Source organism: Lygodium microphyllum, chromosome 12 (genome assembly GCF_053477565.2).
Source record: "Lygodium microphyllum isolate KBCC chromosome 12, Lygodium_microphyllum_v1.1.10, whole genome shotgun sequence".
NCBI classification, from domain to species: Eukaryota; Viridiplantae; Streptophyta; class Polypodiopsida; order Schizaeales; family Lygodiaceae; genus Lygodium; species Lygodium microphyllum.
The window spans coordinates 102,939,418-103,011,506 of NC_141146.1; the positions used below are offsets into that span (position 1 = coordinate 102,939,418).

General features: G+C 39.1%; 1 protein-coding gene and 1 pseudogene across 1 annotated transcript; one reads left to right on the forward strand and one right to left on the reverse strand.

Moving 5' to 3' along the window:
* Positions 1-1,214: 1,214 nt before the first annotated feature.
* Positions 1,215-49,101, reverse strand: LOC148028115 (putative 1-acyl-sn-glycerol-3-phosphate acyltransferase 5; annotated as a pseudogene).
* A 3,257-nt stretch (positions 49,102-52,358) lies between these two features.
* Positions 52,359-53,789, forward strand: LOC148028116 (uncharacterized). The gene is made up of 2 exons (XM_087688997.1): positions 52,359-52,742; positions 53,163-53,789. Exons 1-2 carry the CDS (start codon positions 52,611-52,613, stop codon positions 53,352-53,354), a joined length of 324 nt encoding a protein of 107 aa, XP_087545123.1. The 5' UTR covers positions 52,359-52,610; the 3' UTR covers positions 53,355-53,789.
* The last annotated feature ends 18,300 nt before the right edge of the window (positions 53,790-72,089 follow it).

A 72,089-nucleotide genomic window follows, 5' to 3' on the forward strand; every position in this document is an offset into this window, starting at 1 on the left:
AGCCCAATGACAGCTCAAAATAGTCCATAACCAGTGGTCTAACTCATAAGTATAACAGTCAATACATATGCTATGGAGTTGCTTCAGCTTAAACTCCTGCAACCTCACTGCCAAGGTAAATACATACAGTCTAAAAACTATAAACTGTGAGTAACTAGTAGCGATTTCAAGGCCAAAATCAATGTGTATACATGTCATACATGTTCCAAACCTTCTAGAATATCTGTTGGTACATGTGGCAGTCCAGTCATAAGCATACGGGTACAAAACATTGCTTATCCAGTAAGTACAACTGACATAAATCTACTCACAGATTGTATATAGCCAATAAACTGTCAAATCAAGATGTATTTCAGCCCAAGAGATCCTCAAACCACTTCATATATATGCCACTGTGTGTACAGGTCAATACATGACCAAACAAGCATCCGCAGACACTCTATCTGTAATAGACAATGTCATATAATGCATTCACTGTTTATGGCCAGCCAATACCCAGTGAATACATTTGTTTCTAGATTCAAATTTTAGTTTTTAAGAGCCTTCAATGCTCATATCAATGCTTATAGCATTCAACAGTCATATCCCGTACCATACAACTCCCTATAGGTAACAAAAAGCATGTACTTCTTCAAGGCAATGACTATATGATGATGACAGTTTTATGATAGTTTTCAGCCTATCATAAAATTTTAGATTTGAATATTTTATCAGTAAAATGCAACCCAAATGCATCAACCTCAGTACATATGCTTCCTGAATGAACCCTCACTTCAGTAGAGCTCAAAATGCTCATCAAATGGCTTCAAATCTTGAGGAGGACTCTAGTGTATGCTGCCCTATTCAATGACAGTTTCCATCCAAGTAAATACTCCCAAATCTGAGTATTTTTGTAAACAACCTTCAGTTTTCAAGCATAATATCCAATACATATGTTTGCATAGCATGTATGTGCTCCAATAGCTCCTTTTGAGCATGCCAAGGAGCTCAAAGCTCTTGCCAATGTGTTGCATATGCTATGTATACAGCAGTTCAGGCTTTTGTTCTAGGTTTGTAATTAGTTTTCAAAACTCCTAGATGAGTTCATGATCATGTACCAGCATGCCATGGTGATGAAGTGCCTTCCAAAGAGTACAACCAAGTTGTAGATGCCTTTAGTACTAATCATTGCCTTCACAAGAAGCCATGGAGATCCATTATGTCAGTTGGCGCAATCACGCAGACTGCCCAGGAGTATACAACAGCAGCATTTGATCTTCATATTGATTAATGCCCTCTCTAATGTGATCAATAGCACCTCTAGATGCTCCAGACAAGAGCCAGACAGTCCTCAACCAATACTTGAGCCAAATGGAGACCTGATAAACCAATGCATACCTTCAGAAAGACAATGGTAGACAACCCTTCTTCTCTTTTCAACCTTGGCAGGTCAATCTTCAGATCTTCTTCCCGCATGCACTCCATAGAGCCCAGTCATGGGAGCTCTGATACCATGTTGAGATTCAGAGACAGAGACAAGAGTGAAGAGACAACCGTCAGAGCAGAGTGCTCTCTCTCATTTCTTTTTATTATCACTTAGACTACTACCATAATATAAGTGTATACAATAGTACTAAGGTCCATAGGACCATTCACAGTGGGTCTAAGACCACCGACTTATTTAATGTCCCACACTTGTGCTGATACAGCTAGACACAGCTAATGTCGATCATACATACTGACAGGATAATAGTGCAAGCTTGATATTCTAACACTCCCTAGGTGCCTGTTTCAAGCCATAAAGACTTTTCTTCAATTTTCACACTAGGTGCTCTCTGCCAAGTTCTGTAAAGCCCTTAGGCTGCTCCATATAAATCTCATCATGCAAGTCCCCATGTAAGAAAGCCATCTTGATATCCATATGGCATAAATCCAAGTCCAGCTGAGCAACCAAAGCCAAGACTAAGCGCAAGGTGGTCATCTTAACCACAGGAGAAAAGACCTCATCAAAGTCCACACCATGCTTCTACATAAAACCCTTTGCTACCAATCTAGCCTTGTATGCCAGCTTGGGGTGTCCAGGGGTACTTTTCAGCTTGTACACCCACTTGCATCGCAAACCTTCTTGCTCGTAGGCAAGGAAACCAAATCCCAAGTCTCATTCTTATGCAAGGAGTCTATCTCAGACTACATATCCCTCTCCCAGGAGTGACTGTCACCCCTATGCATAGCCTCATCATAAGTGAAAGGCTCTCCTGCATTTGTAACCAAGACATAATGCATCGAGGGCTAAAATCTATCAAGTGGACATCTGTATCTAGTAGACCATCTCACGGTAGGCTATGTTGCCTACTCAGCTGCCTGTCCAACACCCTGACCATGAGCATGTGCTGCAACTGTAGGCTGTCCAACTGGCTATGTGGGAGCTCTCGGCTCCTCCTAAAATATGACCCTGCGGATCTCAAAAACTCTCTCAGGCTACCGATACATCTTATCTTCATGGAAGACTACATCATGACTATGGATGACTTTCTGTGCCTGCGGATCCCAGAGACGGTAATCCATCTCGTTGCATCCCCATAACCAAGGAAAATGCATTAGAGGGAGGTTTTCCAGTCCATACCTCCTCTACAACCTAGAAATCCAAACCACTAGAAGGTGATCTATTTATGATATGCACAGCTGTACTAACTGCCTCAGCCCAAAAGCTCTGTGGTAGGCCTACATGGCTAAGCATACTGCGTACATGCTCCTGGATGGTTCTATTCATCCGCTCAGCCAAACCATTCTGGGGGGGTGTAGGGGGCAGTCAAGTGACACTTAATATCCCTCTCATCACATAACTGCTCAAAAGCACATGAGACATACTCACCCCCATTATCTGTCCTTAGTTATTTTAGCCTACACACAGACTGGTTCTCAACTAATGCAAGACATCTCTGAAACACAGCCAAGACATCGGATTTCAGCTTAATGGGATAAGCCCAAAATTTTCGTGAAAAATCATCTATGAAAGTAACAAAATACTTGGCACCACCCATAGACTGACAAGGCATGGGCCCATAGACATCCGAATGTACCAATGCCAAGGGCTCACTCATGCATGGCCTACCAGACTTCTTATGTGTAGACCTAGTCTGCCTGCCATAAAGACAATGCTCACATGAATCAAAACATGCATAATCAAGGGGCGGTAAGTACTACAAACCAGAAAGAATTTTCATTCCCTTCAAAGACATATGGCCCAAATGGGCATGCCAAAGAGATACATGTGGGATAGAACCCACAAACAAAACATGATCAAGGGAAGAAGCAGATACAATCAAGGGATAGAGGCTGCTAGCCTTGGCACCTCTCGCAATCTTAAGTCTGCCATGAGTGATCTTCCATGCAGAGTCTCCAAAAGATACATGATAACATGCATCATCAAGCTGTCCATCTGACAGGAGACTGCGTGTCAAAGCAGGTACATGATGTACATCCTACATAACAAAACTATTGCTAGAAGGAAACTACAGCCTAACATCACCAATGCCCACAATATCAAGAGAGCTGTCATCACCCAAGTGCATAGAACCCGAAACAATACGGTATGAATGAAACCACTCTCGGCAAGGTGTCACATGAAAGGATGCACCTGAGTCCAAGAGCCAACACTGTGCATACATAGAGTGTACCTCCGTCACCTGCCAAGAACTAGAAGAAGCTGCAAGGATATAATCATCATCAACATCCTCAGGCTGCATAACATTGATCTCTTCAATTTTAACACTAGACTTTGCAGGCACTATACTGCGATCAGAAGACTTATCATGCACTTTGTCTTTCCCCTTATCTTTGCGCCTTTCATTGCGCAGTTCATGGCATTGTGGCCTAATATGGCCATTTTTCCCACAATGGTGACAAGTAACATCTGCATTCCTGCCATGGGATTTGCTACGTGACTTCCCACAAGACTTGGACCGAGATTTTTGAGAATCCTGTCCACGGCCACACTACCACTGCCATGCTTTCTATACCCATCATTCCTGCCTCTAACTGTCATAGCATGCGACACACGAGAGGTATCCAAATTCTTACGATTAACCTCTTCCTGCAGAAGAGCACTCTCAACATCAGATAATTTCAAGGTAGCAGTAGAGGCACATAACGCAGTGCGGAATACATCCCATGACTCATTAAGAGTACCAAGCAAGAAAAGAGGAGTGACATCCTCTGCAAAAGTGATGTCCTGCGAAGTCAAGTTCTTGAGTATAGCATGGAACTGGCTCAAGTGAGCAGACATACTCACATTCTCCTTCATGCGTAGATCCATAAGCTGCTTCAGCCAATACATCTGACTCACTAGACTTTTCTTATCATAGAGATTCTTGATTTTATTAAAGTCTCATAAGTCATGTTAAGTCATTTGCACAATGTCATGTGTGCACTAGGTTGACCAAATACACTTTGGAGAATTATAAGAAGCTTAAGAGAGTGGTTTTTCCATTCAAGCTTAGTGACAAAGAAGCTTACAATGCAGAATCAAAGGGCTAGAGTTCCAACAACCCAATCTTACATCATATTTTATTCTTGGTGATTTACATGACTTATTATAACTTGTGGTCAAAGAAGCAAAGTAGAGTGGGTTTTAACTTCAAGGTAGTCATGACATTGTATTTATTCAAGGTGGGAACATATGACTTAAGGCAGAAAGACCAAAGGATGGAACTTTATGTTGGAATGAAGGACAAGAGTGATGGAAGTAGGAAGGACAACTTATTTTGTGAACTCTTTAGAAAGTACTAGAGTGGTTGAGAAACAACAGAAAGTGTTATTTTTCATTCATGGGTAAACACTCCCATGAGAGTGCAAAGGCAAAGCTCATAGAATGAATAGGCTCTACAAGGTGTCTTGCGAGAGGAACTGACAACACAGGCATGTTCCTGGCGTAGTGAAGAACCCCTTGTTGTACCCTCTGATCTCTCAAAGGACCTCTCCTAGAGAGGGCGGAGGACCACTCATGAAATTCCTTTACAAGTCATTTTTGTTGACAGCAAAGCAAACAAGAAGTTTATGAAGTTTGAGTTTATAAGCTCAATAAGCTTAAAAGAGGCATAAGCCTCAACAATTCAACAATTTGTGGTGGAAGTATAAACTCGTCGACATCGAATCTAGCAAGAACATGCCATCGTCCTATGCCAAAATTTTTAAAATCATTAAGCTTTTTAAAAATCTTAAAGTTACTAATCTTATCTAAAGCTTAACGTTTCAATTATCAATCCCTTCCATAGCAAGTGTTCACACTGTGGTATTTCCAAACCGGTTTTGAAGTTCAGCAAGCCCCTATTTCCACCTACAACTTGATTGAGTGGATTCACATCAAGAAGGTTGTCATGTGCAAAGTCTATACGGAAGACTATTTTTCTTGGAAGAAGATTGTTTTCAATTGCCGTACCTGAGAAAAGCATGATCATAAAAGCAAAAGCCTTTTTTTTTAAAAAGCAAGCCTTGTAAACCCAAATTTGAGCTACGCTCATCCTTCTAACAAGATTTTCAGTGTGTGAGGTTGTTTGAGATTTTTGTAGAATGTCGGATCATCACATGGACGATTTTATGGGCGAAGCCGATTTGCCACAACTAACTATGGAGCAAAAATTGGATCTAATCATGATGCAGCTTCAAGAAGAGTGAAGGGCATGTCAAAACTTACAGGCACAATTGGCTACACTTCAACAATCCACTGTCGATCAAGACAGATTGCAACTTGAAGATGTTATTAGATGTACTATTGATGCAACACTCAATGCGCAGGCTCGTAGGAAAGAGGCCAAGATAAGCAAAAGAAATTTTAAATTTCATACTTTTAATGGGCAACATGATGGCAAAATTGTTCTTGCTTTCGTTAGTCAGTTTGACGACTATTTTCATAAAGAGCACTATGCTGAAAAAGATAAACTTAAATGTATCACTAACCATCTAGCAGGCATAGCATCATTATGGTGGACTATTGTCCGTAAGAGTGTTGATTGTCCCTCTACTTGGGAAGCCTTTCAAAAGAAATTTTTGCAAAATTTCCTTCCACCTCAATTCCATGAGAAAACTATCAAACAGTGGGATCTCCTACAACAAAGAGATCATGAATCCGTCCCGCAATACATTGAACATTTCTAGAGTGCCTTACTTCAACTTGGAATGTTTGAAGATGTTCCTGAGGCGACCCATAAGCACAAGTATATGTCCGCTTTGTTTGGTCACTTCTATGTGGAAGTGAATATGTTCAATTCAAAGACTTTGGAGGATGTGATTTCTTTAGCACATGATACAAACAATAAAATTCGTGTACAAGAAAAGTGACCGCAAGAATTTTCAATTAATGGTAACTTTGGTACAAAGCAATTCAATTCTAACTTCTGAAGACTTGATCAAAATCACTTTGCTCCTTCTTCTTTCCATAAACCCTGGACTCGACCTCTTGTTTTACCATCAAATACAAATTCAAACCTTAAGCCTTCTCTCCAGCAAATCCCAATATACCCAAATTTCCAGCCCTTACCAATAATGTCTCCAAAGCAAAGCCTATGGTTTGCTACAAGTGTCATCGACCTAGACATTTAGCAGCGGACTGTCAGTCCAAGAAGCAAGCTATTCAAATCAATCACTTGGGAGCAACTGAAGATGAGGACCATGAAGATATGCTAGACTTCACTAAAGATGATGATGATATCGGTGATGCTTTAGATACTTTACTAGGTATGCCAAATCCTCATTCGTTATTAACAATGAAATGTTTTGTTGTGCATGGTCAAGGAAAGATTGTTTTGCATAATGATGGAAGCACGCATGATTTTATTTTCGCAAAGTTGGTAAAAGAATTGAATTTACCTATTGTTCCAACTCATTATCGCATAAAGGCTACATTCTTAGGCACTAGATACAATGGTACACAAGAAGTGCATGATTTAGAGATTAAAATCGGTGATTATGTTGATCGCATAAATTTCTTGGTTGTGCCTTTACAAGCTAGTGATATTATTTTAGGAATGCCTTGGTGTCACAAATATAACCTTGACATAGATTATTCCACACATTTCATGAAAATTCATCTTAACGGAAACAAATCACATTACATGAATTACACACCTTTGATAATTTTCCACTTCTTAGTCACACACAAACTAAACGTGCATTGAGAAAATGTAGTAAATCATATTTAATATGGGTGAATGAAATTGAAGCTAAGGAAAATCAGACGCATCCTAAGCATTCGCAATTTCTTTCACAATTTAAAGATTGTTTTGCCTTTGATTTACCACCTGGTTTACCACCTACACGTCCTGAAGACCATAAGATAGATTTAATCCCACGTTCTCAGCCACCATGTAAAGCATCTTATAGACACAATCAGATTGAAAAAAAAGAAATCCAAGCACAAGTTGAGGAATTGTTGAGTCGAGGACTCATTAGGCCCAGTAGTTCTCCTTTTGGTGCACCTATCCTACTAGTTAAAAAGAAAAATAATACCTATAGGATATGCATTGACTATCATGTCCTAAACAAAACCACTGTTAAGAATAGATGTCCAATCCCTAGGGTAGACGACCTTATGGATAAACTACAAGGGGCCACTATTATTAGCAAGATAGATCTCAAATCTAGATATCGTCAAGTGCGCATGGATACACCTGACATTTTTAAGACTACATTTAGAACTCAGTTTGGTCATTATGAATTTCTTGTTATGTCTTTCGGTTTGACCAATGCACCAACTACATTTAGTCGTATGATGAATCGTATATTTTTTAAGTATGAGAATTGTGTGATTGTTTTCTTTGATGATATATTGGCTTTCAGTAAGGATGAGAATGAGCATTGTGAACATCTATCTTTAGTTTTTAAATTTTTAAAAGAGAATCAATTATATGCTAACCCTGACAAGAGTCAATTTTTCCAAACCCAGATTGAATACTTAGGTCACATCGTTTCTTCTAATGGTATTCGCGTTGATCCTAAAAAGATAGATGCAATTTTGAATTGGTCAATCCCTAAAAATGTGCATGAGTTATGTTCTTTCTTAGGCCTTGTCAGCTTTTATAGAAAATTTGTGAGAAATTTTTCATTGCTTGCATTGCCTTTGATGAAATTGTTAATGTCAGAGAGAGAACTAGAGAGAGAGAAAGAGGAGATAGAAGACTGCAGAAGAGAGAGAAAGAATACAGAAAGAGAGAAAAAGAGAGTGACGAGGAGAGAGAAATACTAGAATTGGAGAGAGAAAGATAGGAAAGAGAGAGAAGTCATAGAAGTTGTGAGCAAGATGGGAGAGAAGGACAGTTATTGTATTAATGTGTCAAAAAGATATGAAATTTTACATGTCCTCTCCTTTTATACCAATGTCAGTGTGACATGGCATAACATCAATATTATTTTTATACTAAATCCTTATTCTCAGCTTCTTACAATCCATCCCTTCCCAAAAAATTTTGTCCTAAAAAACAAACTTGAAAGACTAGGAAAGGATGGATATAACAGAGTACTACTCTATTTTTACAGCTTTACAAATGAAAAAATGAATGAAAAATGACCAACATATGGACTAAAATTGAAGAACAAGAGTAGGCCTCAGCTATATATATGATCTAGAATACTTCAAAAGTATATGGAGCCATAAAATCTTCAATAGATAATATATCAAAATGAAGTAGACATCTTGTTGTGTAAACACACCCTAATGGACCAAATCTGCCATAACTTCTAGTAGAAGTGTCCAAATGAGGCGTGCCATATATCAAAACGAAGCTCTTGAAGATTACTTTAAGACCATGTAGACAGCTTAATTCTGAAAATTAGGCACGATAAAAGCTATTCTAAAACAGTGTGCTGTCCTGAATCTGTTTGCCCAAAACTAGCTCCATAATCAATAGGCTTCCTACTAATGTATCCCTTAAGAAAGGAAACTCATCCAATACACAATCAGTCCTCCAAGAAGCTTCCCCAGGTGGTAAACCTCTCCATTTGATCAAATATTCCATGATAGAATGAGATCGAAGCTTCTTCTCATGCTGACCTACAACAGCCTCTGTGATGTACTGAATAAGACCTTCTTCATCAATAGGTGGCAGCTCGTCAATTATATCCACTGGATCACCATAAAAAGGCTTGAGCTGACTAACATGAAAGACATTGTGAATCTTTGTGGAAGAAGGAAGCTTTAATTTGTATGCCAAGGCTCCAATGCACTTAAGGATCCAGTAGGGGCCATAAAACCTGTGAGCAAGCTTATTACTAGATCCATCTTTTAATGTAGAGTACCTAGACTTGGGCACCTTTAGTAAGACCAACTCTCCTTCTTGGAACTCTAAAGGCCGCCTCTTCTCATCAGCATACATCTTCATTTGGTCTTGAGCTTTCCTAAGATTCATCTTACATTGCTGAAGAAGGGTTTGCATTCTTTCCAACTCTTGCTTCCCATGAGGATTGATCCTTTCATTAAAGATGACTATGGGTAAGGGCACCTTGTAGCCATACAGAGCCTCAAAGGAGGGTGAAACTCTAATACTAGCATGGGTAGAGTTGTTGTAAGAAAACTCAACCAAGTGTAACCAAGAATCCCATGAAGTTTGGACATCATAACAGAAATGGTGAAGATAAGTCTCCAATCATCTATTAACTCTTTCTGTCTGTCCAAGATGATAGGCCATAGATGGAGCCAATTTAGTGCCCATAGATGTAAATACCGCCTGCCAAAAGTTACTCATAAAATTTGAATCCCTATCATGAACAATCACCTGCAGTAATCCATGTAGTCTAAAAATTTGCTCCATAAACTGACTGGCCACTTGAGAGGCAGTAAATTGGATCTTGGTTGGAATAAAATGGGCTGCCTTGGTAAGTCTATCTACCACCACATATATACTATTCCATCCCTTCTTGTGGTAGTAATATGAGTCCACTTACCTGTAGGAAAAGGTAATGGCCGTAACAAACCTCCTAGCTTATAGGTGTTGTCCTTATTCTACTAACAAGGCATACATTTCATGACAAAGTCCTTGACATCTTTCCACAGTCCAAAGCTTTTATTGATCCTGTCATATGTCTTGAAAACTCCTAAATGTCTAGCTAAAGGCGAAGAATGTAGTTCCTCCATAATTTTTCGTGTAAAAGAAGAGGTACAAAGAATGACAACCTTGCCTTTCAACCAAATAAGGCCATTTTTGAACTAATAATGTGAGTTTTCTTCCATAAGACCTTACTGCAATTTCTAAAAAATATGGTTGAATTCTTCATCTAAAAGATAAGCTTCCTGTAGTTCTTCAATCCAATCATTTTGCAATTCAGTCATAGCTGAAACTTTGCAAGCCTACATATGAGAAAGAGAATCAGTCATCACTATATTGTCTTTGCCCCTCGTATGAGTGATGTCAAAGTCATAATTCTGTAGTGTAGCTACCCACCGACGTTGCTTAGGAGTAAGATTGGACTGAGTAAGAAAATACTTAAGAATCCTATGATCACTTTGGACCTTGAATTGATTGCCATACAAGTAATGGTTCCCTCGCTCTTGTGGCGGTTTCAAGGAGCATGGCTCAGGCTTAGGTGGATGCTGTGGAGGCACGAACGCAGTGTCTCCGTCTCGTCATTTTGTTGGAGTTGCATCACCTCTAGGATTTGCCACACCTGTGGGGATGTCTACTCTAGTTACTCCGGCTTTTGCTCCAACCGTCTACGGGTGGCACCCTATGGGTGCCACTCCGACAGATATTACCCCAGTCCGTACACCGGATGCACAGAGGTCTCCTGGATATGTCTAGGAGCATGGACTCACGTGGGAGAGAGCCCATCTTAGGCATACCCCAGGGGGATATGCCTATCTAGTCGATGATAGGTTAGGAGCCATCATCATGAATGATGAGGAGAGGAGGGTGATGGCTCGCATGAGAGAGTTGTACCAACAAATTTTTCAGCACAACGTCTTAGATCATTTGAAGAACATACTAGAGGGGAGCAAGGACTACATAGTAGCATCCTTGCATGAGGAGTTTCTGGTTCCAGCCTTAGTAGATAGATTTTCTACGGGTTGGATGATGGACTGCATGCGTGCATATATGTCACACAGACGATTGGACGCACTCAAGGCACTCAAGAGTGGGGCTGCAAAGCCCAAGTGGCTAGATGCGGATGACTGGCGCGCCGATTGAGGGAGGAGGCTACATATTCTCCAGGACATTAGAGTCAGCAGCGTGAGGCGGCGAGGGTACCACTAGAGGCCAGAGTGGTCCATCATCTTGGGAGTGGCAGCCACATGACATATTTGGAGGACTTTGTAAGTTTTTCTTTTGTTTTGCTTGTTTATTTTTTTACAATATCCTTTGTACTAACAATCATGTTTCTAACATTTAGTATTTTATTTTCTTTACAGCACTCTATTACAAATCGCGATCCGACCGGCCTTGAGACTCGATATGCAGAGAGGCACGGTCTCATTGCATTGATCAACCGATTGTATAGACGCTACAGCCCTATAAGTCACTCATCTTTCTTGTCCGTAGTTACCATGTTTAATTAGAATACATTATTGTATGGTGAACTGATATGTTGTTGTTTCTTTTTTTGCAGAGTTTGTTCGATGCTTCTTTGCGAGCGAGACAAGCTTTCGGATGGCGAGGATATGTAGCTCGCCCTTGGATCCTTGGAGCTCACACACCTTTCTTTTTTGGTCGCCTGATCTATGTAGACATTTTCTATGTAGTAGTGATATCTTGTCATGATTGTACCAGTCACTTTCATTATGCGATTATGTATTTATTTCATGTATCCGTATTATGATTTCAGTATACTTTGTTTTTGTTTACACAAGCATTGTACATAGTGCAGAAACTATTTTGTATGGCCCAAATAAAGCACACAGTGCTATAACACAAAATTTTTTTCCATGTTATTGTCACTATTAGCGTCGCAAATTTACTGCTCGCGTCGTTATTGGCATCGTTACTAGCATCACAGAGCGTTGGTATCAACGTCGTTATTGGCGTTGGTATCAACGTCACATTTGTTGGTATCAGCATCGTTATTGGCGTCGGTACCAGCGTCGCAAATGCGACGCTGATACCGATGCCAATAATGACGCTGATACCGACTGTTCTATGGCATTTCCAATAATGACGCTTTTTGCGACGATGGGAGAAAATTTTGTTATTTACATCTTCGTCGCTTTTAACGTCGATATAAGGCCTATATCTTCTAGTGAAAATCAGTCCATAGAAGTATGTACATTGGATTTTATCAAACAATTCAAGAATTTGTTGAACAGGAAGATATCGATTCTCTCAACAAGGCTAAAGCACAAGTGGAGACAAAATATGAGACAATGGATAAGAAAGTCAAGTCAGTGTGGGCAGTCCCACTACCTCCTAAAAGTGAAGGGCTGGCTGATAAGGTAGCAAATCAGCCAAGTCTTCATGATCCTACCAACATTGGTCACAAGTTTACATTGAAAAGTATGAAAGAGCTCAAAATAAGTGATAATTCTTTTCTTTTATCAGCTGAAAAACACTCTTTTATGCAAATGCTATTGAAACATGGTAAAGCTTTTGCATTTCAACCAAGTGAAATAGGTTGTGTGGATCCAAATATTGTGGTCCCTATGGTCATTTTTACGGTTCCACATGTGCCTTGGAACCTCAAGCGTATTCCTGTTCCAAGGGTGCATTTGCCCAAATTATTGGAACTTCTAAATGAAAAGATCAGAATGAAGATTTTAGAACCTTCTTCAGCACCTTACTCAAATTGATTCATTCAAGATCTACAGTCTGTTAATGGAGTCATAATCCGAAATGTTGGTTCGGGTCCAATTGTTGACGAGTTTGATGAAGCTTTTGCAGGTAGAGCAATTTATTCCATGGGTGACCTATATTTAGGATATGACCAATTTCAGCTTTCATTAGAGAGTTGAGCCATTACCACAATGAAGATACCTCTTGGATTGGTCCGCATGTGTACTTTACCACAAGGTGCAACAAATTATGTGGGGCCGATATGATGAACGCCATGCACAAAGTCATAAGGGACTTTATTCCATAGCTTACCTTTCCTTTTCTTGATGATGTACCTATCAAGGGATGCCAAGTCTATGAAAGGAATGAGGAGCTTTACGAACATGGCTGCAAGATATTTGTAGTTAACCATATTCGTGATTTTGACAGGATTTTGACAAGGGTAGAAGAGGTTCATCTCACCCTTTGTAGAGCTAAATCAATTTTTGGAGTTGAAGAAGTCCTAGTGGTCGAACATCTGTGTGGTCCCTACGGACGTAAACCTTCACCAATCAAGATAGTTGCCATCAATAGAATGCAAGAAAAATGCACAAATATTTTAGAGGTGACAAGATTTCTTGATGCATGTGTATTCTATGTCATATGGATACCACTTTTTGCTCATATAGCCGAAAATCTTTATCAATTATTAAGAAAAGGAAAAAGATTCTTGTGGGGTAAAGAGTATACTCTCACTATATGCAAATTAAAGAAGCTGTTAATTTCAACCCCCACTCTCAAAAGGGCTAATTATTCAACTGGACAACCCATCATCCTTACTGTGGATACAAGTCCCATTGGGATAGGATGGGCTATTGGCCAAGTAGATCTTGAACGTAAGAGATATGCAATTCATTTTGGAGCAAAGGTTCTCAATGAACGTCAAAGAAAGGTGCACACAAGTAAAAAGGGAATTGTGGGGAGTTGTAATAGCATTAAAGTGTGATCGTGAATACTTTATAGGTGCTCTCGTAGTGGTAGAAAGTGATTGGCTTCCACTCTTGGGTATGATTGCCAATTGCTCTACACCTGACATTGCTATGCTAAGATGGATTGCATATATTAAATATCTCAACCCCAAATTAAAGCATATTGCAGGAAAGGAGAATCTAGTTGTTGCTGACATGTTGTCACACACAAGCTATGACAATGACGAGGAGGTGATGGAAGAAGGTGAAGTTGAATAGAGTATACTTGATGAATTTCATTCCATGACTACTGATAATACCTTTTCAACTGCTACATATACAGGGCCAAAGGTGAAAACAACAAGTGTAGCTAATATTTTTAATGGTACATCATTAAGTACATCAAGAACAAAAAAAGGTACTGATGTAAATTAGAAACAACAGCAAAGATTACAGATTTTCCTATGGAAGAAGGGTAGTCAGCTAGAAGCTAGCATGCTCATTGCATTACTCAAGTTCTAGCTCATTTCCTTGAAGAAGATTATGAAGAAGATTTCAGCCAATATTTAAGCACAATGAAGAAGAAGGAGACTTGGAGTGATGAGGAGTTCAAGCACATTAAGAGGAAAGCTTATGGATTTTTCCTTAAAGATGGGCATTTATGGAAGCACATAAAGAAGAAGAAAGGAGCACCTATCAGAGTTTTAGGTAAGAAAAGATTGCAACAACAGGTAATGAAGGAATTTCATGAAAGTTTGTGGGTTGGCCATAGAGGCATATAGGGAACCTTTATTAAAGTCAAAGAAAAATACTGGTGGCAGAGCATGTATCGAGACATAGAGCATCTTGTTGAAACCTGTTATGTGTGTGAGATGTACTCTATGGTTAAGTATCGAGATGGGTTACAATCAACTTATCCCTTGTCTATATATTATAGATGGGTTATTAATCTTGTAACCATGCCTACAGGGATATGGAATATGCGGTATTTAGTGCTTGCAAGAGAGGATCTAATCAATCAAGTTGAAGATAAATCTTTAATAACCAAGACCACTCAAGATGTTTGTCACTTTCTGCTTGAAGAAGTATTTTGCAAATATGGATGTGTCGGCAAAGTAACCACAGATAGAGGAGAGTTGGATGCCGATGAGGCATGCAACTTCTTTGCTCAATTGGGTATTAAGTTGGCTTTGACATCAGTCTACAATCATGAAGGAAATGGGAAAAATGAGAGAGGGCATCAACCTATTCTCAAAGCTCTAGCAAATTCTTGTAGAGGAAAGATAAGAGAATGGCCTAAAATGCTGCCTTTTGCATTATGGGCTGACCGGACTACTTACAGTACTGTAATTGGCTATATGCCATCTAAACTTATGCATGGGCAGCAACCAATTATGCCGATTGAAGAATCTATTCTCACATGGAATTTTCTACCTTGGGAGGAAGGCATCAATAGAGAAGAGTTTCTGACTTTGCACATATGGCAGGTAGAAAGAAGGCTTGAAGATGTTCAAGTGGCTACTAAGAAGATAAAAACAGTGAGACTAAAGAACAAAAGAAAAATTGATAGGCAACATCCACTTCGGTGAAGAGCTATCCAAGAAAATGAATGGGTGCTTGTCTATGACAACAACCTAGACAATCAAACCAATGCTTTTAGGAAGATGGTAAAGCATTGGTTTGGCCAGTACGTGGTAAAGATTGTGCATGACAATGCCAGATATTTATTGGGTGAATTGGATGGGAGAAGCATGGAGATACCCATAGCTGGAAAAAGACTCAAGCTCTTCAAATGAAGACAAAGTTCAACATATGAGTTAGAAGACTTGGATATAATCCAAGAGCATGAAGACATAGAAGAAGAAGAAGGATTAGAAGATTAAGAAGAAGACATGACAAATGAAGATCTCTCTAATTACTGAAAATCCAAAGAAGTGGCACATGCCGAAGGATGTGCATGCTAAGAGGGGGTGAATGTCATGGGAATGTTTGCCGGTGAATGAAAAATAACACATTCTGTTGTTTCTCAACCACTCTAGTACTTTCTAGAGAGTTCACAAAATAAGTTGTTCTTCCAACTTCAATCAATCATGTCCTTCCTTCCAACATAAAGTTCCATCCTTTGGTCTTTTTTGTTGAGATGGCAAGCTCAACACGTGCGGACATTGATGATGGACCACCTGGCTAGACGGGTCCCCACGTCTACACTTACCACGTTGGTGGTCATTATGATACTCACATGGCCATTGACTTATCACTTATTATATTTAGTTTGTTACACCTACCTACAGGTGGCAAAGACATAGTGCCAGTCGATTAGTGTAGTCGGTTATACACTGTGTGACTTAGTAGGCAACTTTCCTTTATATTGTATCTTATCTATACTTTGTGTACATCGTATAGTGTGTGGAAGAAGAAGAAAAAACCATCAAGAAAACGTTTTGGCCTCCATCTCTCTTCTTGTGTTCTTGAGTGAGCTTCCTCTTGTGTATATAGTGTGTGTTTGGCGCAACAGCTCAAGCAAATACCCCATCATGTGATTCTTGACATGGTATTAGAGCTGTGCCACTAAGTGAGGTTGATTTCAAAGGTTGAAGTGAAGGAGAAGAAGGAAGGTCCAGCAAGCAAGTAACGGGTAAGAAGCTCTTGTTAGATATGATCAATGCCCCACCCTCATTAGGTGCTACCAATGATCCATGGTGCTCAAAGTTGTAAGGCCCCCATTATGAGGAGAAGCCAAATGTGAGCCTGGACATTGGTTGAGTCCTGACTTGTATATCAGATGAGGTCTATGTGACCGGATGGCAAAAAGGTGACTGTTGTGGGTCTAATCTTTGGGTTAGACGGAGTGGTTAAGCTGGTAGCAACTCGAGGCACATTGCATCGAGTTGCGGCGTAAGGGAGTTAAAAGGGGCCCCTATTGTGGGGTCCGGGGGCCGCGGAAGCAGCCCCTGGCTGGGGGGTCCCAGGGGGGCCAGCGGCCCCCCTAGCGGGGGTCCGGGGGCAGCGCCCCCGGCCCGATGGTAAAGGGAATATTCCCTGTCCGACTAGTGGAGGCTCATATGGTAGGTCGTCAACAGGCCGACCTAACAACCTTCACGAGCTATAAAGGCTAAACCCCTTCACAGCCATCTGACACTCATCTTTCACCCAGTCAGAGTTGTTATTCCAGCTAGCCTTAAGCTCTTCACCTATATTCTGTCTAGATTGCCATCTAAGCTTCACACAGTGGAAGCGCACGGGTGGACAGAGCCATCTTTGTATCAGTTGTTTGGAGTTAAAGAATTTACTGATTCTCCTCTTATCTATTGTGTACTCTCTATCTCTTTCTCAGATTCTGTTCACTGCACCGTGTAATATTTTACATGGTATCAGAGCCTAAGGGGCTCTAGAGATCGGAGAGCGTGCAATAGGAAAAGGCTTCAACAGCAAAGAGAAACTATGTCGACTCTTGGAAGCGGTTCTGGCGCATCAGGAAGCGATGCAGGAGGTGGTGCTGCTGTACCGGCTATTCAAACACTGAGGATTCGTCCACCAACCTTCAGCGAAGGCAAGTTAGATGGTACAAACTACACCTTGTGGAAGTTCAAAATTACAACTATACTTGATTCTTATGAGCTTCTGGAGACTGTGGCGGGGACTGACGCAGAACCACAGCCTACCCCCGACCCATCAAATCCTAGTGTGATGATTCCTCCGAATGCAGATCTTCTACGAGCTTGGAAACGAAGGAATGCAGATGCATTGTGTGCCTTAGTTACAAGCTGTTCTAATAGTGTTTTGACTCTGATACAGCATACAACCAAAGCGTCAAATGCTTGGAATGTACTAAGGAGTCAGTATGAAACACGAAACCAAACAAGGATTCAAAACTTGGAGAATCAACTAGCAGCGGAGAAGTTTGCTGAAGGAGAGACGGTTGAAGCATTCATCACTCGGATTAAGAATCTGCGCGACCAGATGGCTGGCGCTGGGATACAAAAGACTAGTGAAGAGCTAGCTTGGAGGTGTCTTCGGATTTGTCCACAAAAGTTTGATGGACTAGTAACTGCCCTTAATACTCAGGTGAGACCTCAAGCTTTGACTTTTGAGGAGTTTTGTGCATTATTAATGGAGGAGGAGTTGAGGCTGAAAGCCCGAGAAGGAAGCAACAATGGAGATGCTGCATTCTCTGCCAATGCAAAAGGCAAAGGTGTTTCCTCCACCAAAAATGATGGTGACAAAAAGAAGAAGGGCGGCAAGAAGAAGTTTCAAGGAGAGTGCTTCTACTGTAAGAAGAAAGGACATGCAATTGCAGATTGTCGTGTCAAGAAGGCGGATGAAAAGAATGGTACCCTTAAAAGTAAAGGGAAAGAGACAGCCAATACGGCTGAAGCAGAGTTGGAATTACTCATGGCAACCATTGAGGAAGTGTGCTCCTCAGCGCAAGAAGAATCTACCACTGACTCATGGGTGTTGGATAGCGGGGCCTCCCGTCACATGACCAACAAGAAAGGTCTATACAGTTCTATGTAGCCTCTACAAGAATCCATCACTGTGACGGTTGGAAATGATGCTAAATGCCCTGCTGCGGGCACAGGTACTATTTCTTTTGTTGCTGCAAATGGTGAAGTCAAAAAGCTTTCAAATGTGTTGTATGTTCCCGAAATCAGGAGAAATCTCTTATCAGTTGCTGCCATAATGGATCTTGGTCATGAAGTGAGATTCAAGAAGACAGGTGCAGAAATTATTGATAGTGCTGGCACAATTGTTGGCAAAGGAGAAAGAAGGAACAACCTGTATGAGCTAAGTGCTCTTACAGCCACCGCTGGAGTGGGCACAAGTAAGGTTTGGCATGAAAGGTTTGGACACATCGGATTTGCAGTATTGAAGGAGATGCAAAAGCAAGGTATGGTTGCTCACCTACCTACAATAACTGAATTGAAGGAACCATGTGAAGCTTATATGATGGGCAAGCAACAAAGAAAGGCATTTCCACAAGAAAGCAAGAATAGAGCACAGGCTCTTCTAGAGTTGGTGCATGTTGACTTGTGTGGTAAGATGCCTACACAGGCCTTGGGGGGATCTTCTTATTTTATGTTGATTGTCGACGACTACAGTAGGAAGATGTGGGTGTACTTCCTTCGTGATAAGGCTCAAGCTTTTGGTAAGTTTAAAGAATGGCTAATACTTTTTGAGAATGAAACAGGGAAAAGTGTGAAGAAATTTAGAACAGATGGTGGTGGTGAGTTCAACTCAAAGGAGTTTGAAGGCTTTTGCAAGAGCAAAGGGATCAAGCATCAATTGACGACGCCTCACACACCTCAGCAGAACGATGTTTGGAACGTAGGAATCGCACCATTGTGGAGATGGCAAGATGCATGCTAAAGGGCAAGGGATTGCCTAACAATTTTTGGGCTGAAGCTGTTAATACTGCAGTCTACATTCTAAATTGAAGCTATACAAAGGCTCTCAAGGGAAAAACACCTCATGAGGCTTACACTGGTAAGAAACCATCTGTCTCACATTTCAGAATTTTTGGATGTGAATGTTATGCACATGTTCCAGATGAGAAGAGAAACAAGTTACAACCAAAAAGCAGAAAATGCATCTTCTGTTGAGATATCGAGCTCCACTCGTGATACGCCAGGGTGACCGTTGTGTACTTATGTCACCGACTTGTCAGTTGCAGACGCAGTTGGTATACCGCCCATGAATAATAGCTACATGATAGCTATCCTTATCTACTCTAGTTCGTGGCTCAGTTAGTATGCCACCTTAGTTAGTTGAGTTTGGTTTGAGACCCATATAGAGGGTTCTTCTATTTCTTTATACTTGAGTTCTTTTGGCTTACACAACTAAGAAGAGGAAAATTGTTTTCAGCCTCCACCCTTGTGTGTCTTCCCCCATTGTGCAAGCAAGAAAGCTTCAAGCGAGACTCCTTCCTTCTCTCCCACAATCTTGACATGGTATCAGAGCCTTGTTCGTGGTAAGGAGCTCAAGAAAGCAAGCCAAGCTCGCGGTGTTCTGGTAAGAGGAGCAGTGTTGCTTTCATTTTCTGTTTTGGGAGCAGATCTCTGCAGGTAGCACAGCCGGAAAGTGCAGGAGTGCATTGTCTCAGGTTGAGACGCCCTTCGCGGTGAAGCAAGAGGGCAGTATATGCTGCGGGAGAGGGCTTTAGCCCATGGCGACCTTATTTTTTTGATTTGAGGCCATTTTGGGGCCTGTTTTGGAGGCGGAAGTTTTCTGCACGCACTCAGGAAAAGGCCCAGTTTTATGTTGTGCAGCCACTGTTCTACAGGTCGGTGAAAAGTTACTGTAGAAATTGCATCGTATGCTTGTGCGCAGAGACATTGGGAGTTTCAGAATCATCCTTGGCTCGTGTTTATGCAAAATCGTCACTAGGAAGTGACTGTGTGGTCAAATACCACTTTCGCCAGTTTTGCAGATTTTCGCTTGTGAGGGTGAAGCTGTGGTTTTTGCAGTGACAGAATTTTTTGTAGTCTTCTGTAATGGCATCTGATTCTCTTTCACAGATTGTCACTGAAAAGCTTGACAAGAACAACTTCCAAGCATGGAAGTTTAGAATGACGAATTTCCTTATGGGAAAAGGATATTGGGAATTTGTTGCAGGAAATGAAGAAGAACCAGTTCTTCCTGATGTTCCCAATCAACAGCAAATGCAGGCATTTAAAGCATGGCATGAGAGGGCCAGGAAAGTTATGTATTGGCTGTCTATCAGCATTTCAGACTCTATGATTGTGCATATTCAGGATGCAAGTACGCCAAAGGAGGCATGGGATACTTTGTCAAAAATGTATAGCACAAATACGCAAGCCAGGAAAATGCAGCTCAAGCAAGAGTTGCACAATGTGCAAAGAGAAAATATGAGCATCAACGACTACCACATGAAGGTGAAGAAGATTGCAGATGCACTTGCTTCCATTGGGTCACCAGTGGAAGATGATGATTTAGTTTCTGTGACCTTGAATGGTCTAGGAAAGGATTATGCACAGTTTCGGACATCCATTTCAGTTCGTGAAAGATTTCCTGATTTTGAGGAGTTGATTGCTCTTCTAATTTCTGAGGAACAGAGAAATGGTGGTGCATCTTCTTCAGGAGGAACTTCAAAAGAAGCTGTCTTCTACTCAAATGCTGGAAGAGGTAGAGGCAGAGGTAGAGGAGGCCGATTTGGAGGCCGTGGCAGAAATCAGAATATACAGCAAACTCAAGAAAACCAGTCCTATGGAGGAGGACGTGGTAACTCTAGAGGCAGGGGGAGCCAAAGAGGTCGTGGTGGATGGCAAAGAGGCCAAAATGCAAACAGTAATGTTGAATGCTACTATTGTGGTAAAATGGGTCATATGGCTAAAGACTGCTATAAAAAGCAGAATGACATCATGAATGGAAAACTGCAACAAGGGAATTATGCATCTTCTAGTAGACAGGGTGATGACAGAAATGAGCACTTGTTTATGGTGCAGCACATGAACAATTCTGTGACAAGTGCAGAAGAAAGAAATGATGTATGGTATGTTGACTCAGGTGCATCAAACCACATGACAGGTCATGCAGAATGGATGGAGGATGCAAGAAAAATGGAAAAACCAGGATTTGTGGAGACTGGTGATGATACTGCACATCCTATTGTGCAGATTGGAAAAATTCCTTTGTCTATGCAGGATGGGAAAAAGAAATACTTGTCCAATGTATTTCATGTCCCGAATATCACCAAGAATCTGGTTTCAGTTGGTCAAATGGTTGAGCAGGGCTTGCAAGTCAGATTTAATCCTCATGGATGCTTTGTTGAGGATATGAAAAATAAAGGTCGCTTGATAGCAAAAGGGAAGAAGAAGGGCAGAATGTTTACATTGGATGCAGACATGTCTGAATTGAGTGCAGCAATGTTTGCACATGGGACCGATGTAGTTGCAGATATTGATATCTGGCATAAACGCATTGGTCATGTTAATGTACAGCGACTTAAATCAATGCAGGCCCAAAATATTGTTGCAGGTTTGCCGAAATTCAAGGTTGCAGAAATGCATAAGGTATGTGAAGCCTGTCAGTTTGGAAAACAGGCAAGGAAACCATTTCCTAGACATGTTCAAGAGAGTAAGAAGCCATTGGAATTAATCCACTCTGATGTGTGGACAACTAAAGCTGCATCTCTTGGAGGCTGTCATTATTTTGTCAGCTTTATTGATGACTATAGCAGAAATTTTTGGGTGTATTTTATGAAAAAGAAAAGTGAAGTTTTTGGGCATTTCAAAACTCTTAAAGCTATGGTTGAAAAAGAAACAGGCCTGCAAATAAAATGCCTAAGGTCAGATGGAGGGGGAGAGTACCTCTCAAATGAGTTTGCAAGGTTCCTGCAGGAGCATGGCATAAAGCAGCAATATTCATGCAGTCATACCCCACAACAAAATGGAGTTGCAGAAAGAAAAAACAGGCATATTGGAGAGGTATCTCGTGCCATGCTCAACGAAAAAGACTTGCCAGATTTTTATTGGGCTGAAGCTGTTGCTATAGCAGTCTACATAATGAACAGGACTCCCACTGCAGCAATACATGGAATGACTCCAGAGGAGAGGTATACTGGTAGGAAACCAGATATTTCTCATTTGAAAATTTTTGGTTGCATTGCCTATGTACATGTGCTAGATGAGTTGAGATCCAAGTTGGATCCAAAAGCTGAGAAGTGCATCTTTATTGGTTACTCTCTGCAGCAAAAAGGGTATAGATGCTATAACCCTTCTACTCGTAAGTTTACAGTGAGCAGAGATGTTGTTTTTTATGAGATGAGTAGCTGGTATAAAGCAGTAAATGTGATTGATGATGTAGATGCACAAAATGGTAATGCTGCACAGAATTCACAGCAGCAGTCACAAAATATTAGTGGACCTGGAGCGTCCTCTAGCAGTGGTTCACATTCTTCACCGTGGACAGGTAGATTGAGATCAGGAGAATCTTCTCAAAGCAATGCAGATAGTGGTATGCAGGTATCACGAAAAGGAAAAGAGAAGGTTGATCAGCCCATGTTTGATGTGAATGCAGGTCACTCTTATGTGGATGGTGAATCCAATGGCTCAGAACAGAGCATTGATGATGAGTTGGGTATTCCTTCTATTGTTACACCTGGAGTAAGGAAGACCAGGGATGTTTTGAGAGCACCTGGGAGTGAACCCACTTTGCGCAGGTCTACCAGAGTTAGGTATCCTGTGGATAGGCTGAAATATGATGGATTTACAGCCATTCACTATGCATATATGGTCAAGGTGATACAGGAACCAGAACCCACTTCTTTTGAGCAAGCCATGGGAAAAGAAAAATGGGAGAAAGCCATGGATGAAGAAATGGATGCCTTGGAAGCAAACGCTACATGGGAATTAGTACCTTTGCCTAAAGGTAAGAATGCAATTGGCTGTAAGTGGGTTTATAAGGTGAAGCACAATGCTGATGGTTCTGTGAACAGATACAAGGCAAGATTAGTAGTCAAGGGGTATGCACAAACATATGGCATTGACTATGAAGAAACATTCAGTCCGGTTGCAAGGATGGCAACCGTAAGAGCAGTCATTGCTATGGCTGCATCAAAGGGATGGTCTTTACATCAGATGGATGTAAAGAATGCCTTCTTGCATGGTGATTTGCAAGAAGAGGTCTATATGGAGCAGCCACCAGGTTATGTGCATGCTGTTCATCCTGAGTTTGTTTGCAGGTTGAAGAAAGCCTTGTATGGCTTGAAGCAAGCACCTAGAGCATGGTCTGACAAGATAGGACAGTATCTTGTCACTATTGGCTTTCAGATTTCCAAGGCAGATTTCTCACTTTATGTGAGAAAAACAGAGAAAGGTATTATACTACTTGTCATTTATGTTGATGATTTGATTATGACAGGTGACAGTGATGAAGATATCCTTCATGTGAAAATGCTATTGAAGCAGAAGTTTGAGATGAAGGATTTGGGAGAGCTGCGATATTTCTTGGGCATTGAGGTGATTAGATCACCAAGTGGGATACAGCTCTTGCAGAGGCAGTATGGATTGGACATGCTGTCCAAATATGGGATGACAGGATGTAAGCCTATTTCAGTTCCTTTGGAGCAGAATGTGAAGCTGAGCACAGATGCAGGTGAGCTTCTAGAAGACCCTACTATGTACAGACGCATAGTAGGAAGTTTGATTTATATGACTATTACCAGGCCAGATTTGAGCTATGTTGTTGGATTGGTAAGTCAGTTTATGCAGGCTCCAAGGAAACCACATTTGGATGCGGCTAGACGCATACTCAGGTATGTGAAGTCCACATTGCAGTATGGACTATTTTATGAGACTGGGGTTCAGATACAGTTGCATGGATACACTGATGCTGATTGGGCTGGTAGTATTTCTGATAGACGATCTACCAGTGGATATGTGTTCTCTTTTGGGAGTGCTGCAGTCACTTGGAGCAGCAAGAAACAGCCTACAGTTGCCTTGTCGAGCACAGAGGCTGAGTACAGGGGTGCAGCAATGGCTGCATGTGAGGTAGCTTGGTTGCATAAGCTACTTTATGATATGCATCAGTCTACAGATGGACCAGTTGTCATTTATTGTGACAACATGAGTAGTATACACTTGGCAAATAACCCAGTCTATCATGCTAGAACAAAGCACATTGAGGTGCATTATCACTATGTGCGAGAGAGGGTTTTACTAGGTCTTATTGATCTAGTTTATGTCAGCACAGAGGATCAGGTAGCTGACATATTCACGAAGGCATTGGGCGCAGAGAAGCTGCGCAAGTTCAGAGACCTGCTTGGTGTGCAGGAATTGGGATTGAGCTCGAGGGGGAGTGTTGAGATATCGAGCTCCACTCGTGATACGCCAGGGTGACCGTTGTGTACTTATGTCACCGACTTGTCAGTTGCAGACGCGGTTGGTATACCGCCCATGAATAATAGCTACATGATAGCTATCCTTATCTACTCTAGTTCGTGGCTCAATTAGTATGCCACCTTAGTTAGTTGAGTTTGGTTTGAGACCCATATAGAGGGTTCTTCTATTTCTTTGTACTTGAGTTCTTTTGGCTTACACAACTAAGAAGAGGAAAATTGTTTTCAGCCTCCACCCTTGTGTGTCTTCCCCCATTGTGCAAGCAAGAAAGCTTCAAGCGAGACTCCTTCCTTCTCTCCCACAATCTTGACATCTTCTTGGGTTATAGTGATGAGCAGAAGGCTTACAAATTATATGACCAAGAGGCAAAGAAGATCATCGCGAGCCGTGATGTGGTGTTCAAGGAGGAGCCGCATACAATGGAGGAGGAGAAGGCAAGTTCTTCCACTTTATCATCAAGCGAAGAAGTAGTCCACTATGAACCTGTCCCGAGAGCTATCCCTATCCTTAAGGAGGAGGAAGCATCATCTTCAGATGATGAGGAAAAAGTTCACCAACCTGACATCACCCCACCGGAAAAGCTATTGCCGCGCTGGGTGAAGTAGCTCTATGACCACAATAATCCTATGCCTGCATCTATTGAGGAGAAGGCAGACGGACCAAGGAGGTCTCAGAGAATAGAGGAGCAAAGGAGGGCTTCTGCTCACATAGTCAATATGGCCTTGATGGTTGAGATTATGAGAGAAGTAAAGGAGCCAATTGACTTAGAAGAAGCACTTGCAGATCCATCATGGAAGGCTGCTATGCAGGCGGAGTATGATAGCATAATGAAGAATAACACTTGGGAGCTAGTGGATCGACCAGCAAAGCGGAAGGTTATTGGCACCAAGTGGATCTGGAAGGTAAAGTACAAGGCTGATGGTACCTTAGAAAAGTACAAAGCTAGACTGGTTGCCCAAGGATTTTCACAAGTTGAAGGGTTTGATTTTCAAGAGTCATTTGCCCCAACTGCCAGAATGACCACTATTCGCATGGTACTTGCAGTGGCTGCCCACAAGAAGTGGCCAGTGTACCAAATGGATGTTAAGTTAGCATTCTTAAATGGTGACCTCAAGGAGGAGGTGTACGTGGCTCAGCCACCAGGGTTTGAGGCCCCCCATTCTGAGAACAAAGTGTGTAAACTGAAGAAGGCATTGTATGGGCTGAAACAAGCCCCCAGAGCATGGTACCAGCGGATAGATAGGTTCTTTTTAAACCTAAACTTCAAAGATGTGCCTCAGATGCTAACTTGTATGTTTACAGGGATGGTAAAAAGTCTGTAGTGATTGTCCTATATGTGGACGACCTTCTTATTACAGGTGACTATGAAGATATGATCAACCAAACTCGAAAGGCTTTGAGTTCTGAGTTTGAAATGACAGACTTGGGCTTGCTGCACTATTGTTTGGGGATTGAAGTCTGGCAAGAGCCAGGAAAGATCTTCATCTCTCAGAAGAAGTATGCATGGGAGATCTTGAAGGCATTTGGCATGACCGAGTGCAAGGAGATAGCTACACCTATGGAGGTGAATGCAAAGTTATCCATCGAGGATACATCAGCACTAGCAGATATTGGGAGGTATAGGAGGTTGGTCGGCAGTCTGATCTACTTGTGTAACACCAGACCAGATATCAGTTTTGCTGTTGGTGTTTTGAGCAGGTTCTCAAACAAACCTCATGAGAGTCATTGGAAGGCTGGGATGCGGGTGCTCAGATACTTGAAGAAAACTCTTGACTATGGTATCACATACAGTTTCGGAACCTCTCTTGTGGGGAACTGTGACTCAGATTGGGCAGGAGACATTGATTCCAGGAAGTCAGTTTCTCGTTATTGTTTCCCTTTGGGTTCAAGAATTTTCTCTTGGATTAGTAAGAAGCAACCAACAGTGGCATTGTCTTCTACTAAAGCAGAGTACAAGGCAGCTTGTTTTGCTACATGTGAGGCCGTATGGTTGAGAAGGATTCTATGGCATATGGGAGTGCAGGATGAAGAACCAACTGTGCTGAGATGTGACAATCAGAGTTGCATCGCCATTGCCAAAAATCCAGTGTTTCATGCACGCACTAAACATATAGAGATCCAGTATCACTATGTGCGTGATTTGATGGAGGATGGGATAGTGGAATTGGTCTACTGTCCAACAGAGGAGAATGGAGCAAATATCTTTACCAAAGCACTTACGAAGGATTTGCTTCAAGTTCATCTTCAGAGACTTGGCATTGGGCCAAGGAGATAGTTCACCTATGGGTGGACATTGAGGGGGGGTGTTAGATATGATCAATGCCCCACCCTCATTAGGTGCTACCAATGATCCATGGTGCTCAAAGTTGTAAGGCCCCCATTATGAGGAGAAGCCAAATGTGAGCCCGGACATTGGTTGAGTCTTGACTTGTATATCAGATGAGGTCTATGTGACAGGATGGCAAAAAGGTGACTGTTGTGGGTCTAATCTTTGGGTTAGACGGAGTGGTTAAGCTGGTAGCAACTCGAGGCGCATTGCATCGAGTTGCAGTGTAAGGGAGTTAAAAGGGGCCCCTATTGTGGGGTCCGAGGGCCGTAGAAGCGGCCCTTGGCTGGGGGGTCCCAGGGGGGCCAGCGGCCCCCCTGGCGGGGGTCTGGGGGCAACGCACCCGGCCTGATGGTAAAGGGAATATTCCCTAGAATATTCCCTGGCCGACTAGTGGAGGCTCATATGGTAGGTCGGGGTCAACAGGCCGACCTAACGACCTTCGCGAGCTATAAAAGCTAAACCCCTTCGCAGCCATCTGACACTCATCTTTCACCCAGTCAGAGTTGTTATTCCAGCTAGTCTTAAGCTCTTCACCTATATTCTGTCTAGATTGCCATCTAAGCTTCACACAGTGGAAGCGCACGGGTGGACAGAGCCATCTTTGTATCAGTTGTTTGGAGTTAAATAATTTACTGATTCTCCTCTTATCTGTTGTGTACTCTCTATCTCTTTCTTAGATTCTGTTTGTTGCACCGTGTAATATTTTACAGCTCTCCCATTCTTCCACTCTCTTTCTTGGATAGTGCATGTGGAGGCACCGGAAGCAGGGTCGAGCAAAAATCTCAAATTGCTGTGAGATTTGGTGTGCGAGCAGATCACTATACATTCTATAGATAAGCCCTTTAGGGAAAGCCCGCAGTTGTTTTGGGTGTATGAAGCCGTTTCAGGCCCCGTTTTAGAGTCGCAAGGTTGCAGACAGTTTCAAGGTACATTGTGATTTCGGATGTATTGACCGAAGGTGGGGGTGCAGGTTATAGATTGCAAATCTATAATTTTTGAGGTGTTTGCAAGAAGGCTCTGTCCATTGCTATGCAAAGAAGGATGATATTCGCAGTGGTAAATTGCAACAAGGAAACTATGCATCGTCTTCACAACAGAATGAAGAAAAAAATGAGTGTATGTTTGTTATGCAGCATATGATGAATGCAGTTACAGGAAAGAGGACACATGATGATGTATGGTATGTCAACTCAGGTGCATCTAATCATATGACCAATCATGTTAAATGGTTTGGAGAGATGCAGGACTTACAAAACCCAGGTTATGTGCAGACGGGTGATGATTCATGCCACCCAATTTCAAACATTGGAAAGGTTTCCTTGTCCTTGTATGATGGTCAGACAAAGAGTCTGACAAATTTATTACATGTGCCTTCAATTACAAAGAATCTAGTGTCTGTTGGCCAAATGATAGAGCAGGGGTTGCAGGTCCGATTCAATGCAAAAGGTTGTTTTGTAGAAGACTTTAATGATAAGTGCAGGTTGGTCGCAAAAGGAAGTAGAGTTGGCCGAATGTTCACTTTAGATGCTGGAATTCTTGCAATGGATGCTGCTATGTATGCTAAAGGAAAAGGAGTAGTTACGGATATTGAAATATGGCATAAACGTATTGGACATGTAAATGCAAAGGCTAAAATTAATGCAATCCAGAGGATTGGTTACAGGGTTGCCTTCTTTTAGAGTTGTAGAATTGCATAAAGTCTGTGAAGCATGCTAGTTTGGTAAGCAGGCAAGACAACCCTTCTCGCATGATAGAGAAGTGAGTAGAAAAATACTTGATGTAGTGCATACAGATGTTTGGGAGCCTACACAGAATGTACCACTTAGTGGCAACAAATACTTTGTCACATTTATTGATGACTATTCAAGGAAGTTATGGGTATACTTCATGAAGGAAAAAAGTGATATGTTTGAGCACTTCAAATCTTTTAAGGCAGCTGTTGAAACAGAAATAGGCTTAAAAGTAAAGTGCTTGAGATCAGATGGAGGGGGAGAGTACATCTCTAATGAGTTCAGTGTCTTCTTGAGGACTCATGGGATAAAGAGGCAATTTACTTGCAGGTATATCCCACAGTAAAATGGTGTTGCAGAATGAAAAAACAAGCATATTGCAGAAGTTGCACGGGCATTAATGGCTGAAAAGAATATGCCCAAACATTTTTTGTCTGAAGTTGTCCATATTGTTGTCTACATTATGAACAGAACTCCCACAGCTGCAGTTCATGGGATGACTCCTGAAGAATGCTTTACTGGCAAGAAGCCTGATGTATCACACTTGAAGGTATTTAGCTATGTTGCATACCTTCATGTGCCAAATGAGCTACAGAAGAAGCTTTATCCAAAGGAAGAAAAATGTGTTTTTATTGGATACTCTTTAGAGCAAAAAGAGTATCGCTATTATAACCCTATCATAGGTGAGTTCAGAGTGTGAAAGGATGTTATCTTTGATGAGATGGGAAGTTGGTATACACCTGCTAGTGATGTTTTGGATGATGATAATGATCTCGACAACTAGGTGTAGAAAGATAAACAAGAATCACAGAGTCTTAGTGGACCAGAAACATCATCTGGTACTACACCTACAGTGAGCCCTTGGTCTGGGAGACTAAGAAGTAGCCCCACATCTTCAGGTCGATCTATAAGTGTTATAGGGAAGGACAAAGGAAAGTAGAAAGTGTTGGATGGTAATGATACATCTACTAGTCATTGGATTTGATGGAGATTCTAGTGGTTCGGAGAGTTTGGATGATGAGCTTGGCATTCCTTCAGTCAGGATGCCAGGTGTATAGAGAGCTCATAGTAATGAAAAGGCTCCATTGAGTGATCCGGTGGTACACAAAACTAGCAGGGTCAGATACCGTGTTAAAAGATTTGGTTTTGAAGGTTATGTAGCTCACCATTATGCTTATATGGTGAAACTAGTTGAGGATGTTGAGCCCACCTGTTTTGAGGATGCTATTGGTCATGCTCATCGGGATGCAGCAATGGATGAGGAGATGGCTGCATTAGAAGCCAATAAGACTTGGGATTTGGTACCCTTACCTAAGGATAAGAAAGCTATTGGCTGTAAGTGGGTTTACAAAGTCAAGCATAATGCAGATAGTTCAGTTAGCAGGTATAAGGCTAGGCTGGTTGTAAAAGGCTATGCTCAAACATTTGGCATAGATTATAAAGAGACGTTCAATCCAGTTGCTAGGATGGTAACTGTTAGGTGTGTGATTGCCTTGGCAGCAGCCAAAGATTGGAGTTTGTAGCAAATGGATGTTAAGAATGCCTTCTTGCATGGTGAATTGCAAGAAGAAGTGTATATGGAGCAGCCAGCAGGTTATGAGGATTTAGAGCATCCCACATATGTGTGCAAGCTAAAGAAGGCGCTCTATGGGCTGAAGCAAGCACCTAGAGCATGGTCTGACAAGATTGGAGAGTATCTTATCAATATTGGATTTTGTATTTTTGATGCTGGTCACTAACTTTTTGTGAGAAAGGGAGATGCAGGTTTGGTCATCATGGTCATCTATGTGGATGACTTGATTATTACAAGTGACAGTGACAATGGGATTGCTGAAGTTAAGGACTTCTTGAAGAAGAAGTTTGAGATGAAAGATTTGGGTTAGCTGAGATAGTTTCTTGGTATTGAGATGATCAGATGTGATGATAGTATATGGCTGTTCCAAAGGCATTATGGCTTGGATATGTTATCCAAGTATGGTATGATAGCATGTAAGCCTCTTTCAGTACCATTGGAGCAAAAAGTGAAGTTGAGTGTTGATGTTGGGGATGAGATAGAAGACCCTACTATGTTCAGGAGGATAGTAGGGAGTTTGATTTACATGACTATCACAAGGCCAGACTTGAGCTATGCTACTGGCCTTGCCAGTCAGTTTATGCAGATGCCTAGAAAGCCTCATTTGGATGCAGTTAGACATATATTGACGTATGTAAAGTCCACCTTACATTATGGACTTTTTTATGAGGCGGGTAAGGACATACAGGACTTTGGATACACAGATGCAGATTGGGCTAGTAGCATGTCACACAGAAGATCTACGAGTGGATTCATGTTTTTCCTTGGTAGTGCAACAGTTACATGGAGCAGGAAAAAGCAACCTACAGTTGGTTTATTGAGTACAGAGGCTGAGTATAGAGGTGCTGCTATGGCAGCATGTGAGGTGGTATGGCTGCAAAAGTTATTAGGTGATTTGGATGTGCAGGGAGATGGTCCAATTGTCATTCATTGTGACAACATGAGTAGCATATAGCTAGCTAGGAATCCAGTGTTCCATGCTACGACAAAACACATTGAGGTGCACTACTACTTTGTGAGAGAGAAGGTACTTGCAGGAGAGATTGACTTGGTATATGTCAGCATATAGGATCAGATAGCTGACATTTTCACAAAGACATTGGGTGCAGAGGAAGCTTCGAAAGTTTCGAAGCTTACTTGGAGTTGCAAAGATAGAGTTGAGCTTGAGGAGGAGTGTTGAGATGGCAAGCTCAACACGTGCGGACATTGATGATGGACCACCTGGCTAGATGGGTCTGCACGTCTACACTTAGCATGTTGGTGGTCTCACATGGCCACTGACTTATCACTTATTATATTTAGTTTGTTACACCTACCTACAGCTGGCAAAGACATAGTGCCAGTCGATTAGTGTAGTCAGTTATGCACTGTGTGACTTAGTAGGCCACTTTCCTTTATGTTGTATCTTATCTATACTTTGTGTACATTGTATACTGTGTGGAAGAAGAAGAAAAAACCAGCAAGAAAATGTTTTGGCCTCCATCTCTCTTTTGGTGTTCTTGAGTGAGCTTCCTCTTGTGTATACAGTGTGTGTTTGGCACAACAGCTCAAGCAAATCTCCCATCACTCGATTCTTGACATTTTTGCCTTGAGTCATATGTTCCCACCTTGAATAAATACAATGTCATGACTACCTTGAAGTTAAAACACACTCTACTTTGCTTCTTTGACCACAAGCTGCAATAAGTCATGTAAATCACCAAGCATAAAACATGATGTGAGATTGGGTTGTTGGAACTCTAGCCCTTTGATTATGCCTTGTAAGCTTCTTTGTCACTAAGCTCAAATGGAAAACCCCATCTCTTAAGCTTCTTATAATTCTCCAAAGTGTATTTGGTCAACCTAGTGCACACATGACATTGCATAAATGACTTAACATGACTAATGAGACTTTAAAACCTTTGTGTATTAAGCTTGTTGTAGAGGAGGATCAGTCTATTTATTCCACCACAATTTTTGGGCAATTCATGGTGCCATGGATGGAGGAGTCCAAGCTACCACACAAAGGAGGAGGTCCCATGCAACCACAAGCAACTTAAGAGGACTCTACTTGACATGTAAGTACCTCTCTTCCTATGCATTGACGAAAATGGAAGGCCACTCTTGGCTATGAGAAATAGGGTAAATATGTATAAAGAGGAGGGAAACAGGGCCATTCAGGGGATTCATGCTCATGGAAGAAGAAAGAAGAAAGCTTTGAACATTGTTTGTGTCTATGTCTATGGAGTAGCAAATCTCTCCTATCAAGTGAGCTTCTTGTTCCACTTCTTGATCTAGATTATCAAGGATTATGGGCTGTACTTATCAGCCCAAGCTTGGTCTTTCATGGGCTGAATCTTTGTTTTACAAAGCACTGCTTGCATGGTTCAAGTGGTATATGTATCTGTGAAGAAGAAGAGAAGGGAAATGCCTTATGTACCTACCTCTTGATGTAGTCTCTCTTCTCTATCAAGAAGAGATCTTTGGAAGACATAAAGCTTTGATTTTGGACTGACATATGTAGCCCAACACTCTCTTTTTTGGGCTGAATCATGTATATTTGATGCTCCATTTCTATTCTTATGGTTTATGAAGAGAATATGCTCTACTTTCACGTGTAATTGTTGCATCTTATCACTCTTGCCTTGAAAGGCATTGATAGTACTCTTTTGGAGATTATTTGTGTCATCTTGGATTATTCTTACAGCCCAAAATAGGGTATTCATGGGCTGAAGCTTTATTTGAGACCCTCTTCTTTAATCTTGGTAAAACATGAGCTGTTCTTGGTTCTCATGAGTGACTACAAGCTATACTCTTTGTAAGGAAGCTTCCAAGACATCTTTTGGCGCTTTTATATGATACTTTTGGCCTCTTCTTCTCAACCTAGAAAAAGGTATTTTATGGCTAAAACATGTAAACACAGATTCTCCTTCAGCCTACAATCATTGCAAGTACAAACTAGATTTGGAATTCCCTCTACATAGTATCTTGCTTGCTCTTCATTCAAGGGTGGTTTTGAAAGAAGTCTTTTGGTGATTTCTTGCCATGCTTTGGAATTAATCTTGGCTGTCCATAACATTCATTCCATAGGTTGAAGCTTTTTTGTAGTTGCTTTATTCGTGTTACGTTGTTCTAAGTCATGAATCTCATGATCTTTTAATGAAAAACTAGCAACCTGAAGCTAGTTCCATAACCTTGAATCATTCAGAGGTTGATATAGGCAGTCTTTATCTTGAACCTCTATCTTCATTGTACTAATAAGTTGAAAAGAGAAAGTGTCTTGAAGATCTTCTTCATGCCTAGGATGAAATAGGCAGCTATATTCATATGCAAGGAAGGGCAAGACTCTTCTTGTATCAATTGAAGTTAGACTTCTCTTTTTGCAAATAATCTATCATTGTGATCATAAGTTCAAGATCTTAACCCATTTATCCAACCCTCTTATGAATGAATTTGTCTTTCCAAGATAAGCCAAAGTATATGGAAAACTGAAGGTTGAAAAGTTCCTCTTGAACCCATAAACAATCACTTGAATCTACTTATCTCTTGAAGATACATCTCCATCTATCTTGTCCAGTTTTCTTGCCAAACCCCTATGGTGACCTTCAACTCTACGTGCTGCAATAGCGTGAGATGATAAGTGATTGGAAGCTCTTGATCTCAGCTTTGCTCTGATACCATTGGTGCACAGATCGGATGTTGTATGCATAAGTAGCAAATGCCGAAAGGTTCCCAAGAACAAAGAACTTTACAACCTTCATAAAAGCAAAATCGAATTTACACAACATGAGACCAAAAAGACAAATTGGGTGCAATCTTCCCCCATGCCTTGTGTGAGCACTTCACAAGGCATGCATTTATAGATTTATTTATCTTTAAGCTAAAAAATATCCCACTTTACAAATAGCATGCTTTTGCTTTTGTGTTTGGTTTTGCCCAATTATAGAGTAAGACGTTTGGGTGTCCAAGAGTCAGATGTGTACAAATATAAATATCAAATAATGAAATATTTAATCGAGCGCCTATGTGCATACAAGATAATAATTTTTTTGTTAAGCGCTTTAATAAATAATCGTGCCTAAATAAATATTGGTGCCATGTCTTTAGTGATAAGATGTGCGCCCATCAAAAATAGTAATTCGTCTAGGCATTTGGATTTACGTCATCACCCGATGCTACCCAACGCCATCATTGCCTGCTCTACACATCAATTGAAACATTCACAATTGTTAGAACATAATTAAATAAAACCCAACAAAAGTGAATACCTAGTAGTCTTTAGCTATAAAATAATTAAATAGGTTAGAACTTTGTCGTAACCTTAATTTAATTCAAGTGCGCACTCTAAACTCGCAAATTTTCGTTAATATGTATTTTACAGAATCACTCGCTATGGAATCACCCACGTGCATATTAAATTAATATGATGCCCAAAAAAGACAGGTGTCCTCGTCAACTTCTCGCACAAGGAATCCACCTTGTATACGAGCCTCGAAAAATAAATATAATCACAGAATCCACCATGGAATATCACAGAATCCACCGTGGAATATGCCTCCTGGTATCGTTCAAGCTCCATCCTCCATAGCTGCACGCAAGACAAGAGAAGAGAAGAAGAGAGGAGATGATGGAGAGCTTGTTCTCCTTGATCCCTCACCCTCACACACTCACTCCTACACTCTCACACTCCCTCTCTCAAGCACACACACACAAGAAAGAAATAAGGAGAGAAGAAGAGATTACTTTTGCCACACACCAAAAGAATGAGCTTTTCATTCACTTTTGAGTTTATATACAAAACCCTAAATCCCTTGGGCACCCATCCCCTTTTTTACGTGACCAGGCATCTTGCCAAGGTCCTATTTCTCCATTCCCTTCTAGTTGCCTTATCCCTTCACCCATGTCCATTTAGACCTTACAACTTGCACAAGAGGGAGGTTGGCGCTCTTATAAAATGAATTACATTGCGCCTTGCACTTTCCTTGCAAGAGCTCTCAGAGGTTCTCCCTCATCCTTGAGAGAACCTTGCTAGAACATTTGGTGCTTTCCCATGTTCTTTTTGAGTACCTTACTAGAATCTTTGATGCTTCCTTCATCCTTGGGAGCACCTTGCTAGAATATTCAATGGTCTCCCCATGTTTTTTTTTAGCTTGCCTTCTCCTACACTTTTACTGCCTGGGTAGAATGAGCTTCTTCATTCACTTTTTGACTTGGGCTTCCTCAATTTTTCTCTGCTTCCTTTTGGCTATGTGATCCTTGTCTATGACATGTCTTGTATCAAGGAGAAGAAGCTCTCCATCATCTCCTCTCTTCTTCTCTTCTCTTCTCTTCACTTGTCTCATGTGTGGCTATGGAGGATGGAGTTTAAAGGTGGAGGCTTGAGGTTTCTTGAGCTTGCATCTCAAACCGTTGAGCTACCAGGTTGCTTGAGGGAGGAGGCTACTTGTTTGGGCATCAAGGTAAGCTCACTACACCCCCATAGGATTGAAGGCACGTCAGCTAGGTGAGAGATAGCCATTTTTTCTTGCTTGAAACACTTGAAGCAATAAGCGGTCCGTGGGTCTTGGTGGTTGAGCGTGAGCTTCCATACAATCTTGTGGATGGTATGCAATTTCATCAGCGCATATCATGGTGTAGAGGAGTTGATTGACATCCTCCTTTGGATGATGTTGTCATGGGTCCACACTGTCAACAACAGAGTGCTTTTTACAAGTCTGATATCCAACAATTATGTGCTAAGGTGTTGCAACACATTGTTGATAATCCCTTGTTTACTTCTTCCAGAATTTTAAATTCCATTGTTCTATTTATACTGGTGATCTTATTTTCTATTCCCTCATTGCTACTAACCTTTCTTCTTATATTCATATTCTTACCACTAATCTTGATTCCATTCCTCTTTTATCTTTTACCCCTGCTTCATCCCCTCATATTCCCATTTTTACTCCCTGCCCTTTTATTTGCTGGTCCTACTACCTCTTCTCCTCCTACAAATCCTTCTCTTGTTGTTCCTCCTATTCCTTTCAACTTTTGTTCAGAATCACTTAAAGCCTTTTTAGTATCATTCCTCCATTTCCAACATCATTATCTTTATACTTTCCATCTTTCTATGATCTACCATATCCACCTCTTCAATGTTCTACCTTCATTCCTATTCCACCTCCTACGGAATATATCAATATTCCACCTCAGTATGTATTGCATAGTCTTGGATTTGATAATGACATTCTCCGATGGCAGTAGACTTTACATGATTCTGTGAGACAGGACCCATATTTAATTGGCCTCTCATTCCTGGGTCCTAGGAGACTTCTTCAAGATGTTTGAACTCATATCTTCAATTTGCTCGTGTGAATACTCAGTATGAAGATGCTTCTGTATGTCTCACTACACATTTCTATTGGTGTTTTACCTTCATGCATCAAGAGTCCAATCTCAACACTTCGAAGACCATTCTAAATTTGACAATAAATCCTAATGAGAATGTGATTTTTTTGCTGAGATGGATGTGCTCTACTACTTCTTATAGGCGTTTCTTACCAAATTCATTATCTTGTTGGAAAGGATGTGTTGTCTGTTCTTCCTTTAGAATGTACCTATTCATTTTTTGGATGAAAGAAAAACCCTAGAATGTCTCAAGCTTAGCATGAAGATTAAGAAGAAATATCTTCATCTTGCATAGCAGTAGCGTAGTCTTTGGATGTATCATCTCTTTAATGGAAGTTCTCCTTCTTTTTAGCTCTCCATTTTTGGGGACTGATGCCATTTAGACTATATTGAGTTATGTATTTGGGGGTGTTGTGTTCTATATTTTGTGATATGTGTGTTGTGAGTATATTATCCTTGTCACGAGGACCCAATGAAGTTGTTGTTGAAGAAGATTGAAGCTAAAGCTGATCAAAGCTAGTTGGAGGTTGAAGTTAAAGATTGTCTGGATGTTATGTGCTGCAATGCAGAAAAATCTTATATCCTTTACTAATTTGTTTGGTTCTAGTTTGTCATACTAAGGATTGATCTATACTTTAAGGTGTTTTCCTTTTGTTAATTTGTTTGCTAGATCTAGGTTATTTTAAAGAATGGATGGAATTGCGATGGATTGTTGTCTATCATTGGATGATTGCTGATTGCTGATGAAGATAAAGTGATGAGCTAGTATTTTGAGCTTCTATTCTCCTTTTTTAAGGTCACAAGGATGCTCCCTAACTAAGTGTGGGGATATATTGACTATTGAAATGATTGTATTTTTCACTATTTTTTGTTGATTTTTTGATGGTTTTTGGTTGATATGAGGGTGTTTTGCAATAGTTTGATATCTTTAGGAGAGTCATGATGGGTTTTGGCTGAGATTTAATGTTTTGATGGGTGATGAGTCTGTTTGGTTCTGTTATGGTCTGTTTTGCCTATGTTTTGATTGTTTTCTTTCTATTGGTGAAGTTGAGACTGTGAATAAGTCTTTTCAAGATTGATTGAGAATATGTTGAATGGTTTTGGATGGTTTGAAGTGGTTTTGGTTTAATTTGTATGATTTTTATGGTTTTTGTTGACCCTCTATTGAGCTTCTGTAGAGCATCTATCTCTCTTCTATTTTTGTTCTATTTGCTCTGTGAATGTTCTATGGGATGGATGTTTAGCTTGGTAATGTTTTGTAATCTTGGAAGAGGAAGAACGCAAGCTCAAAATAGCTCAGAGTAGTAGAAGAAGACTTGAAAGTGAAGACTATAGTGACAGTGAGACAGTAGTGAGCTCTCAAGGGACACTGTAGTGGCTTTATATCATACATACCTCTTGGGAGGGGTATCCATGAACAAGAGATGGTTATTGAGGATTATTGATTGTAATTCCAATGTACTATTTAGTGAGGATACGTGTGAGAGAGACAAAGTGTGAGAAATAATCATTTCTATGTTAAAAAACATTATATTTATATGAGAGATTGAGAGAAGACTATGAAGACATTGAATATGAATACTATGTGATGAAATTCCATTCAAAGTGAAGCATTCTTTTGTGTTTTTGTGGTTCTTTGATGGATTTTAAGAAGAATATTAAGAATGTGATCAATTTGATTAAAGATAAAGTTGTGGGAGATTCTTTATATGATGTTGCATGAAGACTTGTGAAGATTTGTTGTGCCTAGTGTTCTTTTTCTTATTGTGGTTACATTAAGGATGAAAACAATCTTGTTGATGCATATAAGATAGATTTTCTTGTAGTAAGATCCCTATTTTCTTAGTGTTCTCTTGAGAGCTCCAAAGGGGGATGGGATGAAAAATAATAGTATGAATACTATGCGAATGAGTGAAGACGTTAGCCTAATAATGCATGTGAAGCAAATCCTTAGATATTTTGTGAAATGTTGTTTGTTGGGGATAACTTTGCAAAATGAAGGTAGCTGAGGCCACCGAGAACTTCTGCCTTCTAAAATGCACCAAAGCCATGTAATGGACAGAGAGAGCAAAGAAGGATAAGTGGCATAACAAAATTGTTAGAGGTAGACTAATGGTTGAAGACTTCTACTATCACCAAGTGGAGCAAAGATGTGATACCTATAGTCTTCTTGACCATATACCTGCAAGAAGGCTTTGTACAAAGATGTATCTAGTGTGATAGCACTAAGCATGAGTCTAGAGATTATGAAATGTACAAATATGCATTAGATAAAAATTTAATTTTATTGAAGAATGGAAAGATTCATTTGCACAAGACAAGATTACCAATTAACCCAAATTTGGAAAGGATGGAATGCAAAAACTAGTCGATGACATGGATAAAGAATACATATATTGTAGTTGAAGCTGCTATCTTTGATTTACATATTGGAAAAGATCCTAATTTTATATCTAGTCTTGGTAAGAAGATGGAAATCTAGACACATGCTATGCATACTGTAGAAAAGGGAAAATTTCCTAGAATAGAATTAAGTGAGGAAGAAAAGAATATTCAGGAAAAGTAGGTTGGAATGCTCTAGTGGATTTCTTTTTTGTATATGCAGGAACTTGCCATGTCTCAAAACATAGAGGCTATTGTGAAAGAAACGAGAAAGAGAGATTATGAAAATATAAGAACGTAAAAAATAGTAGGTAAGGGAAGTGGTAGACTCCATATCTTGTTAGCTAAGCATTCTATGGATGATGTTTCAAAAGAAAAAAGACAAGAAAATGCTAAACCAAAGGGAAAATAACCACACTATAAATTGTAATGGGATATATAAATTGTCACTAACTTGGAAAAGGTCATGAAAGAATGCATCTTGAATAGTAAAGTGGAATTTACCCTAGGAGAGATTGTTGGCATTGCCAAGAGAGGATTCCATGAAGAGATAATTGATATCATTAAGAGAAAATGGAAGTTTGTTGGGGATCGAACACATGCTATGGTTTAGGGAGAAGAAGAGCTAAGATTGTAGGGTATTCAAGTACAACATGATCATGATGAAGGTTTTGAACTTAACTTTTTATGCTAAAAATGCAATCGTTGATGGTAAAAGAGAAGTTTTTAAAGTTGAAAATGCAGTGGTTTGTAGCCATACATCAGTGCATTAGATGCATCACAGTGATGAAGATGATATATGTGTTATACTTAGAAGCCATTATACATGAAATCATAAGGCTAGAGCGATCATTGAGATGATGGTGAAAGTTGGAGATCTTGAAATACCTTGCATTGCTCTTATTGATCATGGATTTAAAATCAATACTATGGTGGAAAGTTTGTATGATAATAGTAGATGGCTAGTGTGTCAAAGATGCGGATGTAGAGCATGTCTATGGCGGCTTGTAGGCATAGATTGAACTCATGATGCCATTGACCAAGGATTGAAGACCAACTGTTACACAAGTGAATTAGGTTCCAAGATGGAAGCTTGGACTCGTAAAGATATTCTTGTGTAAGGAGACAATGACACAATTACTTGACAAAAAGAGACAAGTATTATTGCATTGTCATATATTGTGTGTAAGTGATAGTCAAGTACATCATTTTATAGAGTAGCTTGGTAGCACTTTACATCCATTGTGCATATGGGATTCGGTCTCTCTTCCTAGAATAAATTGCATCTTCCTAGCCTAGTTTTTCCATACAAAGGGGCATACACAGGGTGTGAATGATAGATTCTCAACACCCCTCCTCAATCACAACTGTGAAAAGCACTAAGTGTACATAGGCTGTCATGAGTAGAATCTTGCTAAGTGTGGGCATGCCACAAATAGGTGAAGCATCCAGAGGTTGTTGTAGAAAAGGATAAGTGTGGGTAGTGCCCAAACATGGCAGACATCTAGGGGAATGTTACAAGGGCTCATTTAGTGTGTAGAGGCTATCATGCATAGGCTACATGAGGAGTTTATAATGCTTATGAAAGGAACATTAAGACATTTACAATGCTTTTTCAAAACAGAAAATGAGAGACAAGGACCGATAGGTCCTTGTGGTCTTTTTCAGCATAAAAATTCTCTTTGTTAGGATGGAAAATCTTCTTGTCTTTCATATTTGGTTCTTCTTCTTCAGCTTTGAATGGTGTGGTCTTTTGGTCTTCATGTTTATGGTGGACTTTTCTTGTACTGATCTTCATGTTCATGTCTATGTCCCCCTCAAGCAAAGACATCACTATCTTTGATTTTTGCACGATGACCAAAGCATCTCGAGTGTCTTCAAAATCTCCTAATAGAAACATGGATGGGACTTGAATGCTCACAACTTTATTTTTCCCTGCATGAATGGAGTTGAGGAGATGACATAAACATGCATAGCAGCCCTTTGTTTGAGGTAAAAGAACATGATTTAACTTGGGCAAGCCATTATCCTTTGCAAATTTTTGACTTGATAAGCATTTCTCCTCCGTGTAATCTGTGCCTTCCGGGAAGATGACCAGCCACCATAGAGGATCCTTGGGACCCTTAAACGTTTGAAGGGAATTCTAAAATACCACTTCATCCATCGACAATTTCCAGTCAATGAGCAGAAACTCGAGCATATAGAATGCCCATCCAAAGATAGGAGCATTGCGCTCGGGGGGTTCACTATATATATATTCTCTATATAACGTGCGTTCATGGCCTATTTATAAATATCCTAATCTGTGAATTTTTCTTGTATAAAACACAACCCTTTTCTATTCAATCTGTAAGTAACCCCTTTATATGATACCCTTCTGTATATAAAAATTTTATAAAAATGGTGTTATAAAAAACCCTTATTTTGAACTCATGTTATATATACATATATTCATGAGTGATCCCCCGAGGCATTGCACAAGCTACTCTTAACCACAACTTGAGGGAATCTGTCAAAGCCTAACTAAATGCCATAAACTACAACAGCCTAAGGGTTTCCATGATATGATCCTCTGGTAGTATTTCTGTCATCATAGCTAGGAGGGACAATCACATCTGTTGTGCAAGGGTATGAATCTGAGGGCATGCCACACACATTGCTAGGCTAACCAACATAACTAGAACCATCCATTAAATTGCTGGTAGATATAGACTGACCAGTTGCCAAATGTTGAGAGTGGTTGTTAATTGATCCGACCCTTGCGTAGCACGAGGCTCCAAATGTACATCCAATCGACCTCGGTGTGGTGATTGTAGAGTACAATGACGTGTTTGCCAAGGGGCACACGTTGACCAGAGACGATGACCTTGGCGCTATTAACCTTCTTGAAGAAGTAGGGCCAGATGGCAAGCCAGTGATCGAAGAAGAACAAGGCGGCGCGGCGGCTGTGGTGGATGCTGTAAAGGTGGAGGAGGAAGAGGTAGGGGGGCCATAAATAGGAGCATGGAGAAGGCTGAGGAGACGAGGATGAAAAGGATGCAGGCGGCCTTAAGGAGTAAGAATATGGATGGGGGACCTTGTGGAAGTCTTGGGGAGGGTTTCTTGTGTCGTCCTCCATGGGAGGAGCTTGTAGAAGGGAGTAGCAGAGGTCTTTCTCAGTGGTGGTTGCGAAGTCCTTATTGAGTAAGGAATGCTTAGATGATGATGGTGATATTGATGAGAAATTGGGCAGATATTGAGAGGAACCACGAGAGGTTGGAGAGGCAAGGCCATGCCCAACTGGGCTCTGATACCATGTCAAAGATGCGGATCTAGAGCATGGCTATGGCAGCTTGTAGGCATAGATTGAACTCATGATGCCATTGATCAAGGACTGAAGACCAACTGTTACACAAGTGAATTAGGTTCCAAGATGGAAGCTTGGACTAATAAAGACATTCTTGTGTAAGGAGACAATGACACAGATACTTGACAGAAAGAGACAAGTACTATTGCATTGTCATATATTGTGTGTAAATGATAGTCAAGTACATCATTTTATAGAGTAGCTTGGTAGCACTTTACATCCATTGTCCATATGGGATTTGGTCTCTCTTCCTAGAATAAACTACATCTTCCTAGCCTAGTTGTTCCATATAAAGGGGCATACACAGGGTGTGATTGACTGATTCTCAACATAGTGGATATAAAGCATGGATGGAGGGTGTGGGCTACTAATAATGCTCATGGGGATTTGTATTAACTTGTCCTACTATAAAGGTGACTATTGGGAATATCCAACATGATGAGCACTTATTTGTGTAGCACCCCTCTTCCTATCCTATCATCCATGGATATCCATATAGCATTGCTATATGCATGGAGACAAAGGTTTATTCAAGGGGGGAGGTGGGCCACTCAAAAATATCTAAGCATATCACATGGGTTCAAAAGAAGGGATTTTTACAATACCATTTTTGTGTACTTTTTACATACAGAAGAGTGCCATACAAAATATTCATTCACAAATTGAATGAAAAAGGGGTGTGTTTTATTGCTAAGAAATTCATATATAAGGATATTTTTAAATAGGCCTTAAATGCATGTGATATAGAGGGTTTAGATATAGTAAATCTATTGAGAAGGTTTAGATGATGGTTTGACATATGCAAGGATTAGAAGCTGTGATGGCAAATGAGCTATATAGTTCCTTACTATTTGTGTGAATCCTGCAAGGAATAAATATGTTGAGGGATTATCCTTTGCCACCTAATGTGAAAGAGTTTAGAGATTCTTGTAAACTAGGTTGTGATAGGTAAGATTGTAAATTTGAACACCATGGTGCATGATGGAAAAAGCTCTTGCCTTATATCACACATATAAGTGTTTTTTCTATAAATTTTATTGGATTTTCAACAAGAAGTTCTATATGTTTTTTGAAAGGATTGACTTTCTTTTACATATAGAGAACCAATGCTTTGTGGATATGCTATCTAGCTATGGAAGAGATTTTTCATTTTAGTCACATGAGATTGGCTATGTGGATCCACGTATTGTTGTATCTATGGCATTTTCACTATACCGCATGTACCATGGAACTTACGTCCAATTCTTGTGTTGAAGGCACATTTGTCTAAGCTTATTGATCGATTGAATGAGAAGATTAAGTTGAGGATTTTGGAGCTTTCTATAGCCCCTTATTCAAATAGGTTGTTTATAATACCTAAGAAAAATGGTACATTGAGGTTCATTCAGGATATAAAGTTGGTTAAGAAAGTGACTAGTAGGAATATAGGAGTAGATCATACTGTGGATGAGTTTGCAAAGGTGTTTGATATATACTCTTTGTGTGACTTATACTATGATTATGATAATTTCTAGTTGGAAATCAAAAGCAATGAACTCAAGGGGGGGTCACTATATGTGAACCCTTTATATCATGTGTGTTCAAGGGATATTAGAAAATATCCTTTCCTGATATGTTGCAAGGTAATAAAATTACCCCTTTTCCTTTAAATGTAGGTATTTTTTGAATTTTTAATTGAAAAATCCCTTCTATAAATATAATCCTGTAAGTTTTTCTAAATAAAATAATTCTCTTGATTGCATGTGCTACACATACAGTTTTTGAGGTGACCCTCACCTCGAGAGGCAACAATCTCATTACTATAAAGATACCATTGGGATAAGTGCAGATGCGCACTTTACCACAAGGGGACAATGAATTCTATTGCTCACATGATGAATGCAATGAATAAAGTATTGTGAGATTACATGCCACATCTTAAAATGCCTTTTTTGGATAATGTGTTAAGAAAAGGGTGCATAGAAGAGGATACAAATTAAGAATTGAATGAGTAGGGATGTAGGAGATTTGTGCATAGCACAATATAGACCTTGAAAAGCTCTTAACTAGGTTGGAAATGTGAATTTGACTCTTTCATAGAAGTTAATCTTTGGGATGAATTTGGTTTTGATTGTGGGACACATGTGTATTCCATACGGTAGAAGGCTATTTCGAGCAAAAGTGGATGCTATTGATAGGATGGAAGAGACTTGCTCTTCACTTTCACAGATGAGTAGATTTTTGGGAGCCTATGTGTTCCATCTTATTTGGATTCCTCACTTTATGGGCATTGCTATGAAAAATCTAAAGAAATTGCTGAAGACTGCATCTACCTTGAGGAAAGTTAATTATGCAAGTGGAAGTCCCATTATTATCACTATTGATACAAGCCCTATAGGCATTGGTTGAGATTGTTGGGAAATATGACAATGACGGAAATAGGTATGGAGCCAGATTTGGAGCAAAAGTCCCAAAATCACCTCAACTACCACATCATCACTTTGAATCAGAAAGGCTAATTTAAAAAGGAGTTTGAAACTCTTTAAGGTCATTAGTTGCATGCAACATGATTTCTTTGCATACACAATTGTAGCATAGGTTGAGAGAGTGTAGGATATTAATATCCAAACCCACAAAACCATCATGATTGTAATAGGAATCACCATGACTATAGTTGGAAAGTGGAAAAGAAGGATTTGAGAAATTTAGGTTGTTGTGGGATCCCTATCTACAAACAAAATTTCTCAAACATCATCTCCCTTCAACATGTATGCTCTAAACATTGAATATCTATGAGAAACTTGGATCAAGATAGAAAAATTGGTTGATATGGTTGATCTACTTGTTTGGAAATTATTGTATTGAGCAAGTTTGATTGCATCTAGATCTTGCTTGTTGATGAATCACCATGATTGCATTAAAAACACCTCTATTTTCTCATTGAATCATCTTTATAACATCATACATCTTGGAATCATCAACTACATCAATTTAAAATAACCACACCAAAGATAGCATTATCTCAATTAGTTGCATTTTGTCCATAGATTGATGAATATTGTCATGAAAATTTCGTTGCAACCCCTGACCCTCACCTTTTTTATTCACTAGATACTAAGTGTATAGCCAAATTATCACTTTCGAGCTCAAATATCACCTTGATTGATCCTTAGACATAGATGAATATCCAATTTGAACTTACAAAGATTGATATGACATAGCCAAGTCATTCTTCAACCAAGACCAGTTTTAGGGATCTTAACTTAGTTGAATATGTCAAGTTCTTGATTCTAGATGCTTTAAGCTTTGAATCATGAATCAACTTAGCTCAGTGAACCCATCACGGTAGACCAAGAAATCACCTCTAGCACATATATATAGCTTCTACATTGATCTGAGATTACTTAGAGTGTAACTATCATATCAATTGACTAGTTCACAAGAGTTCTAAATGTCTAGATGAGAGATCAGGAAATCCCATTAGATAGGGTCAATATTGTCAATCTCATGAGAGAGCTTAGGACCAACTTCATGGAGTTTTCTTTGAAATACTTTGAGTGCCCAATCGAGAGTTTTTTTATTTGAGATCACCTACACCACCTTGAATATTACCTTACATACTTAGACTACCTAAACAAAATTTAGATTGAGAGGAGACCATTTTTGGATCACATTGAGTAGTTCCACAACCCTTATTGGACTTAGAAGACTTGTTAGGACCCATTTGGTGAGATTGTCTCAAGGATATACATCAAGCATCGTCTAAGTCTAAGCATACTAGATAGTGTGTACTATAGGCTTGACTCCATTAGTACACTCGTAGCTAGTTCTGAGAGTCAAATTTTCAATCACATTGACTCATTTTCATGACCATGTTGGCTAAATGACCTTCCTTGTGGAACTATCTTAGAACTTGCATAGTGCCCAAATTTTCAATATTTTTTGCTTTTGGATAGTTTATATTCTCCCTATAATGTCTTACACACAAAATATAGCCAATGTGCAATAAATAGATTTTGGATCACATTGAATGAGTCCATGAACGCCTTGGTGGCTATAAGACTCTTTGACCTAGTTTACGAGAAAGTGTCCACAAGTCCACACCTCTTATCTAATTTGACCACCAATTGACTCTAGTTAGACTAGATTATAGACAATACAATTCTATGAACACCAGAATTCTATGATATTAGATCTTGAAAGTAGTAATCGATGTAGTCAAGAGGCAAGTTCTCAATCGTGCTAAGTGACCAAATTAAGAGTTATCTAGCATAGAGTAGACCGAACTATACCTAACACCACCTTGAATTATTAAAGCTTAAAAGTAGACCCTACCTAGAGGATAGGAGTCAGTTTCTCAATCACATTGAGTGGATTTGAGGATCACCTTAAGTAATTGGACAGGTATTTTGACCCATCTCATGGGATTGACTCTAGCTTCCAATCTATCTATCTAGTTTGAGAGCAACCTAAGCCAAAAAAAATCTTGATTATACCAAGCACTATAACAAACTACAAGATCCCAAAGGTTGGATTGACACCAACTACCTACAACCACCAGCTAATCACCTCGATTGGATTAAAAAATCATCTCCATTGGTCCTTCTTTGACACTTTTCTAGTCCTAAACATTAGTTGCAAGCATAGGAAATCTTTGATAGTAGTCCTTGAATAACTAGAAATCATAACCTTCATGAGCTATCCATGGATGCTTGAAGTGATTGATGACTTGAAGTTTATAAGTGTTTATTGTACCTAGTTGAAAGTGTGTAGTTGTGCTTTAAAATTATTAGAGAGTCTTATCTTAAGTGCATTTGAGTAGAAATCATTAGAGGAAAGTTGCTAATTAGGATAGGAAACTTATGAAACGTCATTCCAAAGATACTCTTGGAAAATAGACCTTCAAAATGAAAATGCATATACCTACATCTCATTGAGAAACTATTGAATAAGAGATAAATGGGGTTAAAAGGACTATAACTCAAGCACCAAAATAGTTAAGGAAAAGTGGACAATGGATTGAACTAAATAAATAATCCCGAGAGAGGAAAAGGGTACAAGCATAAGGATGGAAGCTAAGAGAAACAAATGAAAAAATGAGGTCAAAATTTGAGACTACTAGTACTTTTAAAGAGCTAAACATATCTAGCCGTGTCAGGACTGAAAGGCAAGAAATTATAAGATATTCCTACACTTGACCATGTACATAATCACATATAGATCCAAAAGCGTCTCCTACAAAGTGAAGAGCTTCTAAGACAAACTTCCATACCTTTGATTTCTAACCTTACTAATAGTTTCATTAGTCAGACATAGCTATCTAGGTCAGAGAATCAAAAGATCAATCATATTCTTGAGTACTTGCAAGTTTAGTATCAAAGGAAACTTAATGTAAAGTTGGGAGAAGCCCAAGTTGCAATATTTATTGTATTCCCTATGGCAGTAATCATTTTTCATTTGAAAGACCTAAGCCATGTATTTTATGGAGTTATGATCATGATGTAATCGTGTTTCATGCTCCTAGATGACTTTTGTATTCCAATCCTTATGGTAATAATCTTGATCAATACAATAAAGCTTATGCTAAGGGAATACCATTAGCTTTGCCTACTCCAATTGAGTAGAGACTTGTTGTGCCTAGGATAAACATCAATTCCACATGGATTTCAAGTCCACCAATATAGAGAAGAGGTATCTTGTTGGCATTGTGGTCCTCAACCCAAGAAAATATTAGCTTCATACCCAAATGCAAGAGTCTAAAAGAAAGATATGTTAATAAACTAGAGGCAAGATGCCGTATACATGGCATCACACACTAATTTTTGAATTATTTGAAGCAACAAACATCAATAAGTGAGGCAATCATCCCTTTTTGCCTCTAAGCATATTCAATATTGAGTCCTTAGATTAGGACTATGGCTCCCATCAACTGAGTATAATGACTAGGAATCAAACCAAAAAGGTAGGATGTAGCCTTCCTAGACCCTCAATGTTGAAGGATAGCCCCAATAGGGAGAGGAGAAAACATAAGGAATGATCAAGGAGATATACTACCAAAGTGGCTCTCAAGAGTGAAGGAGATGTAATGACAACAATTAGCAAATAGTAGTTGAAGCAAAAAATACCACAAGATCAATCAAAACCTAAAAGTGTAAAAGTGGGGGAGTACCCCAAACAAAAACTCATATCTAAGTTTCCAAGATCTAATAGACTTCTAGTATATATTCTCATGGAATACACATTCAATCCTACATGCTCTCTCTTTACTCTTAATCTTCTTTTATATAAAATTTTCTATCATTTTTGTATTTAATCCTAAACTCTTGGGCATACAATTTCTAGTTTTCAAATGATTTTTTCATATAAACAAATTTCTCATTTCTACCTGTATTCCTACATATTTGCATACAAGAATAGAACATAGCTTCCTAAATCAAACCTTAAAGGAATATTTCATTCTATATACAATTACAAGAAAACAAATAAAATAAAAGGAAAGCTACATACTTGACATAAGCTCAATGAAGAGCATGAAGTTTAACATCTTACATGCATATGCAACCTTGCTTAAATATCACTTGCACTAATACAATGGCAATCATTACACTTATATTAGACATCAAGCCCCATCTCCATTACAACTTCATTGTTTATATTTGAGAAGGGGATTCCAATAAGAGATTGGACATGAATTTTGCTAAATCTCTTCTCTCATACCATTTTCATGACAAAAAGGAGAAAAAAGAAATAAAATATATGTAGGAAACCTACATTGTCTTGTTTCACTATTTTCTCCCTCCTCTCTATCACTTTCATCAAAAGTAAGGAAAATATGAAAAGAAACATATAGAAACCTTGTACCCATGTTTCGTCTTTCTTTTGTGTATGCACGTGGAAGAAACAAGCAAGTAAAAGAATAAAAGATACATAAAAATGCAATAAAGAATATCAAAAAAAGAGTTAAGGGAAAGTAAAAAATGGATCAAATTAAATAAAGAAGCTCGAGAGAGGAAAAGGGTACAAATACAAGCATGGAAGCTAAGAGAAACAAAGGAAAAAATTAGGTCCAAATTTGAGTCTACTAATGCTTTTAAAGAGCTAAACATATTTAGCCATGTAACGACTAAAAGACAAGAAATTATAAGATATTTCTACACTTGACCATGTACATAATCAGATATATATCCAAAAGTGTCTTCTACAAGCAAAGAGCTTCTAAGAAAAACTTCCATACATTTGATTTGTGACCTTATTGATAGTTTCATTACATCAGACGTAGCTATCTAGGTTGGAGAATTAGAGGATCAATCACATTCTTGAGCACTTGCAAGCTTAGTATCAAAGGGAACTTAATGTGAAGTTGGGAGAAGCCCAAGAGATGCAACATTTATTGCATTCCCTATGGCAGTAATCATTTTTCATTTGAAAGACCTGAGCCATGTAATAGAGTCTATGGAGCTATGATCATGATGCAACTATGTGTCATGATCCTAGATGACTTATGTATTCCAACCCTTATGCTAATAATCTTGATCAATACAATAAAGCTTATGCTAAGGGAATAACATTAGCTTTGCCTACTCCAATCGGAGTAGAGAATTGTTGTGCCTTGGATAAACATCAATTCCACATGGATTTTAAGCCCACCAATAGAGCCTGGTCAACAACCCAAGCAAATATTAGCTTGATACCCAAATGCAAGAGTCTAAAAGAAAGATATGTTAATAAACTAGAGGCAAGATGCCATATGCATGGCATCACACACTTATTTCCTAGTTACTTGAAACAACAAACATCAACAAGTGAGGCAATCATCCCATTCTACCTCTAAGCATATTCAATATTGAGTCCTTAGATGAGGACTATGGTCCCATCCATCGGAGTATAATGACTAGGAATCAAACCAAAAAGGTAGGACGTAGCCTTCCTAGACCCTCAATGCTGGAGGATAGCCCCAAGAGGGAGGAGAAAACACAAGGAATGATCAAGGAGCTATACTACCAAACTGGCTCTCAAGAGTGAAGGAGATGCAATGATAACAATTAGCAAATAGTAGCTGAAGCAGAAACTACCACCAAATCAATCAAAACCTACAAGTTTATATTTGAGAAGGGGTTTCAATAAGAGATTGAGAAGGGGATTTCAATAAGAGATTGGACATGAATTTTCCTAAATTTCTTCTCTCATACCAATTTCATGACAACAAGGAGAAAAAAGAAATAATATATATATGTACGAAATTGACATTGTTTTATTTCACTAATTTCTCCCTCCTCTCTATCACTTTCATCAAAAGTAAGAAAAAGATGAAAAAAAACATATAGAAACCTTGTACCCATGTTTTATCTTTCTTTTCTGTATGCATGTGGAAGAGAGAGGCAAGTAAAAGAATAAAAGATGCATAAAAATTCAAGAAAGAATATTACTTACCTTGAGGTATTGCATGCTTGGGTGCCAAATGTTGTAGAAACAAGTAAATAAAGGAAAAGTTTCAACTATAGGCATTTTTGTACCAGCATCGACTTATGCATTGAATGACTGTTGTTATATATTTCACAACACCAAAATAAGCCTCAAAATACATGTCAAAATATATATTGGTATGCACATTGGTATATACTGAGATGAATATTATGATGAAGATTTTGACGTCTGTTTTGAAGTTAATACCAATGGCACACAATTTTTCCTAGAGCTATCATAACCTAGTGTCAAAATGAGCTTCATTTGTTGTAATGAACTTGTATGAGTGGGTACCCAATGAAGGGATGTAGTTAAATGGTCTAGGTTATAGGCGCAGGCTAGGTTCAAGTGTGACTCGATGATCAATGTTGCGAATGAGTTGGCAAATGCAAGTAAAACGTGCTTGGATCTTTATGAGGCTATGTGTGGATGAAGAACTCTTCTTTCGCTTGTGCATTTTCTTACATAACATAACAAATAGATTTATTTTAAAAAATTCCTACTACCACAAAGAGGAAATTTTGACCAATTTACTTGATAATGACATAATTTTATTAGGGCTATCGTATGATTACAAGTACAACTTGTGGTGTGCCTAAAGATTCTTATCTTATTAGCTTTATAATCAACATGATAAGCTTGGTAATGTTTTTTGGATTTAATAATTCCCAAGCAACTTTCATGACTCATATGAAGAGTGGGCATATTTTGGTTACTTTGTAGCTACTTTTTATCATGATATAGGTATATTTGTAGAATATGCCCACTATTCATGCCTCTCATGAATAGTGGGCATATTTCGATTACTTTCTAGCTGCTTTTTGTCATGTTATACTTATAATATTAGTACACTTGAGAATAAATAGAGAACATTTACAATAAGTAATTGATTTTCCTTTGTGAACATTCTTTGTGGAATGGAATCAATTCAAAATATAAACTCTATGCAACAAAAAAGTAGTCATATTGAATGGGGATGGATGTTGCTAGAATGAGTAACATTCTAAGGTGGCATGAATCTAAAGCTTTTATTTAATTTTTAGGCCATTTGAATTGGTAGAGGTAGACAAAGGTAGACAAACTGTTATTTGACTCTTACCTAGATGTGTATTGTTAAATATGAAAAGATGTGAGGCTAGTTTAATTGGAGATGAAGGGACCAATAAGGTTGACACATGAGCTAATTGTGATACACCTCATGAAGAAGATATCTTTTTAAGGGTATCTTGCATGTTTGATTTTTGTTTTTCGAGTTTGAATGCATGAGTAAATAGATGACATAAAGGGGAATTGAATGAGCCTACTAATGTAAATCCAAGGGTTTCTGAAGGTAGCGGGTTGTATGGGAGCCAGAAATACGACACCTTTTATTGAGCAAGATGCTCAACATATTCCCTTTTGTTTTTTCACATTACTATCCCTGAGGTGCATGTTCGCACCCTTTTCCCAATTGGCCACTCTACCCTATTTGGACAGGCTAGTAAGGGTGCTTGAATCCATCCATTTCCCAATTGGCCACTCTACCCTATTTTGACCTAGTAAGTGTGCTTGAATCCATTAGGGTGCACTTTCCCTCTATAAATGCTTGTGTTCTAAATGCATGTTGGGGTGTTGCTGCCCCTCCATAGGCCTATATAATAAGAGGGAAGTTGCCTATAAGAGGGATGGGGGGGGTTCGGTGCATCTTGTAGGATGTATCTGTGAAAGAGCCTTCTTGAAAAGGAAGTTTCCCACTCCCAACTGGACGAAAAAGATTTTGTAGGGCTTAGCAAATTTTGCATCGTGACGTTGTGTCTGATGTTGTGGGCGTGGGGAGACGATGGGCTTTGATCCACTCTTTCTTTAGAAAGACGAATTAGGCGTGTGATCTCTCTCTCTCTTCGTCTGCCTCTCCGTACGCAGGATCTGGTAATGGCCACGTTCGGTTCCTTCGCCGGCTTGGCTTGCGGCGCCATTGGAGCTCTTTCAAGCTCCGAATTGCAGGTGCTGCGCCTGTGCGACGCCGCCTTCTCTGCTGCTGCTACTGTTTCATCCTCCCAACAGGTATAATCACTTCTATCGACTTTCCTGTTCCTTCTACAGCTCCGTTTCATCACAGTTAGAAGTACACAAGTCGGATAGATCTGCGCCTTTTCCCTGCCAATTGAACTTGCTTCCATCTTATGCAACCTTTCCTCCAATGAAAGCCCCTCCATTGTGTAAACACGTCTTCTGCAACAGCCAGTTAATGACTGTGAGGAGAGGGCGTGCTTTATGTTATACCAATCCCTACTGTTGAGCCTGCATGTTAATGGCCGCCTAATGAAGGGTGAGCTAGGGATGGGATTCCTGCTTCTCAAGTCTGCATGATGATTGTACAATTGGCATGATGGTCCCAAAAGATGATCAGATGCGTCTGATCTTGTACGTGGTGAGGTCTTTTGACATGCTGCTGCAAGGATGATTGTGTGTGGCTCTTTGCAGGCTCAATGGACGAATGATCATGAACAGCAAGGGCATTCTCCCAGAGGTCGCAGTGAGCTTGGCGGCGGCGGCAGCGGCAGGAGTGATGATGATGATGATGCAGGAAGGCCATGCAGTTTTGTTAATTCAGCCCTTACACAGTTTGATGCTACTGACTGCTTTGCTTCTGTTATTACCTGGCAGAGCTCTTGATGTGCATAGCATACTATACTAACTCGCCCCCCCACCACCCACCATGGCTAGATTCCTGGCCAAAGAGATTAGTAATTTGGGGTGAAGTCATAGAGAAAGGCACTCGATGGATGAAGAGATATTGCAATTTGTGTGATGAACGCAAATTTTTGTCCATCCATAGTGGCCGAGTTCTGATATAGCTCTCATTGAAGATATATTTGAACACTTAAAAGAGTCAAGACACTTACTTTATTTGGAGAGACCATGAGGGATATGCTAAAATTTTGCATCTATAGTCATTCCATTTCAACCTGTTGGCTTGTACATGCCTTAACTAATGATCAATAATCATCTCATCTCAAACTTTTAGCTTGTATATGTAGCACATCTTAATCCCATCGCATCCTATCCACTTGTACCTACAAATTAGTGTCATGTTTTTGCTTTCAAGTTCTCCTTGGCTCTCAGGGCATATGCAATCAAATAAAAAAATGTTGTACTAAGTGCTTTCGAGATAAAAGCTTCACTTTGATTACAATATCAATGCGATCTTAGATTATCCCTCACTCCACCTAGTGTACAAGCTATCCATCCACCTTTCAAAATGTACCTCTCCAAACATAGTGGCATAGAGTGATTGTTGGACTGGCTGTCAAATTCTTAGACTAGGAACAATTGAAGTAGGGTCACAAAAGATTGTAGGATGAATTTAAAGGTGGTGTGATACTCTAAACACGATAAATGTATGGGGGAAATCAAACCATAAGGCCATTCATTGTTGGTAGGCCTAGCAAGGAGTGGAAATTAATGGAAAAAATCACGGGTGCTATAAAAAGAAGTATATTAAATGGAAGGGTGTGTCTATTGAGCTGTGCAAATTAACAAATTATGAACTCAAAACACAAAATCCAAAAGTACACACCACACCTCTGCGTGCATGTGCGCGTGCGTGCGTGCGTGTGTGTGTCTCTCCAATACACAATCCAAATATACATGACTACAGATTCAAATAGTCTATCATGTCAATGAAACAAAAGAAACTACAATGTACCAAGAAAGAAAGCCCTATTGAGAGAGTACTTCCTAGCTCAATGATGTAAAGTTGCCATTGGAGAATGCCTCTCAAATGGGCGATATAGCTATGCACTCCAAAGAAGGAATCCAAAATGAATGCATTTTGCATAGTCCATGTGTCAATAGTTTGGAAAGTGTAAATAGTGAAAAAGAACTTTCATATGTACCTCTATAGGATTCAAGAATTTGGGTTATCTAAAAACCCATCCATTTGGAAGCAATTGAGTTGTACAAGATTCAAGAATTTGGGCTATCCAAAAATTCATCCATTTGGAAGCATAAATAGCCTTACCATGAGAGACCAAATATAGAAGACAACAAAGACCAAACTTCTCACCATCAAAACAAGAAACCAATTATGGAAAGTTTCTTCATATTTTGTACAAAAGAAGTAACAACCCATCAAGCTATGATATCTTAAGAGCACAAAGGTAAGGGGAAGAGGATGAACCAACATTTGCTACGTAAATATTTGGTATTTAAATGGATTTCTATTGAGCTAGCCAATCCTTCTCTCGTATAAAGGAGTGGTATATTTGAGATAAACTTGTTCAATATTAATCATATGCCACCATAGAGTAGGGATCCTAGTGTTTCCATACATAATACCTTGGTCTTCAAGGAAAGACGTGACAATCAAAAACTAGGCTTGCTATCCCTCACACAAAGCCTGAAATAGAGATCTATGAAGAGCAACTATATCTCTCGAGATCCAAAATAGCCCCATTTCCTATTCTTTTTAGAGCGTAGCCATAATTTCATGAGATCTAAGAAATGCCCAAACGTGTAGAATCCTTCCAAAGAAAGAATCGAATAGGTTGAGTGATTTCTTGCATATGAGACTTTGGCCAAGAAAGCCATGGTAAATAATACGAAATCCTTGATATCATAATAGTTTGATCAGCAACTTTACAATGCACATGGAAAGGCCAAGCTTGCGATTTTCAGCATAAAAAAGTATATGTAATGCATGTGAAAATCCAGTTAAAGAAACCTCTTCGATAAGACATTTATCTCCAAAGGATAGCCCAAATGTTTGCAAATAGCAGCTTTGGAACCACCTCACATTGCCAACTCAAGGCATGAATATAACTTTTTGTGCAACGATTATTAGAACTGATTTGGAGGTATCAACGTGAAGCCCTAAAGAAAGGGCAAACAAATCATGGTTGCATCTCTCTAACAAAACTATGATCACAATCAACTTTAATTGGCCCAGATGTAAAGTAATTGCATGATTAATTAATAGAGAATGAAATATAATGAATGCAATGCATAATAACTAAAATCACAAAATGGGAGGTGATGTATTGATGAGAGAGAAAATACAATGGTTTAAGGCAACCAAAGTGAATAATGCCACGCTTGTATGCTAATAATGCACAAAGTGTCCTTTGATAATGAAATGAAACCCTAATCGCTTTACCATCACAAGAAACCCCAAGTATAACTCTAACCCTAGTGTCACTTAGTGCCTAGGACATAGGGGCAATAATTACATTTAGTGATATCTTAAATGCTTAGGGAGCCTAGATCATGGATCAAAGGGCATCAATGTGTAGTCCATGAGATCATCTAGAAAGATCCATTCATGAAATGGTAAGAATGATCTAGGAACATTGACAAAATCCTAGAAAAAAAAAGAAAATATAAGGTAGTTGCACAACTTCATCCATGTGGATATATCAACCTATGATAGTACAAAGTATAATAGATCATGGAACTAATGGAATCAAGTTCAAGGGTTATTAAAAAGCATGGAAGTTTGGTTGAGGAAGAGACTTCATGAAAAGATCTGCCAATCGGTCTTCAGTGGGTACATAAGATAACTCTCTATCTCCAATTGACATCCGCTCACAAACATAATGGTAAGGAACTTCTATATGCTTTGTGTGGGCATGAAACACAAGGTTCCATACAATGGAAAAAGCACTATGGCTATTAGTGTAGATAAGTGTCGAAGCAATCTGGTCTACATGAAGATCTACAAGTAGCTTTCAGAGCTGTTGTAGCCCCAAATCTATATGGAATGCATAATAGGACTGTAATGCCTCATACAAGAACATAACAAATCAAAGACACAAATCAGAGAATATATTGAAAATAGATTTAAAAACACAAAGAAAGATATGGTGCCAATTGTCATATCTCAAAGATAATCAACAATGTCCATCACACATCCAGTCATGGTCATCAACAATGACCAAAACATTAAAGACACCAATGATACCTCCTCAAGTCATCCTTAAAAATTGCCTACATAACTACACTTCATGAGGCATCTAAAGGCTACTCATATATGAAAATACTAAGACTAAGGTAATGAACCATGCTAAGGATAAATATAATGCATTAAGCCATGGCTAACACTTGGCACAACCTAGTGGATGGCTGAAATAGCCATGACTCGAACCCTTTCATGTCATAGTGTCAAATGCCTTATCAAAAGTAAACATACCTAATGAGATAAATTATGTGTTAAAGCCTTGCGCAATGAAGCAAGTTGCACAAAGAAACGATGAGTAGAGTCTCTTTAGTAGGATACTCATAGCCCTCTATTGCAAGTTGCATAATCGGCTCAGGAGACTATCACAAAGCCTAGGCATTTCCATCTTAAGTATGATGGAAAATATAAAGTCTAAATATAGTCATACAAAAAAAACTTCTTGAGTTGTGAGGCTCATGAGTATCATGAGAACTAGTGATGGACTATTCCTATGCATGTTGCTCATGTGTTACAAAAGGTATAACATCAACGTTATGAATCTTATCATATGCAAGTCCCCTTATCTTGACTTGCTTAGTGATATCCTTATCACTTTATTAATATCAACCTTCAAAGCATCATTATCCGTTGCTGAATTTCAGCTTTATCTTATTGCTCCATGCCTTGCAACTTAAAGAACATAACTAGTAAATTATTATAGTCACTCTGCAATCCATCAAGCTTCCCTTTAAGAGCATTCTTCTCATGTATCAAGATCTCCAGGTTTTTTGAAACAAAAGCTTGCAAAAATCCATATGACCAAGATAATGCATAACAGGATTGTAATGCCTCATACAAGAATACAACAAATCTAATTAGAAATTTTGATCATGCATCCACTCATGATCTTGAACAATATGACATCAATGCACGAGCCACTACTATAATATGGCTATTTTTTCACTCATCAAATCCATTTTTCTACGAAGTATATCTACATGTATATTGCCTCTGTATACCATTTTTTTGCAAAAAATCAAAAAATTCATTGGAGAGATATTCTTTCCCTCCATTCGACCTTAGGTATTTAATAGGCAACCATGTCTCCTTCTCAACCAAAGCCTTAAAGCCTTTAAAGTGAGTGAATCCCTTACTTTTCTCACACATAAAGTAAGCCAATACTTTACAAGTATGATCATCAATGAAGGATATATAATACTTGCAACCACTCAAAGTTGCAATCTTTGTAGGACCCCGCACATCATAATGTACCAATTTAAGTGGCTTCTTGCATACATGATTTTCATGTGGAAACACATGCCTTGCTTGTTTTTCAAATTAATATGCTTCACATCATTTATGTATCACATCAACTCCAAACTTATGCAAGGAATTCACACTCTATATTGATTGCATGTCTTTCAGCTATACTGCACATTCACATGACCAATTCTCTAATGCCAAATTTCAATATCAACCACAACACGTGAACCTTGTGCAAACATGGAAGCATCCATTTCAAACAAGCTTACATCAAGAGTAAACAATCTGCTAGCATGTTCTTTTGCAATAAACCAATAATCATTTTTGCGATATTTTACATAACAACCATCAGATGCGAATTGAACTTGGAATGCCAGTTCTACCATCTAACTAACAATTTTTTTTTTTAAATAATCTTTGGTACATGCATCAGCTCAGTCAAGTACTTAGTTTTATCATCATATATACTCAAAGGAACATTTTCAGATGATGGTGTTGTGTATGCATGCTTAGTTGGACTTGGAGATGAATACAAGAGCTACAATTTCAAAAAGAAGGCTACATTAGAAATAGAAAAAAGCAGCAAGACAATTATGCATCCAACAACAACAAAAACAATGACGAAAAAAGTGAACAATTATTTGCTATGTAGCACTTTATGAATACTATGACTACTAATGGTTCGTCAAAGAATGATGTATGTTATGTAGACCTCTGGTAAGTTACTCATGAATATATGTATGCATCAAGTGGGTTCAAAATAAGGTAATTTTAAATACCATTTTTTACATTTTTTACATATAGAAGGGTGTAATATAAGGGGTTATTTACAGATTGAATAGAAAAGGGTTATGTTTTATTCATGAAAAATTCACAAATAAGGATATTTATAAATAGGCCTTGAATGCACCTAATGTAGAGGATATACATATAGTAACTTCCTTGAGATGTAGACTCATGTGCTTCTGACCACATGACTTCTCATGGAGAGTGGTTTAGATAGATACATAGTCCAGATTCTCTAGGCTATGTGGAGACAAGGGATGATGCAACAACTACCACACTGATAGATCCAAGGGCTTCCATAATAATCTTGATCTTTAAGTCATAATCATTAATAGATAAGTTCTCTCTTTTCACTTGGTTTAGCTCAGTGACTTGAGCTATAGCTTTTTGGCCTTTGTGTTTACTTCAAACAACCTTGCCAAATTCTTTCATGCAATAATCGGGGTTTTAGATTCTTGCAAATAGCCCATCATGCTATTCATGACATTGACAGACAACGAATACTTTACTTTATGTTTGCCCCAAATATTTCTTAACCTTTACCTATTCTATAGTAGCATTTCATACAAGGACTTCAAGTGATATTGCCATGTCTCCTTCAATGTAAATCCAAACACCTTTGTCCTTCAAGAAATTTATCATCCTAAACTTTTATGCAAGATAATTGTTCTTATCAAACTTCTCATCAAAATCTAATCTACAAGTAAGTTGATACAAGGTGCCCCACAACTAAACACACAACCTTTTTTATTGACTACATAATAATACTTACAATCTACAATTTGTATTATATATCTTTTGTGTCTCCAACCCAACAAATATCTAAAATCTTATAAATTTAAAATCTGTAACATGTGCACCTGTAAATAGCTGACACAACTGAAATTACAATATACCAAAAATTAATGTCAAGATCACTTGTTGGTCTAGAATGGAGGTTGAAATGACCTCAAATGTCAAAAATTGATGTCAAGATCACTTGTTGGTCTAGAATGGAGGTTGAAATGACCTCAAATGTCAAAAATCATAATGGAGAAGCTCTAAAGGGATGATCTATAGTACATATACTATTTTTCTTGCTCACCAAGTTTCATTGCAACAATCAGAGGCTGTCACCTTGCCAGTCTTGGGAGCCTCCTATGGCTATAACCGAAGGTAAATTGAGCAAGATGGAAGGGATTCTTACCCATTGCTTGGTTGCTTGTTTTCATGCTCCAGTGCCTTCACCTTAGCCTTCAATCCACCTCCACACAGTTGTGGGATGGCTCTGATACCATGAAAATAAACAAGAGGGAAGGGAGATAAAGAAGCAAGAATATACAGCACAAAGGCAATGGAGACTTGAGCACACAAAGAGATAGGGTTGAAATCTTCTTCTTCCACACAAAGAAATAAGTCTACAACATGATAAAAAACTAATATGAAAGTACCACAACGTATGTACATGTGGTCATCACTAAGTTTAAACTCAGTAAGGAAAGAAGAAGTGGCACAATGAATGTGCCATAACCAAGGATTGACTACGTGGGTGTAGTCTAGTTACAGAATCATTGGCATATCCTCATGTCAGTCACCTAACATGCTAGTGAGTAATATTCTACCATATTACCAAGGCACATAGTGGATGCTAGCTCATGTAGAGCTCAACATCTCAACATCCATGCCTCATAAGAGTAATGGTGTGTAAAGCTCTTACAAGACACCTCTTCAAAATATAAGTGGCAACATCAAACAAAAAAGAATTAGGTAAATTCTTACTCTTTAGCATGCATCTTTCCATCTCTATGAGTGACCTATTCTTTTGTTCCACTACATTTTGTTGTGGGGAGTAAGGGATAGTGCATTGATGATGAATACCTCCAAATGCAAGGTGCTCTAAAATTTTTTTGGAAAGATATTCACCCCCTTGTCAGTGTAGAGGGTCTAAATGTGAAAGCTACTTTGGTTCTCCACTAAGGAAATAAAAGTCTTAAAACAAAAGAAGAGTTCATACTTAGACTTTAGCCCATATATCCAAGTGAATTGAATTTTTTCATCAATGAATGTGACAAAATATAGAAATCCACCAATGTATTTGGTTAGTATGGAACACAAACATAAATGTGAAGCAGATGCAAAATGGATGGACAATGAACATGAGAATACTTAGGGAAGAAGAATTGATACATCATACCAAGTAAACAACCTTCACAAATGTGATTTGATGGAAAGTGACATTTTGGAAGATCTCTAACCTTATCATTTTATTGGAGCTTCATCAATGCTCAATAGTTGATGTGGCTTAGCCTTTAATGCTATAAATGTGTATGTTGGAAAGATTCACTTATTAGTAAGGCACTATGAATAGGATTTTAAGCAAGCTATTCATCATATGTATCAAGATGATAGAGATCTTTCATGAGGATGCATGTCAAGACAATGGAAGAAGAAACTTAATCATCACACACCACACATCGGGGGCCAAAAAAATGATGCAAAACTCTAAAGTTGAAATGAAAATGGAAGAATAAACTTGATCACCACATACCACACATTGGGGGCCATAAAAAGTGATGCAAAACTTTAAAGTTGAAATGGATGAAATGGAAATAAAATTCTTCTTGAAGCTAAGCACATAGAGAACATCATGCAATGTCAAAGGAGTATCCAAAATAGAGACAACTTGCACTTCGACCAATGCCTTTAACTACATAAGAGAGAGAGAGAGAGAGAGAGAGAGAGAGAGAGAGAGAGAGAGAGAGAGAGAGAGAGAGAGAGAGAGAGAGAGAGAGAGAGAGAGAGAGAGAGAGAGAGAGAGAGAGAGAGAGAGAGAGCTTGGCAAGAGGTGATGTGCTTAGATGTACCATTGTCAAAATACCAAGTAGAAATTGCATTAGTGATGATAGAAAAACAAGTATCATGAATAGAAAGATTATACTAACACTGAATGAAAAAAAAGTGTAATCCTTGAAGTGAGAATAGTTTATGATTTCATGTATGAGAGCAAGACTGAATTTCTTCTTCTTCTTCTTTGATGCAATACTCTTACAAAATTCAATGATGTTGTGTCCCATTTTTTAGTAATAACTAGACCACTTTGGTTTGTTGAATGTACCCTATTGAAGGGTTTGAAGAGGATGGGGCACCATGGAAGGATGTGTTTGATGGAAAAGAAGTGGAAGTAGAAGGATGGCCAACATGAAAGTTTGCTAATTTTTGACCAGCCAGCTTGTCTTTTCCTTTTGGTTTGACTTTTCCATGGTGATGATAGGTGGAAAAGGCACATTCAACCACCTTAGTGGCCTTTTTGTCAAGATCTCTTTGTTCTTCTCGCAAAAAATAGATACAGGCTGGTCAAAATTGTAGGTAAATTGATTGCCCATAGTTGCCAACTACAAAGTGGTAGCAAAACCTGTAAAAATTACACGGCGCAACAAACAAAATTTGAGAAAGAGATAGAGATAGAGAGCACACAACAGATAAGAGGAGAATTAGAAAAATTCTTTAGCTCCAAACAACTGATACAAAGATGGCTTTGTCCACCCGTGCACTTCCACTGTGAAGCTTCGATGGCAATCTAGACAGAAGATAGGTGAAGAGCTTAAGGCTAGCTAGAACAACTCTGATTGGGTAAAAGATAGATAATCGATGGCTGTGAAGGGGTTTAGCTTTTATAGTCCATAAAGGCGGTTAGGTCGGCATGACCGACCTATCATATGAGCCTCCACTAGTCTACCAAGGAATATTATAGGGAATATTCCCTTTACCATCGGGCACCTCGAGTTGCTACCAGCTTAACTACTCAATCGAACCCAAAGATTAGATCCACAATGGTCACCCTTTTGCCATCCGGTCACATAGAAATCATCTGATATACAAGTGAGGACTCAACCAACATTTGGGCTCACATTTGGCTTCTCCTCATAATGGGGGCCTTACAACTTTGAGCACCATGGATCATTGGTCGCACCTTATGAGGGTGGGGCATTGAACATATCTAACAACCCCCCTCAATGTCCACCCATAGGTGAACTATTTCCTCGGCCCAATATCGAGTCTCTCAAGATGAACTTGAAGTAGATCCTTTGTAAGTGCCTTGGTGAGGATATCTGTTCCATTGTCCTCTATTGGACAATAAACCAATTCCATTATCCCATTCTCCATCAAATCACACACTTAGTGATATTGGATCTCTATATGTTTGGTACGCACATGAAACGCTGGATTTTTAGCAATGGCGATGCAACTTTGATTGTCACATCTCAGCACCGTTGGTTCTTCATCTTGCACTCCCATATGCCATAGGATCCTTCTCAACCATACTACTTCACATGCAGCAAAACAAGCTGCCTTGTACTCTGCTTTGGTAGAAGACAATGCCACTGTTGGTTTCTTCTTACTAATCCAATAGAAAATTCCTAAACCCAAAGAGAAACAATAACCAGAAATTGACTTCCTGGAATCATTGTCTCCTGCCCAATCTGAGTCACAATTCCCCACAAGAGAAGTTTCGAAACTGTATGTGATACCATAGTCAAGAGTTTCCTTCAAGTATCTGAGCACCCGTATCCTAGCCTTCCAATGACTCTCATGAGGTTTGTTTGAGAACTTGCTCAAAACACCAACAGCAAAACTGATATCTGGTATGGTATTACACAAGTAGATCAGACTGCCGACCATCCTCCTGTACCTCCCAGTGTCTGCCAGTGCTAATGTATCCTCAATGGATAACTTTGCATTCACCTCCATAGGTGTAGCTATCTCCTTGCACTTGGTCATGCCAAATGCCTTCAAGATCTCCCATGCAAACTTCTTCTGAGAGATGAAGATCTTTCCTGGCTCTTGCCAAACTTCAATTTCCAAACAATAGTACAGCAAGCCCAAGTCTATCATTTCAAACTCAAAACTCAGAGCCTTTCGAGTTTGGTTAATCATATCTTCATAGTCACCTATAATAAGGAGGTCATCCACATATAGGACAATCACTACAGACTTTTCACCATCCTTGTAAACATACAAGTTAGCATCTGATGCACATCTTTTGAAGTTTAAGCTTAAAAAGAACTTATCTATCCGCTGGTACCATGCTCTGGGGGCTTATTTCAGCCCATACAATGCATTCTTCAGCTTACACACTTTGTTCTTAGAATGAGGGGCCTCAATTCTTGGTGGTTGAGCCACGTACACCTCCTCCTTGAGGTCACCATTTAAGAACATTGACTTAACATCCATTTGGCAAACTGGCCACTGCGTTTGTGGGCGGCCATTGCAAGTATTGTGCAAATAGTGGTCATTCTGGCAGTTGGGGAAAATGACTCTTGAAAATCAAACCCTTCAACCTGTGAAAATCCTTGCGCAACCAGTCTAGCTTTGTACTTTTCGAAGGTACTATCAGCCTTGTACTTTACCTTCCAGAGCCACTTGGTGCCAATAACCTTCCGCTTTGCTGGCCAATCCACTAGCTCCCAAGTGTCATTCTTCATTATGCAGTCATACTCGGCTTGCATAGCTGCCTTCCATGTTGGATGTGCAACAAGTGCTTCTTCTAAGTCAGTCGGCTCCTTTACTTCTCTCATAATCTCAGCCATCAAGGCCATATTAACTATATGAGCAGAAGCCCTCCTTTGCTCCTCTGTTCTCTGAGACCTCCTTGGTCCGTTTGCCTTCTCCTCAACAGATGTGGGCATAGGATTATTGTGGTCATAGAGCTGCTTCACCCAATGCAGCAATGGATTTTCCGATGGGGTGATGTCAAGTTGGTGAACTTTTTCCTCATCATTTGAAGATGATGCTTCCTCCTCCTTAAGGATAGGGATAGCTCTCGAGACAGGTTCTTAGTGGACTACTTCTTCGCTTGATGATAAAGTGGAAGACCTTGCCTTCTCCTCCTCCACTGTATGTAGCTGCTCCTTGAACACCACATCACGGCTCACAATGATCTTCTTTGCCTCTTGGTCATATAATTTGTAAGCCTTCTGCTTATCACTATAACCCAAGAAGATACATTTTCTGCTTTTTGTTTGTCACTTGTTTCTCTTCTCATCTAGAATATGTGCATAACATTCACATCCAAAAATTCTGAAGTGTGAGATAGATGGTTTCTTACTAGTGTAAGCCTCATGAGGTGTTTTTCCCTTGAGAGCTTTCGTGTAGCTCCGATTTAAAATATAGACTGCAATATTAACAACTTCAGTCCAAAAATGCTTAGGCAATCCCTTGCCCTTTAGCATGCATCTTGCCATCTCCACAATGGTGCGATTCATGCGTTCCACAACACCGTTCTGCTTAGGTGTGTGAGGCGTTGTCAATTGACGCTTGATCCCTTTGCTCTTGCAAAAGTCTTCATACTTGGTGCACAGATCGGACACCGTATGTGCGCGTAGTGAGCATCAGAAGATCCCCAATAACAAAAGAACTCTACTTTTTGCACAAAAAACAATGAAGAAAGCTTGCACGACATGAACAAGAGACCAATTGGGTGCAATCTTCCCCCATGCCTTGTGTGAGTGCTCCAGAAAGCATGTATTATATATATTATTCATCTTCAAGCTCAAGAAATAGCCCAATTTACAATTAGCACGCTTTAGCTTTTATGTTTGCTTTTGTGCCATTAAAGAATTAAAGCTATTGGGTGCCCAAGAAGTCAGGCGGTACCCAAATACAATGTCCAATACAAATATTTAAATCGTGCACCCATGTGCATACAAAAGTAATATATAAATATCAAGCACTTTGATAAATAAGCGTGTCAAAATATGGACGCCATGCCTAAGATACGCGCCCATCAAAAATTGATGATAATTTGAATACACGCTATCCTCCAATGCTTCCTAATGCCACCGCTGCTTGCTCTACACATCAACTGAAGCATTCACAATTGTTAGAAAAATAATACAATTAAACTGACAAAAGTGAATACCTAGCAGTCTTCAGCTACAAAAATAAATTGGTTAGAACTCAATCCTAACCTTAATTTATTACGAGTGCGTACTCTAAACTCATAAACGTTTATTAATTTAAATATGTATTTTGCGGAATCACCCGCTATGGAATCACCCACTTACTCTTTAAATTAACAAAACACCCGAAAAGGATAGGCGTCCCCATTGACTTTTCGCACAAAGAATCCACCTTGTGTATGAGCCCCGGTAATAAAATTTTACGGAATCCACTGCAAAACCTCACGAAATCCACCGTGGAATATGCCTCCTCGCATCATATCCCCGAGGTGGGATAGCAATTGTCCTCAATTGCTATTAGCTCAATGTGGAGCTAACAGTGTGGGGAAAGCACTTAGGTCTCTAGCATGCATCCATTGGGCCTCTTCAATAGGATGATTTTTAAACTTGACTAAATATCTAGAATATCTACGGCCAATTCTAGTGGTCATAAAATCATTATCTATAATAGTTTCAGGATCAAGGATTTCAGTTTCATCATCTAGCAAAGGAGAGTTTTCATAGACAGGGTGTACAAGTAGTTGTCCTCTAAAGGGTCGTAATAAACTGATATGGAAGGTGTTGTGGATTTTCCAATGTTGTGGTAATTCTAGTTTAAATGCATTGTCATTGATTTTGTGTATGATCTTGAATGGTCCATAAAATCTAGGTGCTAATTTGACAACTGGGTGTTTATCTACACTTTGTAATCTGTGTTTTTCAATTCGTAACCAAACATAATCATCAACTTTAAAATTCATAGCCTGTCTTTTCTTGTTTGCTTTTTTTGTATATGATTACTGGGCTTTGGCAATCATATCTTTTACTTCATCAAAAATAGTAGCATGAATGTTAGCAATATCATCAGCAGTTTGAATTTTGTTTGATAATGATACAATAGGTGTAGGCAATCGATATCCATAGATAATTTCAAATGGTGCTTTCTTTGTAGCTGTATATGGTGTGTTATTATATGCAAACTGAAGTGAATGTAGATATGTATCCCATGTGTGTGGTTTTGAAATGGTGTAAGCATGCAAAAGATCTAAAATAGTACTGTTAGTAGCTTCTGTTTGACCATTTGTTTCAGGATGAAATGTAGATGAAAAATCAATGTTTGTTCCTAAGTTAGCAAACAACATTCTCTTTTCCAGGTTGATATTGTATAATGGGATGAAAACTTTGAATAAAAGTGGCCCATTTAATGTGTCGGTCAGATATTTGTGGTTGACTAAGGAGATGTCTGATGCTTTGTTGGTCAGTTTTGATCATGAATTCAGATCCCATTAAATAATGTTTCCATTGACGTAAGGCTTGTACTACGGCTAACAATTCTTTGTCATAGGTAGAATATTTAAGTTCAGATGGTTTGAGTTTGTAGCTAGAGTAAGCTATGTGATGAGAATCTTGCATAAGGACTATTCCTATTCCAGATCCACTAGCATCAGTTAACTACTAAGAAGCATGGTCTATTGAAGTCAGGTAATTGTAATACAGGAGTATGAGTTAAAGCATGTTTCAGCAAATCAAAGGATTTTTGTTGATTGTTAGACCAATTATACACGATATCCTTCTTTAAGAGTTTTATCAAAGGTAATGCAAGTAATGAGAAATTCCTTACAATTTTTTTGTAAAAGCTAGCAAGACCTAGAAAAAAACGTAATTTATGCACATTTTTGGGTATCGGCCAATTTAAAATTGATTCTATCTTTTTAGGGTCGACTTTAATACCTTCTGATGAAATAAATTGTCCTAGATATTCAATTTCTGTTTGGAAGAATTCACTCTTTTCTGGGTCAGCATATAATTGATTGTCTTTTAATAACTTAAAAACTAAAGACAAATGTTGATAATGCTCATTCTCATTTTTATTGAAAACTAATATATCATCAAAGAAAACAATGACACAATGCTGATGTTTCAGAAATATGCGATTCATCATACGACTGAATGTAGCTGGTGCATTAGTTAAACCAAAAGGCATAACCAGAAATTTATAGTGTCCAAATTGTGTTCTAAATGCAGTTTTGAATATATCAGCTTTGTCCAATCTTACTTGATGATATCCAGATTTAAGATCTATCTTATTAAATATGGCAGATCCTTGTAACTTATTCATAAGATCATCTACCCTAGGAATCGGGTATCTATTCTTAACAGTAATTTTATTTAGGGCACGATAATCAATGCACATGCGATAGGTATTATTTTTATTTTTCACTAATAAGACAGGTGCACCAAATGGAGAACTACTAGGTCTAATTAATCCTCTGTTAAGCAATTCTTCTATTTGGTTTTGAATTTCTTTCTATTCAATTTGGTTATGTCTATATGATGCTTTACATGGTGGTTGTGTTCCAGGAATTAAATCTATCTTATGATCTTCAGGACATGAAGGTGGTAATCCAGGTGGTAAATCAGCAGCAAAACAATCTTGGAATTGGGAAAGAAATTGTATATGCCTAGGATGCATCTGTTTTTCTTTAGCTTGAATTTCATTCACCCATATTAAATAGGATTTTCTACTTTTGCGTAATGCACGTTTAGCCTAAGTATGAGTAAGAAATGGAAAATTATTGGAAGCGTGCATACCATGCAGTGTGATTTGTTTTCCTTGAAAATAAATTTTAATTAAATGCATAGAATAATCTATGTCACGATTGTATTGATGACGCCAAGGCATTCCTAAAATAATGTCATTAGACTGCAAAGGTATAACTAAGAAATTCCTTCGTTCAATATAATCACCAATTTTAATTTCTAAATTATGCACCTCTTGTGTTCCATTATATCTCGTACCTAGGAATGCAGCCTTAATGCGATAATGTGTAGAAACTGTATGTAAATTCAATTCTTTGACCATTTTGTAGAAATAAAGTCATGTGTACTCCCATCATTATGTAAAATAGTCTTTTCTTTACCATGCACAAAACATTTCATTGTTAATACGGAATGGAGAGTTGGCATACCTGGCAAAGTATCAGAAGTAGTACCAATGTCGTCATCTTCTTCCGTAAAGTCCGGCATCTCTTCATGTTCTTCATCCTCTATTGCTCCCAAATAATTGATATGAACAGATGGCTTTTTGTTTTGACAATTGGCTGCTAGATGTCCAGATTGATGACATTTGTAACAAACTTTGGGTTTTTCTTTGGATACATTATTGGTAATGGCAGGAAGTTTAGGAATGTTAGAATTTGACTGTAGGGATGGCTTAGGGTTTGGACTTGTGTTTGATGGCAAGGCAGGTGGCCGTGTCCAAGATTTACAGAATTAAGATGGAAAAAAACGACTTTGATTGAATCTTCAAAAATTTGAATTGAATTGTTTGGAACCAAAGTTACCATTAGTTGGGAATTGTTGTGGTCACTTGTCTCGTCCGCGAATTTTGTCTTCAGTGTCATGGACCAAGGAAGTTGCATCTTCAAGTGTTGTTGGCTTGAACATATTGACCTCCGCATAAAAATATCCAAGTAGGCCAGACATAAACTTGCGTTTATGAGTTGCTTCAAGTACATCTTTGAGCATTCGTAGTTGCAATAGAGCATTCAAGAAACGTTCGGTATATTGTGAAATAGGTTTGCGATCCCTTTGTTGTAGAAGATCCCATTGCTTGATGCCTTTTTCGTGGAATTGAGGAGGAAGGAAATTCTGCAAAACTTTCTTTTGAAAAGTCTCCCAAGTAGTGGGACAATCAACGGCGCTTTTGCGAACCACAATCCACCATAAGGATGCTCGGTCAACTAAATGGTTAGTGACACATTTAATTTTGTCTTTCTCAGCATATGTTTCTTCATGGAAATAATCATCAAATTGATTGATAAAAGCAAGAACAGTCTTTCCATCACGTGATCCATTGAAAGTACAAAATTTGAAGTTTCTTTTACTTATCTTTGTTTCTTTGCAAATAGATTGGGCTTCCAGTGTTACATCGATGGTACGTTGTATAAGATCTTCAGGTTGCGATCCATCTTGGTCGATGATAGATCATTGCAGATTAGCCAATTGAACTTGCAAAGCTTGTCGTGCTCTTCATTCCTCTTGAAGCTGCATCATAATCAAATCCAACTTTTGCTCCATTGTTGGTTTGGGTAGATCACCTTCAGCCATAAAATCTTCCATGGTTTGATCAGTCATCCTGCAAAATTCCAAAAGACCTCACACACTCGAACCTTGTTAGTGGGATGAGCGTAGCTCAAAGGCGGGTTTACAAGGCTTGTATATATATATATATATATATATATAAAAGTTTTGTGCATTGTAGCATTTCTCCTTTATGACTGCAAAATTCGATGTCACAATCGTCTTCCAATAAAGTAATTTTGCGTATAGACTGTGTATAGTCTGCGTAATCTGCTTCTGTCAGTTCACAGGTGTGAACAGGGGCTTCTAGAGGGTAGTAAAATGATTTGTGAGTTGTTGAGTATGAACTGCCTTTATGATAGTTGTTGAAGATGACTTGTAGAATCTTAGTAACTTGAGAAACTTAGAGGACTTGGAGTTTTAAGTCTTTATGACTTAGCTTGGATTTAAAGGACCTGAATATGTCCTCGCCCAATTCGACGATGGGCAATTCGTGCTGCCGCCGTTGTTTGATAAATTTGAGTAATAAAGCTTCTTTTGAAGCTTACTAAGCTTATTATTAAAGCTTGAAAAGCTATGACTGATATTTTCTTATCTGTAATCAACGACTTGATGAAGGAACTTTCCGCGTGGTCCTTCGCTTGCAAAGACGGTCCCTCACAATCTGAGTGTACAGCAGGGGGTTCTTGACTGCCAGGAATATGCTAGTCTTGACCGTTTGCCACAAGACTGACTGTAGAGCTCGATCATTCCAAGAGCTCTGCCTTCACGCGAGATGGTAAGCGATTGGAAGCTCTCGATCTTAGCTTTGCTCTGATACCAGTGGTGCATAGATCAGACGCCGTATGCGTGCGTAGTGAGCATCAGAAGGTCCCAAGAACAAAAGAACTCTACTTTTTGCACAAAAAACAATAAAGAAAGCTTGAACAACATGAACAAGAGACCAATTGGGTGCAATCTCTCCCCATGCCTTGTGTGAGCGCTCCACAAAGCATGTATTTTATATATTATTCATCTTCAAGCTCAAGAAATAGCCCAATTTACAATTAGCACACTTTAGATTTTGTGTTTGCTTTGTTCCACTAAAGAATTAAAGATATTGGACACCCAAGAAGTCAGGCGGTACCCAAATACAATGTCTAATACAGATATTTAAATCGTGCGCCCATGCGCATACAAAAGTAATAAATAAATATCAAGCGCTTTGATAAATAAGCGTGTCAAAATATGGACGCCATGCCTAAGATACACGCCCATAAAAATTAATGATAATTTGAATACACACTATCCTCCAATGCTTCCCAATGCCACCGCTGCTTGCTCTACACATCAACTGAAGCATTCACAATTGTTAGAAAAATAATACAATTAAACCGACAAAAGTGAATACCTAGCAGTCTTCAGCTACAAAAATAAATTGGTTAGAACTCAATCCTAACCTTAATTTATTACAAATATGCACTCTAAACTCATAAACTTTTATTAATTTAAATATGTATTTGGCGGAATCGCCCGCTATGGAATCACCCACTTATACATTAAATTAACAAAACGCCCGAAAAGAATAAACGTCACCATCGACTTTTTGCACAAAGAATCCACCTTGTGTATGAGCCCCGATAATAAAATTTACGGAATCCACCGTGGAATATGCCTCCTGGCATCAAAACTCCTTTGAGTTGAACTCACCACCACCATCTGTTTTAAATTTCTTCACTCTTTCCATGTTTCATTCTCAACAAGTGTTAACCATTCTTTAAACTTACCAAAAGCTTGAGCCTTATCACGAAGGAAGTACACCCACATCTTCCTACTGTAGTTGTCGATAATCAACATAAAATAAGAAGATCCCCCCAAGGCTCGCGTAGGCATCTTTCAGCACAAGTCAGCATGCACCAACTCTAGAGAAGCCTGTGCTCTATTCTTGCTTTCTTATGGAAATGCCTTTCTTTGTTGCTTGCCCATCATACAAGCTTCACATGGTTCCTTTAATTTAGTCATTACAGGTAGGTGAGTAACCATACCTTGCTTATGCATCTCCTTCAAATATGCAAATTTGATGTGTCCAAAACTTTCATGCCAAAGCTTACTTGTGCCCACTCCAACGGTGGTTGTAAGAGCACTTTGCTCATACATGTTGTTCCTTCTTTCTCCTTTGCCAATAACTTTGCCATCAATGTCGAGAATTTTTGCACTTGTCTTCTTGAACCTCACTTCATGACCAAGATCAATTATGGCAAATAACAAATTTCTCCTAATTTTGGGAACATACAACACATTTGAAAGCTTTTTGGCATCACCATTTGCAGCAACAAATGAAATAGTACCTATGACTTCAGCAGGGCATTTCGCATCATTTTCAACCGTCATAATGATGGATTCTTGTAGAGGCTGCATAGAACTATATAGACCTTTCTTCTTGGT

Bases quoted from the DNA above. Each gene is read 5' to 3' on its own strand.
- LOC148028116 (XM_087688997.1), top strand. From the start codon at position 52,611: ATGGCCACGTTCGGTTCCTTCGCCGGCTTGGCTTGCGGCGCCATTGGA. The intron at 52,743-53,162 runs GTATAATCACTT...GGCTCTTTGCAG, and splicing joins CTGTTTCATCCTCCCAACAG to GCTCAATGGACGAATGATCA.